This window comes from Lutra lutra, chromosome 9, assembly GCF_902655055.1.
Source record: "Lutra lutra chromosome 9, mLutLut1.2, whole genome shotgun sequence".
Taxonomy (NCBI): domain Eukaryota; kingdom Metazoa; phylum Chordata; class Mammalia; order Carnivora; family Mustelidae; genus Lutra; species Lutra lutra.
Window position 1 is genome coordinate 87,412,384 of NC_062286.1, and position 72,089 is coordinate 87,484,472.

A 72,089-nucleotide genomic window follows, 5' to 3' on the forward strand; every position below is an offset into this window, starting at 1 on the left:
GGGCCCCGCATTTCTTGTTTTCTTATTGTTGAGTTTTAAGAGGTTCTTCTTCTAGAAGAAAACATAGGTGGTAAACTTGAAATCACTCTTGGCAATGTATTTTTTGTATTTTCTCTGAAGGCAGTGGCAACAAAAGCAAAAATAAATAAATGAAACTACGTCAAACTAGAAAGCTTCTATACAGTAGAGGAAAACATCAACAGAATAAAAAGATCTTCTTTGGGGCACCTGGGTGGCTCAGTTGGTTATGTGTCTGCTTTGGACTCAGGTTGTGATCCCAGATCCTGGGACCAAGCCCCTCACTGGATTCCCTGATCAGTGAGGATCCTGTCTCTTCCTCTCCTGCTTCCCTTGCTTGTGCTTTCTCTGTTAAAAATAAATAAATAAAATCTTAAAAAAAAAAAAAGACCACCTTCTGAGTGGGAGGAGATAATTGTAAATTATATACCCAGTAAGGGGCTAATTATCCAAAATATATAAAAGAACACCTGGGTGGCTCAGTTGCTTAAGCACCTGCCTTTTCCTTAGGTCATGATCCCACGATCCTGGGATCAAACCCCATGATGGGCTCTCTGCTCAGCGGGGAATCTGCTTCTCCCTCTCCCTCTCCTTCTGTGCTCTCCCTTGCTCTCTCTCTCTCTCAAACAAATAAAGCTTCAAAATATATAAAGAAATTATACAACTCAATAACAAAGAAAACAAAATAATATGATTAAAAATGGGCAAAGGCTCTTACTAGACACTTTTTTCCAAAGAAGACATACAGAGGGCAAACAAGCACTTGAAAAGATGTTCAACATCACTAATCATCAGGGAAATGCAAAAGAAAACCACAATGAGCTGTCTCACACTTGTCAGAATAGCTGGTATCAAGAAGACAAGGAATTAGAAGCACTAAAGAAGTTGTGGAGAAAAGGTGGCACTTTTATACTACTGGGTAGGAATGTAAATTAGTGCAGCCACTATGGAAAACAGTATGTCAGTTCCCTAAAAAGTTAAAAATAGAACAATCATATTCTACTTCTGAGTATTTATCTAAATTCAATGAACACATTAATTCAGAAAGATGTATTCATCCCCATGTTCATTGCAGCATTATTTACAATAGCCAAGATACAGAAACAACCTAAGTGTACATGCATGGATGAATGGATAAAGAAGATGTAGTTATATACTACACAATGAAATATCACTCAGCCCTAAAAAGAAGGAAATTTTCCCACTTGCAACTACAAGATGGTCCGTGAGGATATTATGCTAATTGAGATAAGACACAGAGAAACAATTCCATTTGATTTCACTTATATGTAACATATAAAAAACAAAACAGATGAACAAACAGAACAAAACTCAGACTAAGAAGACAGATTGGTGGTTATCAAGGAAGGAGGAGTTAGGTTGTATGGTAACAGATGGTAACTAGTATGGCGATCACTTTGTAGTGTATGCCTATATCAACTTACTATGTTGTACACCTAAAACTAATATACTATTATATAGCAATTGCTATTAGATTCTAATTTCATACTGTTGTCATCAGGAAATATACTTGGTATGATTTCATTTCTCTTAAATTTTCTAAGACTTGTTTTGTGACCTAATATATGGTTTACCTGGAGAATGTTTTGTGCGTACTTTAGAAGAATGTATATTCTGTTGCTTTGGGATAGAATATTCTTTTTTTTTTTAATTTAATTTTTTAATTTATTTATTTATTTTTTATTTTTTAAAGATTTTATTTATTTATTTGACAGAGAGAGATCACAAGCAGGCAGAGAGGCAGGCAGAGAGACAGGAGGAAGCAGGCTCCCCACTGAGCAGAGAGCCCGATACGGGACTCGATCCCAGGACTCCAAGATCATGACCTGAGCCGAAGGCAGCGGCTTAACCCACTGAGCCACCCAGGCACCCGGGATAGAATATTCTACACATGTTTGTTAAGTTCACTTGGTCTATACTTTTATTTAGGTTATTTGTTTTCTGTCTGGATGATCTATTCATTGTTGAAAGTGGAGTATTGAAGTATCCTATTATTATTGTATTGTCTTTTTTTCTCTTTCAGATCTGTTAGTATTTGCTTAATATATTTAGGGGCTATGATTTGGGTGCATATATATTTACAATTTTTAGATCCTTTTGATGAATTGACTCCTTTATCATTATGTAATGACCTTCTTTGTCACATGTTACAGTTTCAGACTTAAAGTCTTTTTTTTTTTCTGATATAAATATAGCTACTCATGCTCTCTTGAGTTTCTATTTGGATAGAATATATTTTTCCATCTCTTCACTTTGACCCTATGTCCTTAAAGGTAAAGTGAATCTTGAGGGTTGCTGGGGAGTTGAGGGGGGAGGGATAGGGTGGCTCGTTATGGACATTGGGGAGGTTATGTGATATGGTGAGTGCTGTGAATTGGGTAGGACTGATGATTCACAGACTTGTACCCCTGAAGTAAACAATACATTATATGTTAATAAGAAAAGGTAAAGTGAATCTCTTATTATTAGTACATAATTGGGTCTTTTTTTCCTTCCATCGATTCAGCCAGTCTATGCCTATCAACTGGAGAACTTAGAGCATTTATATTTAAGATTATTATTGATAGATGAAGACTTACTAATGCTATCTTATTAATATTTTCTGGCTGTTTTGCATTTCCCTTGTTATTTTCCTGTCTTTCCTTGTGGACTTATGGTTTTCTATAGTGGTATGCTTCTTTTTATCTTATGTGTATCTACTGTAGGTTTTTTAAAAAAAAAATTATTAACATATAATGTATTATTTGTTTCAGGGGTACAAGTCTGTGGTTCATCAGTCTTACACAATTCACAACACTCACCATAGTACATAACCTCCTGAATGTCCATCACCCACCCACCCCAGCCCTCCCACCTCCCTCTACTCTAGCAACCCTCAGTTTGTTTCCTGAGACTAAGAATCTCTTATGGTTTGTCTCCCTCTGGTTTTCTCTGGTTTCAATTTTTCCCTCCCTTCCCCCATGATCCTCTGTCTTGTTTCCAAAATTCCTCATATCTTGTTTCTCAAATTCCTCATATCAGTGAGATCATATAATAATTTCTTTCTCTAATTGACTTATTTTGCTTAGCATAATATCCCCTAGTTCCATCCATGCCATCACAAATGGCAAGGTTACACTTTTTGATGGCTGTATAATATTCCAGTGTGTGTGTGTGTGTGTGTGTGTGTGTGTGTGTGTGTGTGTGTGTATCACATCTTCTTTATCCTTTTATCTGTTGGTGGACATCTAGGCTCTTTCCATTGTTTGCCTATTGTAGACACTGCTGCTATAAACATTCGAGTGCATGTGCCTCTTTGGATCTCTACATTTATTTTATATCTTTGGGGTAAATATCCAGTAGTGCGATTGCTGGGTCATAGGGTAGCTCTATTTTCAACTTTTTGAGGAACCTTCATGTAGTTTTCCAGAGTGGCTGTACCAACTTGCATTCCCACCAACAGTGTAGGAGGGTTCCCCTTTCTCTGCATCCTTGCCAACATCTGTTGTTTCCTGACTTGTTAATTTTAGCCATTCTGACTAGTGTGAGGTGGTATCTTATTGTAGTTTTGATTTGTATTTACCTGATGCTGAGTGATGTTGAGCCCTTTCTCATGTGTCTGTTGGTCATTTGGATGTGTTCTTTGCAGAAATGTCTGTTCATGTCTTCTGCCCATTTCTTGAATGGATTATTTATTCTTTGGGTGTTGAGTTTGATAAGTTCTTTCTAGATTTTGGATACTAGTCCTTTATCTGATATGTCATTTGCAAATATCTTTTCCCATTCTGTCCATTGTCTTTTGGTTTCGATACCTGTTTCCTTTGCTGTGCAAAAGCTTTTGATCTTGATGAAATCCCAATAGTTCATTTTTGCCCTTCCTTCCTTTGCCATTGGCGATGTTTCTAGGAAGAGGTTGCTGCAGCTGGGGTCGAAGAGGTTGCTGCCTGTGTTCTCCTCAAGGATTTTGATGGATTTCTTTCTCACATTGAGGTCCTTCATCCATTTTGAGTCTGTTTTGTGTGTGGTGTAAGGAAATGGCCCAGTTTCATTCTTCTGTATGTGGCTGTCCTATTTTCCCAACAACATTTGTTGAAGAGACTGTCTTTTTTCCATTGAACATTCTTTCCTGCTTTGTCGAAGATTAGTTGGCCGTACAGTTAAGCGTCCATTTCTGGGCTCTCTAATCTGTTCCATTGATCTATGTGCCTGTTTTTGTGCCATTACCATACTGTCTTGATGATGACAGCTTTGTAATAGAGTTTGAAGTCTGGAATTGTGATGCCACCAGCTTTGGCTTTCTCTTTCAACATTCTTCTGGCTATTCGGGGTCTTTTCTGTTTCCCTATAAATTTTAAGATTATTTGTTCCATTTCCTTAAAAAAAGTTGATGGTGATTTTGATAGGGATTGCATTAAATGTGTAGATTGCTTTAGGTAGCATAGACATTTTCACAGTATTTGTTCTTCCAATCCATGAGCATGGAACATTTTCCCATTTCTTTATGTCATCCTCAATTTCTCTCATGAGTACTTTACAATTTTCTGAGTACAGATTCTTTGCCTTTTTGATTAGGTTTATTCCTAGGTATCTTATGGTTTTGGGTGCAGTTGTAAATGGGATCGACTCCTTAATTTCTCTTTCTTCTGTCTTATTGGTAGTGTATAGAAAGGCAACTGATATCTGTGCATTGATTTTATATCCTGACACTACTCAATTCATGTATGAGTTTTAGCCACTTTGGGGTGGAGTATTTTGGGTTTTCCACATAAAATATCATATCATCTGCAAAGAGTGAGACTTTGACTTCTTTGCCAATTCAGATACCTTTTATTTCTTTTTGTTGTCTGATTGCCGAGGCTAGGACTTTTAGTATTATTAGAATAGCAGTGGTGATAGTGGACAGCTCTGCCATGTTGCTGACCTCAGGGGAAAAGCTCTGTTTTTCCCCATTGAGAATGATATTCCCCATGGGTTTTTCATAGATGGCTTTGATGATATTGAGTTATGCACTCTCTAGTCATACACTCTGAAGAGTTTTGATCGAGAAAGGACGTTGCCAAATGCTTTTTCTGGATCTATTATATCATATGTTTCTTGTTCTTTCTTTATTAATGTATTGTATCAAATTGATTGATTTGTGGATGTTGAACCAACCTTGCAGCCCAGGAATAAATTCCACTTGGTCATGATGAATAATCCTTATAATGTGCTATTGGATCCTATTGACTAGTATTATTGTGAGAATTTTTGCATCTGTGTTCTTCAAGGATATTGGTCTGTAATTCTTCTTTTTGACAGGGTCTTTGTCTGGTTTTGGGATCAAGGTAATGCTGGCCTCATAGAGCGAGTTCAGAAATTTTCCTTCCCTTTCCATTTTTTTAAAACAGCTTCAGAAGGATAGGTATTATTTCTTCTTTAAATATTTGGTAGAATTCCCCTGAGAAGCCATCTTGTCCTGGACTCCTGTTTCTTGGAAGATTTTTGACTTCTGCTTCAATTTCCTTGCTGGTTATGAGTCTGTTCAGATCTTCTATTTCTTCCTATTTCTGTTTTGGTAGTTTATAAGTTCCTTGGAATGCATCCATTTCTTTCAAATTGCCTAATTTGCTTGCACATAGTTGCTCATAATATGTTCTTGTAATTGTTTGTATTTCTTTGGTGTTGGTTGTGATACCTCCTCTTTCATTCATGATTTTATTAATTTGGGTCCTTTCTCTTTTCTTTTTGATAAGTCTGGCCAGGAGTTTATCAATCTTATTCTTTCAAAGAACCAGCTCCTACTTTCATTGAACAGTTCTACTGTTTTTTTTTGGGTTTCTATTTCATTGGTTTCTGCTCTGATCTTTATTATTTCTCTTATCCTACTGGATTTAGGATTTGTTTGCTGTTCTTCCTACAGCTCCTGTAGGTGTAGGGTTAGGTAGTGTATTTGAGACCTTTCTTGTTTCATGAGAAAGGCTTGTATTGTCATGTACTTTCCTCTCAGAACTGCCTTTGGTCCCTCCCAAAGATTTTGAACAGTTGTGTTTTCATTTCCATTTGTTTCTGTGAATTTTTTCAATTCTTTAATTTCCTGATTGGCCCATTCATTCTTTAGTAGTAGCCTCCATGTATTTGAGTTCTTTCCAACTTTTCCCTTGTGATTGAGTTCTAGTTTCAAAGCATTGTGGTCAGAAAATAGGCAGGGCATGATTCCAATTTTTTGGTGTCAGTTGAGACCTGATTTGTGACCCAGGATATGATCTATTCTGGAGCATGTTCCTTGTGCACTAGGGAAGAATGTGTATTCTGTTGCTTTGGAATGGGATGTTCTGAATATGTCTGTGATGTCCCTCTGGTCCAGTGTGTCATGTAAAGCTTTTATTTCCTTGTTGATCTTTGCTGTCTATTTCAATGTCCATTTCAGTGAGGGGAGTGTTAAAGTCCCCTACTATTATTGTATTATTGTGATATGTTTCTTTGATTTTTTTATTAATTAGTTTATACAGTTGACTGATCCCATGTTAAGGGCATAGATATTTGTTTGTTTGTTTTAATTTAACTTAATTTAATTTTTTTCAGTGTTCCAAGATTCATTGTTTATGCTGGGTGAAACAAGGGCGTGGATTTTTAAAATGGTTAGATATTCTTATCTTATCCTCTGTTAAACTTCCCATTTTGTTCATGTATTGTTTCTCCAATTTTATTGAATTGTCTTTTCTGCGTTTTCTTGTAGCTCACTGAAATTCCTTAAAGCAACTATTTTGATTTCTTCATCAAGCAAATTGCAGATTTTTGTGTCTTTGGGGTAGATTTCTGGAAAATCATTGTCATGTTTCCTTAATTTTTCATGTTTCTTGAAGTCTTACATTGCTGTCTTTGTATTTGAAGAAGCAGTCACCTCCTTCCTTCTTTCCTGACTACCTTCAGGAAAGAAAAACCTTCTGTCAGCTCTGCTAGGGATTCTGAGGCTTTCTCAGATATTTTCTTTATATATGCCTCCTCTACATTTCTAGTTCCCTTTTAAGATTATATGCCTTTTCTAGATCTTGCAAAGCCAGATGGGGTGCTTTCTCTACAGTGTTGCTAAATGCTCAAGTCTATGTATTTTCTCTAGTCCTGCAGAGTATGGCTAACTTTCTGTGCCTTCTTGCTAATCGTCTACAAAAACTTTCACTTGTCTCCCTTAGAAGTAAATACAGGGAGCCAGCCACAGGATGGGAGTTTGTGTGGGTGATGCATGTGAAATGTCGGTTGGGGGGGGTTGTCCTGTGGGCAAGTTAGGGGATCCAAGGCAAGGTCTCCCTGGTGGCTCAAAAGCAGGCTTCCTGATGAATCTGCAAAGTGGTTAGTACGTGTCTTATATGCCTTCCAAGAACCCTGGCTGCTGTCCTTCCAACCTATTCCTACCCTAAGGCATCAATATTCTGAATGGGGCAAAAAGAAATGGGCTTCTTCTGCAAAGCTGTGGAACCCAGGTGCTTACTCATATGCCCTCACTTCCCCCTTGGGAGAGAACTGGACAGAGAATGTCTCTCGTGGCATGGAGCTGTGCCACCTTGGGGAAAAAAGATGTGGATAAAATGGCATTGTTTCTCTAACCCTCTTTGATGTGTCCAATCTTGGATATTTTTTTGCTCCAACAGTATGCTGGAACTTCTTCACTGTGCTCCTGGACTTCCATAAATATCCTCTCATCTGTAGGTGATTGTTAAAATTGGTGTTCCTTGGGTGGTGGGGGAGACAGTAGGGAATGCCTATTTTTCCATTTTGGTGACATCACTCTCATATCTGCTTAGTCATTTCTAATATTCCCCTATTATAAAGAATCCTGTGATAAGCCCCATTACATGGAGCCTTTCTCTATGTTAAGGAGTATTTTTCAAGAATATTTCCTAAAATAAGAAATTACTAGCAGCAAAGTAAAAGCAGTTTTAAGGGTCCTGAATTATACTGCCAACTTGCTCTCATGAAAGGTTCTTCAAAATTACAGTTCTGATAGCAAGACACAAGCCTGATCATTTCATTTCACTCCCTATCATTGAATTTTACCTAAAAACATTTCTTAATTTCATAGGCAGTTTCCAACATATTGTGATTTAAAGTTTTTTTTAAAAGATTTTATTTATTTATTTGACAGACAGGGATCACAAGTAGGTAGAGAGGCAGGCAGAGGGAAAGGGGGAAACAGGTTCCCTGCTGAGCAGAGAGCCTGATGCGGGGCTCGATCCCAGGACCCTGGGATCATGACCTGAGCAGAAGACATAGGCTTTAACCCACTGAGCCACCCAGGTGCCCCTAAAGTTTTGAAACCCTATAGCATCCTATTTGTCTTCGAATATACGAGCTTGCATATCACTGCTGCAAGGGGAAAGAATATTTCTCATCTTGCTCTTGTTTAGTAGTTATTAAAATGAAAAAAAATTCAAACACACTTGTGGTTTTTTTTCCCTGTGATGTATATAATTACTTGTACACACATTTTCAAAGCAAAATCATCAGCTGATTATCTCCAGAGAAACATCCAATCAAATGTCATTAGTATTCACATTGGAAACAAGCAGCATTTTCATTGTGAACCATCAAGATCGCCCAATCTGTAGGGAAGAGATGAAACAGAGACAATTGCTGAAGGAACTAACAGCACAGCACTTTAAGGACCCATAAAGAGCATGTAGTTCTGCTTCCTGCACACCTGTTTTCATTTGTGCTTTCAAATTGAAGGAAGTTTACAATGAGTCTTGACAACAATAAACGCCATATGTTGAAGACAATCATTGCTCTAGCCTGTGGCTTGCCTAAAAGAGCTGTGGCTGAGAAATACCATTTTACACTCTAATAGGAAACAATGAGAACTACTTTTCTTTTCTTGTGTGTTTAGGAGTTCTCCCATGAACCGGGGCATTGACACTGGCATCTACTTAAACATTTGCCAAATATATAATTTGGGGAAACAAGCTCTAGTAAGAATAAACACATGCTAATGGTTTAAGACCGATGATTTTGTTTTGTTTTGTTTTTGTAAATAATCTCCTTTAAGCCTTAGCACCAGTCTCTGGGAAGAAGGGAGCCTTGGAGGAGACAGAGCTGAGCCCAGGACCGTCCTCTGGTATGTGGTTGCAAGTTAAGTTCATTGAATCCAAAGCTCTTGCTCTTTCAGCACCAGGTTGTTTGTCTCTCATTTCTCAAATAAGGTCCACAGCAAAGACCTTGCATCCCCTGCTCATTCCCTGGTAGCTGAAGTTGCTGCTGTAACTTTGATGGGGTCCATTAAATTTCATAGGTTTTATGGCCTCCCTCCAAAGCATCCTTTTGTGCTTACCCAAAGACAAAATCCAACTACAAGCAGGAGTGATGTGGGTGCAGGACTTTTCATTTCATGGGGACTGCATACATTTGACTGATAAAAATTATGTGGTTTGGGAATCACCTTTGTTTGTGAGAGCAATGCTAGTCACTGTCATTTGGAAAGCCAATCTGCATCTCCTTTGCCAAGGCTCAGAGTTAATTTCATTCAACTCTGTTCTGATTTTGTGATCTCTATGGGCATGTACGTGGCCAGAAATTCACCTTGGCCTGAAAGACTATAACTCTTGAGCTGGAGGGAGGCCAGACAGTCAGGTTGGGTCCCTCTAGAAAGAGTGTCAGTATCTTGGGCACCTTGATCTTATCATATGACAGATGGAAACAGCTTTTTAAAAGAAAGAAAACAATAGGACTTGTGTTAGGATAATTTAAGACTTTGTGCCAGAATTAATGTTAGTCCTGGTTCCATATTAACTGGCTTTTTGTTTTGAGTAGACCCCTTATACACTCTCTAGTTTTTTTCAAATTGTCTCAGTTTTCTCACTTGTGCAATAGGGATAAGAACTTGGACATATCACAAAGTTTTGCTAAATCAAATGAGACGATGAGTGCGGAAGCACTTTGTAAAATTAAAGCTCTATGTGAGCTCGTTGTCTAGATAGCTGTGTTCTCAAATCTGACATTTCTCTTCCCTCTGTCCTATGACTCCTCATTATCCCCCTGCACCGCCCTCCCCTCCCAGGTGCCTCATGGAATTCTGTCAGAAATGTCAGGCTAAGGTGATTTTCATCCAGAGAGAGGCTTGGAGAAGTCAGCTCCTTACAGTAAACACTGCAGGTATGAATGTTCTCAGTTCTGTAGAGTGAATGTCTGACTCGTGACAGCTCATACCCTTTAACTGCTTTCATCTCTGACATTCTAGCAAAAAATTACCTTTGCACTGTTTCAGCTGATAGAAAGGAAATTGCTGTTTTGTGGTTATTTGTTTGGAATTAGGCAGCAGAAAAGAAAACATCAGTACCCTGATAGGCAAGCCATAAAATGGGATTTATCCCTTCAACCTATTGTAAAATTAGAAGACCCAATAAAACAGGGAGCACAGAACACACTTTCCAGAAGTAAAAGATAACAGAGCATATGGTAAATGGAGCAAATGGTGGATGGTAGTGATGCGAGAGCCAAGGAGGAAATTGCAAGAGTGTAGATATTTCAGCAAACTCTTAATTCGGGACTGTGACTGTGCCCTGGAAACTTGTTTTCTTTAGGACTATATGGTTCAAAGACAAGTGTTCAAGCTAGATTTTAATGAACAAGGCAAGAATGACCCTTGAATGGACATAGGTTAATTCTTTCCAGCTACCCACTCAACAGTGCTTGGACTTACTTTTAAAAAAACTTGTTTTTTTCCTTTGTCCCTCCACTCCCTTGGGCATCGAACTAATGGGAGCTCATGTTCGTGTTTTCATCTCTAGACTGCCTTACTGTTGGCAGAAAGCAGAATTCGAGTGGACCAGGAGTAGAAGGAGTTGGTTGGGAGGCCTGTGAGCCATAGGGCAGTAAATAGATTGACGCAGACAGATTGATGTGCTTAGTTCAGTCTGTTCCATAACAGGAGTTCCGCAGCTATGGAGTTGGAATACAAGGCTTCTTGGAAAAGATTGACTCTGTGCTTTAACAGTTTAACAGGTCTGATCCAATCAGTCTCACAAGGCTTTTGTGTAACCTGTGGACTGTGTCCATTTTGAAGGACATTTTGAAGGATTACTGTTAAACTTTTGAAGGATTACTGTTAAACTTTGGTAAAATTTCTAAATTGTTTCCTTCCTATCTGGAGAAAGAAAATAAAATTCTTTTTTTTAAAAGATTTTATTTATTTGAGAGACAGAGATCACAAGTAGGCAGAGAGGCAGGCAGAGAGAGAGAGAGGGAAGCAGGCTCCCTGCTGAGCAGAAAGCCTGATGTGGGACTCGATCCCAGGACCCTGAGATCATGACCTGAGCTGAAGGCAGAGGCTTAACCCACTGAGCCACCCAGGAGCCCCAAGAAAATAAAATTCTTAAAAACAAAACAAAACAAAACAACCTTGTTATTCTGAACCAACTTTAAACTTACAGAAAAGTCTAAATAATATGAAGAGTTCCCATATATCCCTCACCCAGCTTCCCCTGATGTTGACATTTTATGTAACTGTAGAACAATTACTAACACCAGGAAATTAGCATTAGTAGAATACTGTTAACAAAATAAAGACTACGTGTTTCTTACTTCTCCTTATTCTCCTATAAACTGTAACTTCTAGATTGACCCTTGTTTTTCCTGACCTTGGTATGTTTGAGGAGTTTTGCTCAGTTATTTTGCTGGATATCCCTCAATTTGGGTTTGTCTGGTGATTTTTCCTGAATGGCTTGAGGTAATACACTTTTATTAAGAATACTAGAGAATGAAGCTGCGGCCTTAGTGTGTCATATCAGGGGGTTCCAGGTGTCAACATGGTGTAATTACTGGTGATGTTGACTTGATAACTTGGTGAAGGCAGTTCCTGCTGAGGTTTCTCCATTGTAAGTTTACTACCATTCCTTTCATAGTTAGTAAGTATTTTGGGGGAGACACCTAGAGACTCTGCAAATCCTGTTTCTCCTGAAACTCTTGCTTACTAATTTCAGCCCCTATCGCTGGATCTTTCCTGGAACAAATATGACTGTAGTGTTTGCATAACAGGGACAACCTATTTCCTTCTCCATTTATCAGTTGGAGTTTCCTATATGGGATTGTCTGCCCTTTTCCTCCATTTATTTATTGATGCTATACATTTAAAAAATTTTTATCAGTGAGAACTCAGTGATATTTATTCTATGTGTAATACCCTAATTCCTTCCCTTTCTATTTTGTTTGTCAAATGTGTTCCAGCCTTGTCATTAGGATCCTCTTCAGGTTGGCTCCTGTGGTCGAGCCTCCATCTTTTTTGAGCATTTCCTGACTTTCTGGTACCACAAGATGCTCCAGGCTCATCTTGTATCTTGTATTTTCCCTGATCTTGTTCTGGAATTTACTACTTCACAGATAGCCCTGTTGTTGTTGTTGTTGTTGTTGTTGTGTGTGTGTTTAATAGGTGGAAGATGGTTAGAAACAAAATCAGAGCACTAAGCGTATTTATCATTTCTGGGTGTCCCTGCTTCTAGTGCTTCCAGGAGAGAGGGGAGAAATTTGCACATGTGCCTGCCCATGCGTATACGCACATCTGCACCTATCCTTTACCTGTATATTCATATGAAAGACATGACTTTATACCAGTCCTTTGGATACCCATGCACTAGCATGGGTCCCCCTTGGGCTTTATCCCTTTCTTTGGTTGTAACTGTTTTCTCTGTCAGGAACCTCGTTCTCATTAGCTTCAAAATGTTCCTCATTAGCTTCAAAATGTTCCTCGTTTGCTCAGTTTTCATATGAGCATGGATTACTTTCAGATTCACAACCATACTCCAGTAAGAGACACATTTGCTGATGAGATTACAGCATTTATGTATGTTTTTTTTTTTTTTTGTCTTAATTCCTACAGTATCTAGACAAGATGCTGCTTTCCATGGTCACTTAAGTCAGTCTTCTCCTCCCCCTCCCTTCGGTGTGGTTATGGGTGGTATTCATTTGGAATATGGCTTTTAAAACAAAACACATGCTCAAGTTTGCATGCCAAGGTGAACATGCTTGTGACAGCTTCTGTCTCAACTGGCTTCTTCTTTCCAATCCCATCTGCTACTGCAGTCTTCCCATGCGGAGCCACCAGCTTCTTTGCCAAGCTTGGTTTTTTTTTTTTTTTTTTTAAAGATTTTTATTTATTTATTTGACAGAGAGAAATCACAAGTAGGCAGAGAGGCAGGCAGAGAGAGAGGAGGAAGCAGGCTCCCTGCTGAGCAGAAAGCCCGATGTGGGGCTCGAACCCAGGACCTGGGATCATGACCTGAGCCGAAGGCAGCGGCTTAACCCACTGAGCCACCCAGGCGCCCCACCAAGCTTGGGTTTTTGTCACACACTACAGTCCTTCTTTGGAGAGCTGCACATGGTCTCAGTTCAGAGGTCTGTCCAGGACTCCTTGGCACCCCAGCACAAAGGGCCTTTGGCATGTGCCAGAACCTGCCTGCCTCTGCTTTCTGGGGACTGCTCCTGACCAGCCAAAACCCTGACCCAGGATGGGCCTCTGAGGGTGCCTCAGAATGGGCTGGGGCAGGCCCAAGACATCTCAGGCAGTGGCAGGGGGTGGGTTTGTACCTGGGCCTCAGGCAAACTTCTGCTTCAGATTGCTCCAATGTCTACGTACTTAGTAACAGGTGAACAGTGTGGGTTTCCCCTCATCTCCCTTTGGAACCCTGAGCAATTTAAAAATAAGAACCCCAAACAGTCAACTGGGAGGCCATCTCCAGTAACCCTGTTTACAGGAAAGAGGGAGGGCAAATGCCTAGAGCTGTCGCTCTAGGCCTGCAGAATTCCTTCACAGTTGGGGCCAAGGTCACCCTCTGCCTACAGGTCAGCAGGACCAGGGAAGGAAGGCTGTGGAGAAATCCCACACAGAGGGAGTCTGGGAGAAGAAGCTGAGTTCTCGGGGAGGTAAAAGGGGAAGTATTGTGTGAGTGGGAACAACCAGTCTCCAAAATGAAAGTGTAGTTGTAGGTTCATTTACGTGTGACAGGACCCAAGTCTACTTTGGTTTTGGTAGACTTTTCTCTCTTTAGACTTCAAGTTGCTGAGGGCAAAGAGATCTTTTTTTCTTCATTATCTATGTCCTTAGAAAGCATGTCAATTGAATTCAGAGCCCATGAAGAAATGAAATAAAAAGATGAGTTTTAAGACCTAAGTGTCCTAAGGAGAGGATTACCAGCGTGGGGGTGGACATGGATGCCTGTGCTGGGCGAGAGGAGCTTTATCTTTGGTCCTAGAGGTGGAAGAAGGGAGATGAACAGGTGGGAGGGAGAACACATTCCATGCAGGCGAGGGAAGCATGGTTCTGATGGTCAGGATGTTTGGGGCACTGCAGCTAAGAAATTGAATGAAAGTGGGGAATGATGGGGGATGAGGTTGGTATAGTTGATTAGGACCAAATCCTAGAGAGAGAGCAGAAGTTGTAATAGAAATTGAAATTTGGAGCCAAATAGATGTGTTTGGTTTCATACAAGTTTATATTTGGTAGACCTTTTTATTGTTACAAGGTATGTTCCTATACTTGTGATGGTTGAAATAGTTCTGTGGTTCAGGTGTGTGTGTGTGTATGTGTGTATGCACTTGTCTCTTTATCTTCTATCTGTCTGTCTGTCTATCCTCATCATCTGTCTATCCAACTATCCTCCTCATCATCCATCATCAATTAATCTGGGGTAGCAGTCAAATCTATAATGTTGTAAAGTTTGGAATCAGTCTGCTACAGTCTCCAATACTTCCTCTCTGGGTGACCTTGGATCAGTTACTTCACCTCTCAGAGTCCAAATACCCTTGATCTGTAAAGTGGGCCTGGGAACAACAAGAGCCAGACCACAGAGTTGCTGTCAAGATGGGTTGCTGCATGAGCAGCGTGGTGGGTACCTGGCTTTGGGAAGCACTGCCGGTGCTGTCATTAGCAATGACACTAACTCTACAGGGAAACGTTGCTGCTTGCACCCATGTTCAAGCATGGACAGTTGATGTTTCTGGAAATAGGAGGAGTATAAGGAAGCCATGTTTCAGGAAAAGTTGATCCCAGAGCGTGCGGGGTGGGCTGATGTGAGGGGATTGTCTGAGTAGCCAGCTGTGGGCACAAATCATGCACACATGAAAACATAGTGACACAAAAAGACAAAAAGTCCCAGGTAAGTGAGACAGACAGGGTGAGCCCTGAGAGGATGGTGAGATACAGAAAGGGAGCGGGAGAGGAGGCATGGAAAAAGAAGTGAGATCTGAGGTTGGTTCAACTCCTGAGCTTGACCCTAGTTTTGGTCAAACAGAGTATCTTTTACTTATATAAGATGGAGTTCTGGAAAGCATCATGGAGGATACAATGGAAATATCCCATGATGACACTTCCTCCCAGCATTGTTTTCCCCTTCTTGAGAAGATAGGATTTTCCTTGCCGTTGTAGTGTCGCTCATCTAAAGATGATAGCAAAATCTCCTGATGATTCGTGAGCAGCTCGTTAAAAGCTGGGCATTCCCCTGACTCTTGAAGGTAACACTTTGAATGTGCCAAGGAGTCAGCTCCCCTATTCAGGAGGTGGAGAGAAGGTGAAGGTGCATTTTATCCCTTGCACACAAGGACAGGAGAGAATATCTCTGGGACAGTATGTTTGGGTTCTTATGAACATATGTGGTATTTGGTGAGGCACTGCAGCTTCAATATTATTTTCTTGGTGAATGAATAAAAACTAAGAAGGGTGTAGATGTGTCCAAGTGGAACAGGGCAAGTGTAAGGATGCCCACTTTGTCACGGAGAGCCCCTCACGTGGTCTACCCACGGGATGGCATCATGACTACATTAGTCATTTGGTTTCACGTGGTTTGGGTGCTTTTCCTTTAAACTGCCTGAGGGTTTCCATGGAGCTAATTACCTGCCATTTATTAAAGAACCACAAGTTATCTGTGTGCATGAATATATGCATTTTTGCTACCCAGCCAGAATCTCCCTGTAGTGCCTTTCTGATCTGAACTTCAGCTTCTTCTGTTGCTGGAGAGAAGCATATCTTTTGCTCTTCTTTCTAATCTAATTCTTCTCCTGCTTCCCCCGCCTCTTCTTCCTTATCCTCTGCTCTCTGTGGTTCTCATGTGGAATTAACACTGCACACAGGTGAGTTGGTTCTTATAGTAGAGATGATAACTGCAAAAATTCTGCAATGCCACCATCCTCTATCTCCCTCCACCGTTGGTGGCCTCTCCTTACGTTTCTGTTTCCTTACATGTAATGGGTTGAATCCTCTCCAAATTCCTATGTTGAAGTCCTAACCTCCCATCCCTCAGAATATGAACTTCTTTGGAAATAGGGTCATTGCAGTTGTAATTAGTTAAGATGAAGTCATACTAGGATAGGATGGGCCCCTAATCCAATATGACCAGAATCACTATAAAAAGGTGAAATTTCAATACACACACACACATGAGAACTTCATGTGAGCAGGAAGACAGAGACTGGAGTTTTGAATTTGTAAGTCAAGTGACCCCCATGATTTCCAGAAGAGTGCCAGAAGGTGGCAGGGGGGAACAAAGGGCACAGGCCTCTCTGGGTACTTGCATCCTGTTTACACAAAGATGGAGTGTCTACAATACTTTAGCTAGCTCACATATCTTGAATACCTTTATCTTTACCAATGAGAGCCCATTTCTATGTCTACCTTGCTTCAACAAGCCACTGTTTTCTCCAATGCAAACTTCTTCCTGACATTCAGAATGATCACTAGAGAAGATAAAAGCATTGGTTGAAATGTGAGTAACAGGGGCACTTAGAGCAGCTGCTTCTAGAATACAGGTAGGTTAGGGCTTTCACCCCAGAACTGTGGGTCACCCCAGGACTGTGGATCACCCTGGGACTGTGGGTCACCTCAGGACTGTGGGTCACCTCGGGACTGTGGGTCACCCCAGGACTGTAGTTCTGATGTTTGAACAGTTAGCTTGAGCTAACACACATAACATCATACTATGTCTTCTGAAGCATTCTTTTTAATCTTTTTTAGGAAAAGATTTTATTTATTTATTTGTTAGAGAGAGAGAGAGAGAGAGCACAAGCAGGGGAGTGGCAAGCAGAGCAGGCGAAAGAAAAATAAGGCTCCCGGCTGAGCAAGGACCCTGACATGGGACTCAATCCCAGGATCCTGGGATTATGACGTTAGCCAAAGGCAGACTCTTAACCAACTGAGCTACCCAGGAGTCCCTCTTCTAAGGTGTTCTAAGAGGAAGTGCCAAACCCCAGGACTAATGCTTTGCTAGGCCATGCCAGTTAAACACAGTCCCTGCCACTCCCTATTGTGCTCCGTCCTGTGGTTTCTGTCATTTCTGCTCCATTTGGATCCTATATCCTGTGGGTCTGTGGGTGCTTGTGTGAAGCATGAGGATGTGGGCACTGAAAGCCAGATGAGGGAACTTAGAGCTTACGCAGTACCTGACTCTGGCAAGCCGTGCTAAATTGAAACATAGGGGGGCGCCTGGGTGGCTCAGTGGGTTAAAGCCTCTGCCTTCAGCTCAGGTCATGATCCCAGGGTCCTGGGATCAAGCCCCACATCGGGCTCTCTGCTCAGCAGGGAGCATGCTTCCTCCCCTCTCTCTCTGCCTGCCTCTCTGCCTACTTGTGATCTCTGTCAAATAAATAAATAAAATCTTAAAAAAAAATAAATTGAAACATAGGGGAGCACATGAATGTTATGTGCTTAAGGTAAACAGATGCACACTCCTGAGATAGGATTAATGTCCCAAATCCACCAGTACTGGTCATATGGATTTGACTGCTACTTCATCTCCATGGAGTGGAGTGTCCTCATCTATAAAATGTGCAGTCTGGATGAAATGTTCTGTAAAGACTCTTTTAACTCCCCCAAATTACTTTTTTATATTCTACTGTGTGGACACAGGCAGCATGGATTCTTTGTGGAAGGAATGGGTAAGAATTCTAGAGTGAAGACAAATGTAATTTTTAAAAATTTGCTAACAAGTTATGTGTAAAAATGCCATTCACAGTATGGAACTGCTCATTGGTTTCTCGAGTCCTACCCATGATTTGATGGTGTAAGGGATGTTGCTGTCTGGTACATTTCATCCTACTTATTTATGTGTACATGTATTTATTACCCTACACACTTAAGATAGGATTTAAGGTGAAATTCTTCCACTCCCTTTCTTCCTAATTTTTTCATAATTTTCATGCAGAGCACTAGGTGGCAATGTAGTGTTTTTAAAATCACTTTTCTTTTTCCACACTATTTGGTGAGATGCTACTTAAAAATAACTATGTTTTCCATTTTAGTTCATCTTGAGATCATACTTCCTCACTGTTTAAAATGTGATAAGAACCCTTCATTCTTAAGCTCAGAGGCACTAAAAATTGTTGTTCTTCAAGATAACAATTCCAGTAGCTAAGTCAAGTAAAATTAAATAAAATCTATCCTATGGTATAAAAGGAATTTGAACTTTCCCTGAAAAAGGAATTTAGAATTCATCCTGAAAATAGTTAGAGAATTGACAGAGAGATTCTTATTCTCTATGGAGAAGAATGCCAAACCCAGTTTTACTCTTTTTTTCAGTGTATCTGTTTTCAGAGAGAGAGAGAGAGTGGGGGGTAGAGAGAGAGAGAGAAAACCACAAACCAATTTTAGAAAGCAAAGACCATTTTAGGCCCTCATCATAATATAATTTTTGAAAAGAAAAGACATTAATCTTCTAAAAGATAACTCTTTGAAAATAAGGAAAATCACCCAGGCATTTCTTTCCACCGTAGGAGTGAAACCAGAAGGAAAGAGTACATTAGAACCAGAATTTTCTCTGTCTTGACAGTGAAGAGTATGGACTCATCTCTTTCACAGATACTGTTTCTAGAAACTAGCAGTTTTGGGGGAAAGTTATTTGTATGTTTAATGATCTGAGACTGTTTTTCTATGAGTACTGTTATATTGACATTGGGCAAGTTGAGAGGGTGGGGAGGAAGATGGATAATGGGGTACTAGTCTTATTTGCTCAGTTACTTATGTTGCAAATCCTCACTTACTGATAAACACACACCAAGCCACAGTTGCAGAGTGTCTCTGGGGGCCATTTAGAATCATGCATGGGGAGCACCTGGGTGGCCAATCAATTAAGTGCCTGACTCTTGGTTTCTGACTAGGTTGTGATCTCAGGTCCTGGGATCGAGCCTCGTGTCAGGTTCCTTTTCATTATGGAGTCTGCTGGAGTTTCTCTCTCCCTCTTCCTCTGCTCCACCCCCCTGCACTCTCTCTCTCAAATAAATAAGTAAATCTGTAAACAAAAACAAAAACAAAAAACCATGCATGGGCAATGGGCTCTGCCCCACCATCCTAACTTCATAGGTAGGGCACCAGTCTTTCAGGATTTTTACTTTCTCCTTAGTTAAATGGGGGCTCCCATCTCTCAGAATTGTTGTTACAACTCAATAACAATGATTAAAAAAATAATAAAGTACAGGGCATAGAACATAGTAGTTAATACTGCTATTTTCCTTTTCTTTCCAAAGGTTGACCAAAAACGACCCTAATGTCACCTGACCTGAATTGCTGGCCAAAGTGTAAGTAAAGCTCAGATGTCAAAAGACAACTCAGACCTTAACAATGCTCATACTTGCTATAATAGCAAATGCACAAGTTGTTTCACATTCAAAGCCACTGTCCCTTTTAAAACCACATGCATGTTTCCTCCACAAATAAAAAGTAAAAATGAACAAAGGAAAACCCCAAGATGCCAGGCAACAAACTCTGCACATGACTTAATGTGGTACCTGCATTAGGTACTTTTAAAACTGCTCCGGCTTAAATGTCAGAACTTCCCCAGAAATCTAAAGATGAGTTTGGAAAAAAAAATAAATAAAAAAATAAAATAAAGAAAATAAAGATGAGTTTGAATATCAAAATTTGGTTTTGATTTGGTTTTCCAGACCTACTTAATTTGTAGATGTAAAGTCTAGTCAAGCAGAAATAATTTCATTTACTTTATCTAATTGGACAAATAAAGACTGAAGTGATACTAGAATCGACTGTACTAGACACTATTCGCCACAATATTTGAAACAGTGAAGGTTTGTTTCATATGTATATGAATTTAGATTTTTGTTCGATTTGCTATATGTTGTTGAGATTATTATGTCTTATATACATATGAATTTATGTAAATGCCTTTAAATCGACTGTCCCTAGAAACAGTATCTGTGAAAGAGATAAGTCCTGATACACACAACAAGGACAGCCCCCACAACAAAGGACTATCCAGCCCCAAATGTCGATGGTGCTGTGGTTGGAGAAACCCTGGCTTAGAAAGAGCTTCCCGATGGTGGGGTCCAGACCCTTCTGGTTTGGGTTAATATTGTGAGGTGATAACAGGATTATCTGTGTCTCAGTAAGCACCTAGAATACTCTGTAATGAAATGATACAAAATGTTCATACTCTTTGCTCTTTGTTTATTGTTGTGTCCACAAGAAATGAAAGCTTCTAGCTTCTTAGGGATTTTGGAAGGCTATCATAGAAGACTTCAATGATCTTTTTAAGAAAATTATGCAGACTAAACTTGTATACTGCTGGTGCTATATGACAGCTCTAACATAATGCAAACTGTCATTCTGAATGAGCCTGTTAGAAATAATTCATGTTTTTCTAGCATATGAAACAAGAGAGAAGTGTGTTTTAAACCAACGTTCAGTTGAGGAAGTGCTAGGGACCAGGTCTGGGGATAGGCTGGGAGGAATGATACACTCACTGACTTCAGACAACCAGCAGTCATAGGACAAAGACAACTGTGAGTCAAATCATGACCCGAATCAGCCTAAAATCACAGCAGGCTGGGTGCTGGGGAAAAGAGAAGCCTGGTCTCTAAGAGTGGAAGGTAGAGAGGTGTTGGGTGGAGGTCACTGAGCAGGTCAAGGAGGTCAAGAAGGCCAGCACCACTGGGGGAGGGATGGGGCAGTTGCTGGAAGGTAGAGTGGGGAAAGCAGAAGGAGGAGGCCAGGTTAGGAATTCGTGATAATACTTTATCATAAGAGCAGTAAGAAGCATTAATTAATCAGAAGCATAAGATAATTAGTTTTTCTTTTTTTAAAAAAATCACTCTGGTTGGAAATGGAAAATGGATGGTATGAAAATAATTATACTATTTTTATTCCTGTTATTTAAGTGATATCCTCTCTCTCTCCCTATCCCCAGTCCCACAAAGGAGAGGCCTTGCCTATACTATCCTGAGGTGTAGACAGGTTTCTTAACTGGGTTGATGTATGGAACCAATGTGAAAATTCTAAAAGTGATGCCCTGAAGGTGGGGTGAGGTCTGAGTTGGAGGAATTGGTTCAAAACCAAAAATCCATGGGTTTAGATAAAAAGAATGAACCAAGATAGGTACTACAGCAAGAAATTCACTGTTGGAGAAACACATAGTACTAAAAAAGGGAGAGCCTGGAAGGATCCTCTGATGATGGCAGGCACATTTCCTGTGACTTTTCCTGGACACAGCAGGGCAGGTACCCTTTCCCAGATGACCTCTCTTGTGAATAGTGGGAACCAGGGTGTCCCTGGGTTCGCTCAATGAGTCCTCTTATGGAGCTCTTGCAAATTTCTGATGCAGAATGTGAATTTCCCACATCACCATTCTGTGGGCATCTTCCCCACGCCGTACCAATATGGGACCTCCATGGCATCACCAGAAATCCAGTTCTCTTCGTTTAAGATCGTCTGGATCTCCTGCTAGGTCTGGCTGCTGGAATGCATGGTGGAATATGGGATCTTAGCAGGTTGGGAGAGGCAGGCACTTGGCAAAGACATGGCGAATGCCCATGAAAGGGACAGTGGAGTAGAGAGGCCAGAGGTTTTATTTAAAGGAATAGCACCAGAATGGATATTTCCACCACTGTAATATGGCCTCATCCTGATTCTAATATTTGTGGTTTTCTCCTCTTTTTATGCCATTCTGTGTTTTTGATAATCCTGTTACCACACTCTATTTTTTTTTTTTTTTAGGAGGGACACTTAGTGTCCTGGGCTATCAATATGGGGCTGTCCTTTTGAGCAGGGTCAGGGCCACTATGCTGCACACACACAGAAGGCATCATGTGCTCACAGTCTGTGTGAATGATGCCCCCTGGAGTTGTTCTCTACACACACCATACATTTGGAAATTTAAAAACAGAACATTAACCATGTCTTGTTCTTTGCATTCCTTTTATAATGCAATGCTTTTGACTGATGAAGCAAGTAGTCAGGAACTGTGGGAAAGAAAGAAACATGCAAAAAGTCATATGCCAGGAGGATATCTTTCTGTATTCTTTGGTTAAAAGAATTTTTGGCTTGGTTTTCTAACTCTCACTGTGAGTTCTGGAAGGTGAGGGTGGTGTCTACCCTGGTCACTGAGGTTTACCTAACTCTTGGCACAGTGTTCCACACAAAAAAGGAACTGGGTAAATACTTGTGGAGTAAATAAAAATTTTTTTTTTTTCATTTTTGTGGACATTGTGATCAATTGGGGTTATTTTCAGCTGTTGTCACAGAACTGTTCCTGCAGAGGCTTAATCAAATAGGCAGCTTCTTTTTCTCCTTTGTGGTCTGCGGCAGGTGCATGGAGCCCCACAAAGTGACCAACAAGGAAGCTGTTCTCTTTCCCTGCTCTGTTCTTTGCAGAAGGCTTTTGCCCAAGGCTTTTGCATGCAGGGTTGCAAGATGGTTGTGCCAGGCCTCCAGGCGGGTCAAAGAAGGTGGTCACGGGGCAAAACAAGATGATTCTGCAACTTTTTACTGGAAATAAAGTAGTTTGTTCAGAAGCTTCACTAAGATCTCTGTAACAAACCAGGACATGGTCATCCTTTGCCCCAAAAGGGCAGGAACCAAATTTATTTTACTCTGACTATGGAGTTACCTGTATTCTCTGGGTGTTGCACAGGGCTTCTTATAGTGCCCATGATGTATGTACATTAAATACCTTATTTTTTTTCTATGTACACGAAAAAAATGTTCCTTATGTTATTTACTAACAAAAAGAATTTTATAAACCTAATTCCCAGCATGGTATTTTTGAGAAGCTTTTGAGATAATACCTAAAGTTGCTTCATTAAAAGAGGAGGCTGACAATATTTCTGACTATATCTTAAGCCAAAAACCTTCTTGTGATGGGGCTCATGAGAGTATTCCAAACTGATTGTGTCTGATCAGTAATTCAGGATTTAGATTAAGCAAGAATGGAATTCAAAGACAAATGGTCCCTTTAAGGAAACAGTTAGTATGCTCATCTTCGTCTCACTAACGACATTTTTTTTTTTTTCCACATGTTCAAGACCTGGTTTTATTATCCATGTACTCTGTGAAGAGCTCCGAGCTCCTACCAGGTTGCAGGCGCTGGGCACATGCACAAATGCATTCATGCACCAATGAGTGGGAGTCGCACCCCCATGCTGGGGTTGTTGCAGCCTTCGATCCCCAAGGCCAGCGCCCTCAGATGCTTGCATTTCAGTGGCAAGAGGCAGAAAAGAGACAAAGGTACAGGTAGATAAAGAGCCCCTTGTAAACAGGAATCAGAGCCTGAAGAAAATAAAACAAGGCATGGAGGGAGAATAAGTGAGTAGCTGGTGGAACAGGGAGCCCCTTTCGATTGGGTGGTCAGGGGTCTTTCTTGAGATCCAAGGGAGAGATGGGAGCCAACCCGGAGTAGGTGGCCGGGAGGGAGGTGGGCAGGCACAGAGGACAGCCAGTGTAAAGCTCTGAACCTGGACAGCTTAGTGTTCCGACCAGGAGAATGCGCAGGTGTGGCTGAGAGTAATTAGGCTGAGACTAGTTGTTAGAAGGACCGCAGTGCGTGCTCACAAGGGACCAGATCACACAGGACCATTAGGCCATGTGAAGAAGCTTGGACTTTATCTTAACCAAAATTAGAGGCATCTGCAGTGTTGTGTGATCTGTGACTTGGAACTTCTCTGTGATGATCAGCTGTAGGCATTCAGGCTGGCAGCGCTCTTATGGGAAGTGGGGCTCGGTGCTTGGATTAAGCTGTGAGATAGATTTGGGAGGTGAAACCCATGAGATTGGCTGTAACCTTCAGTGGGGGGTGCAGTAGGGAAGAGAATCAGGACCACTCCCAGCTTGGGGATGAGGCACAATATTGTACCTGCGTTGATCAGCTCCCTCTGCCATAACCCTCTGGGTTAACCCCAGGCTGGGAGGCTTAACCAACAGACATTTATTTTCTCACAGTCTTGGTGGCTGGAAGTCCAAGATCAAGGTGTCAGCTGATTTGGTTTCTCCTGAACCCTCTCCCATTGGCTTGCAGATGTCTGTAAATCCCTGGGGCCTCTCGGTGTATCCAAATTCCCTCTTCTTATAAGGACCCCTGTCAGATTGAATTAGGGCCAACACTAATGTCTTATTTTAACTTGATCACCTCTATTACAGGCTCCGTCTCCAAACACAGTCACATTTTGAGGTACTGAGGATTAGATTTTTTTTTTTAAAACCAAAAAATCGCATATTTTACTTTGAAAGTAAAGGATATTTTATCTCAGCCTTCAATCCACAGTGTCCACTGTGAGACGATCCGTGTTAATTCTGCATAATTCTTCTCAAACATAATTTACTTCAAGTGAGATGAGAGCCTAACTATAAAACATGCAATTTTCAACACAATTTGCATTATCTGAAGTGTTCGAGGTTGAAAAGTAGAACTCTACAACTTATCTTAAAAGAAAGAGTGAATTCCAGGATTTTTTTATCGTTTGGCTGACAGAACACCCAAAACCAGGCAGAGAAATCCCCGAAGAAATGATGGTCACGTCTCACTGTTGTTTGTCCCGTGGTCCTTCATCTTCTAAGCATTTATTATATTTTCTTTTAAAGATATTAGACATTTATTTTGATCACAAATGCAATCCAACTGTGAATAAATAAATGGATTATCTTTTAATGTCTGCGCCCCACCCCTGCAATGTTCCCTTGAATAGAAAAAAGAGCTGAATGTCTCTTCAAAGCCTATTTGGCCGTAGCTATCCCACCTGTGGTTTTAAAAGCAGACTCTAACTTATCTTCTGAAATTCCTTCTTGAACTACAGCTCATTCTGTTACAGAAATCCTGGGAAAGAAGTCCTACTGATATTGCCGATAGTCTCCAAAAGGTGAGGATGGTAACTGGGCTGAAGGCAGCTGAGAAGGGTCTTCAGCAAACTGAGGACCATTGGGAAACTGGGCAGAGGCAAATCTTGTCAACAAGATACCAGCTCCTTCAATTAAAGCTAGGAGAATGCCACCCATCGCTGCTGACCCAACCATGGCCACTGGTCCATTTCTCGCTGCCAGTATGGCTCCTGTTAAGGCACCGCTTGTGATGGAGTTCCAGGGATCTTCTTTCCCCCTGACTTGAACCATACTGCAGTCAATCATGGAAAACAAACCTCCCCAAACTGCAAAGCTACCTCCCAACTGCGGAGCCCTGGTTTTAATATTTTGAGGAGACACAATTTAGCCCGTAATGATCCACAAGGAGCAGATATCCAGATAAACCCAGCAAAGGAGCTGTCATGAGAGATAGTGAAGCTTTTAAGATGTTAGAGATACCATCAAGATATAGATTGCATTTGCAAAGAAATCTGGATGTCTTTTTTTTTTTCTATTTTCTTTACATTTAGACTTTTTTTTGGATGTCTTAATATATTTTTTCTGGTCAGAACAGCTCTGCCAGGGCTAATAGTATCAGAGAAGAAACTAGAAGGAGAAGGCTTGGAGGGGGAGGAGAGGAACAGAGGAGGGAGCCAGAGAAAACAGACTTTTTGAAATGATTCTCAGGCTTTGCTCAGTGAGAGAAGTTGTCATGTGTAATTATATTTACCCAGATATAAAATTTTGCTTCAGAATGTAAGGAATTTCATGATCATAGATGAGCTTTGATATTGAGAAAATTGGTTACTTCTCTGGGGAGGGAGATGGGTAGAAATGATTTGCATTCTGGTGGGGATGGGGGTTAGTTATTAAAGAGAATGGCCCAAGTCAATGTCAAACTGGCTGCTACTTCCTTAGTGTTTTGAAATCATGGTGACTCCAGGGTAAGACGTCCTCACAATGAAAATATTTAACTGTTTTTTTTTCATGATAACATAATTAGTGGGTAATTATTCCTGTAGCCTTTGTGCATGATTAGATGTTCAAAGAATGCAGGAAATACGTAGGGAAGAAAATGAAATCATCTGAAATTCTACCCTCTGAGATCACCAGCATCAACAGTGACTCATCGTCATTTCTTCATGCTTTACTTTATGCACATATATGCACATCTTTAATTCATACTATGTAAGCTATATTATTTACAGTAGTGTGTGTGCATGAGCATGTGTGTTTGTGTGTGTGCCCATGGGGCTCAACTGTGCATGTATGCTGTTCCCTCTCCCTATCCATCCCCTGTGAACTGAGCTGGCAACCTGTTTCCCATCCTTTTTGTTCTCTAAGGACCCATGCTCACTTACCAATATAGACCTATATCTACACTCAAACACAGGTTCCATTTTAAAATTAATGTCTATTTTACAAAAGTGCGATCTCAAGTGAATATGTCTGTATATACAAACACTCATTTTCCCTCATCTCACTTTCTCATTCACCTCTGTTCTTTGCAAGTGTTCTGCCTCGTAAGTGCTAATGGTGTGTCTGCTTTGTTCCTTGAATTCAATTTCGGTGCCTGTTGAGATTCTGTATTTCATCAACATCCCTTCTGTGAGCATCACATCTTTGTGTCAGCACTGCCCTGGCTTTCCCAGCTTCTCCTTCTCCCACCTCTTCTTGGTGGGGGAGATGCTGGGGTGCTTGCTGGTGGATGGGTGATGTAATTAGATGTTCCATTAGCATACCCCCCACAGACTTTTCTTGGGAGCTCTCTCCCTCTCCAAGTGTTAATTCCTTTGAAATGTCAGTGGGTCAGAGGGTGTTTCTACACATTATTATTATTATTATTAGTTATTCAGCAATCTGGCTCACCGTTTGAATTGACCCTGACCTTGGTTTGGAAATCCACAAAGTGCTTCCCTGAACTTTTTGTCTTTGTCACTGCTTTCCATAAAGGTAGAGATTTGTTCTTCTCTCTTTATCAGAGGGGCTTAGATTCCCATGCAAGGCATGGATCCAATTTCTATGACTTCTTCCTACAGAGCCTACCCAGGTAATTTCCCCAAGATCTGCTCACCTCTTCCATGTTGCTTCTCTGATCCCAATGCAGAGAATGACTATTGCTGAACCTGCAGCAATCAAAATTGTTTCTATTGAGATGATGTTCCAGTCCTTCAATGAAATGTCATTCTCTTCAGGAATGCTTGGGTGGCAGAAAGGAAAATTGTTCCATGTTTCTGATTAGTGTGCTTTTCACTGTGGGAAATATTCTTAGCATGGATCTTGAGCCCAGGGAAGCAATATGGTTGCCGATTTTAATATTTTGAAATCTTAACCCTAAAGGGCAAGCCAGATATTTACTAGTTGTACATTCTTAATAACACACATTAAATAAGTTGCAATCATGAATGCAGATAAAATAATAGTTAATGGAGGGGTGCCTGGGTGGCTCAGTGGGTTAAAACCTCTGCCTTCCCTTTGGCATGGGTCATGACCTCAGGGTCCTGGGATTTAGCCCCACATTGGGCTCTCTGCTTAGCAGGGAGCCTGCTTCCTCCTCTCTCTCTGCCTGCTTCTCTGCCTACTTGTGATCTCGTCTGTCAAATGAATAAATAAAAATCTTTAAAAAAATTTTAAAAATAAGAGTTAATGGAAATATACGATGTTGTTTTTTGAGTTTAATGGAAACTTGCTTTTATTTAAAATATTTTGTGAAAAGTGAAGTTATAATAAAATTATGCAGAGGGAGAAGTTCTAGAATGATCCATAAGTGTGCACATGAATGCAGTACTTTCTCCAGCAGTCATTTATCCTAAGAGGATTTATGGCTGTTTCATGATTTCCAAGGGCCAACTGTTAGCACAGACTTGGTCTTACCAGGTCCAACACCACACCAGGAGGGAATGGGGATGGAATGCAGAAACTGGCACATTCTGTAGGGCATGCTCCTTGTCCTCTCGTGTAGGAGACTCTGAGCCCACAGGACGGGGACAGCTGCAGGACTGGGAAGGGGCCTGGTAGCTGCTGAACTTTCCTGACACACTGAGTGGTGAATGGGTCTGAGGGCCAGTTCTGCTGGAGGATCTGTGCTGAGACCTCTGTTTCCAGAATTCAGAGCTCTCTGGGGTCCGCCAAGCAGGCGGATGCTCTCTGTGCTTGGCCCTCCTGTCACTATGTCCGGGAATAGACAAAGAAAAAAAATCCTTGGTTGCTCCAAAATGAGGCTTCAGTTCATGGAACATTTCCACAATGTCAAGCCTTCAGTAGCTCAGTACTGGTATACTTGTGTGTGTGTGTGTGTGTGTGTGTGTGTGTGTGTGTGTTCACATGTACAAATGGTTCTCACCTTATTTTAGCAATTTAAATGCAGGTTAACATAACTTGGTTTTCCTGCTGTGTGGGTGCCTAGGAAATTTAATTGAATCTAACCAACACTTGTATTCTCTGGAATGGACAGATGAGTTTTCTGTGGGGAATGAAAAATACCAGGTGGTTTGGAATTGGAAGACAGCCTGTGAGAGCAAATGAACTCCATGCGGGGAACTGTGAGGTCTGCGTTCCCACCTTAACTCTTATTATCCATCCAGGGAAGCCTAAGTAGGTCATTTAAACTCTTAAGAATGTTTTAAGTCAAAATTTTATCAATGGTAAAAGAACTAAATTGGCTATCTGACTTAAAAAGCTCCTTCCAGATTGAAAATCATCAGCCAAGGGTGAAACAACAGATCAACTACTTATTGTCTTCAGATGCTTATATACAAAAGCATTAAATTATGAGATCATTAAAAAAATCATGTAAGAAGCAAAAGAATCCAGTAACTTCCTGACTTTAAGTTATAACTAGGGTAAAAGTTAGACACTCTAAAAAAAAATCCCCTTTGGTAATTATTGCATTACACAGACCATTGCCCTGATTATTCATTCATTCCTAAAATATTTCAAGTTCATGCTCTGTGGGCAGTAGTTGCAAGGTGCTAGGGATGCAAGCTAAAAAGACATACTTGCCTTCCTCGAAGTAGTCATGGAAGGTGGGTCTTGGAGAAAGAATGGGAAGTACATAGTAAAGAAGCTAATGACTACAGAGTATAATGAGGGCTACCACACAAGTGTATGCCCTAAAAGACACCTTGCTGCCTAGGAAATGCTGATCTTGTTGCACATTTCCATCCACATTGTGAAAACGTAAGATGGAAGTGATTGCAAAATGTTCCTATATGCTCCCCACTCACTGCATTTTCAGCAGCTAAGACCAATCACGATGAATGAGAAAATGTAGATGTGAGTGTAATATATGTACTGTTTCAAGGAATTGACACAGGAAAATGTAATGAGAAGGGGCATTAGCTCTGGAACGAGGTAGATGTGAATTCAGATTCTGGCTCTTTCTAAACTGGTTCCTTTAAGTAAGTAACTCAACTTCAAGCTTCAGTTCCCTTGTTTGTACAAAGGGACACACTGCCTTCCTCACTTGCTGAGATAGTGAAATAGGAACACGTGAAAGGATCTAATTCTCTGGTCTCCTCACTTGGTATTGGTCTTATTTCAACTTCTGTAGGGCACTGTTTTCCCTAAGTATCTGGAGATGTTTTTCCCATCACACAAGAGATAAGAGACCTCCTCTTATCTCTGGTACAATGGAGACACATTGGGATCTGGAATTAAATTTGCCTTGTTAACGTATTTAACAAGTTCCCATTGACATGGCAGTGAACCTTCAGCTCCTTTATGAGGCTCCTTAGAAAGCATGCATGTGGTGAGAGACTATCTCTTTGGGCTCCTAGACTGTCCAGGGTGTAGTCTCTGTCTTCACTGTCACTTAGTTCCATTCCACCTGCTCTCTATCCCCATTAGGGCCAGTTTGGCCACGTCACCCTGTCTCTGTTATAAGTTCCTTGTCCATAGCCACTCAGCCCAATACCCTCAACCTCTTCACTTGGCCAGAAACCATCTATTTAAACCTAATACATGCCAAGTGCCAGGCAATGTATCTTCTGCTTTGTGGGAGTCACTATCTGGGACACAGGAATGTGCCCATCACGATGCCCTGTTATTTCTACTGTCTGGAAAGCTGTTTCTAGAGCTTGCCTTGTTTTACTTACTGGGAAATATCATCTCCTCTTCTGAAGTTCACCCTTACAGAGGGGCTTTGCTACATGGTTGCTTGATCTGAGAGATTTTAATTTATGCATCATCTTGCTTTCCAGTACTGTACCTCCCACAAAGTTGCTGGGCCAGTTGGGGGTCCCTGAAATCCACACTACGATTTAGTTAATGATGTACCCATCACTCTTCAATCCTGATTCTTTTTAAGACTCTGAAAACTGCTTTTGAATAAGGCAGGAACTCTTTATCCAGGAGACTCCTTGACTCCTGTATACACTGGTGGAAACAGATAGAAACCCGAGTATGCTGTCGCTTAACTTCACCCACAGATATGTCTGTACTCAGTATGAAGCTGGGACAGGCAGATACACTTCAAGATTTAACACAAATGGGATATTTCCTTTAAAAGAGCTCTTGACTTCCAGTCATGTTGATGGGTTGAGCATAACAGATCTCCTTATACTATTCTGAATGTAAAGAAATTGTGGATGAAATATTTAAAAATATTTTTGAAGATTCAAGAATCAAGGTAGGGAGACAGTAGAAGGGAGGAGAAGCTGAACTGAACCAGCCTCTAGATAAGGGACCCTCATACAGAGCTTTTGACAACTGTATGGATGGGGAACATATGTGTGGGTTCACACTAAGCAGGGAAAAACCTGAGTGCCTAGGTTGAAACTAGGAGCTGGGGGAATTATTACGTCTTTGAATAGGAACTGGGCTATCTACCCATGAGGCTGGGGTCCAAGTAAAGAGCAAACTGACCACCCTTGGTCAATGACTGTATGCATAATTATCTACGACCAGGCCTGTGGAACTTTCAGTTGTTGAACTCACAGAGTTACGCTCTCCCAGAGATTTAGCACCAGAACCCACAATAGGTTTTGGGCAAATAAAGAACTATACAGAGAAATTTCTAAGACCCAGAGAAAGAATAGTCATGGAGAACTATGATGTGAAATGAGATCATACAGAGGAATGGGGCAATGTTTGATAGAATTGGTTCCATGAACATTGATCTATGGTACCACCCCCACTCTGACTCCAAATTGTAAGTGCATGTCTAAAGGAGAAGTGATAAGAGAAGACTATGAACACAGCTTAAATGAGTATGTTTAAAAGCCAAAAGGGATAAAGGAGAATATGACCTAAGGATAAGAAGTTATGAAGTAGAAGAAATGGATATAAAAAATAACTCAAAATCTGGGAATTAAAAAAATCACTAGAGGGCTTACTGATTCATTAGACAAAACTGTAGGGAGAATCAGTAAAGGGGTAGATAGATCAGGTAAATCTTTCAGAAATCAGCGTAGAGAAATAATGATGTGAAAAATAGAAAAGTTAAGAGGTAAAAAAGACAAAATGAACAGTCCCAGCATTCCTGTAATGGAGTCCCTGCAGGTGATGGAGACAGTGGTAGAGGCAACGTCCAAAAAGATAATGTTGAGAATTTTCCAGAAGTGAAAAAAAAATACCCATCAGATTGAAATATTATAATGGTACCAAGATTCATTGAGTGAATCATTCCTTCAATGAATCCAAGATTCATAAATGAATCTTGGAACACTGAAAAAAATAAAATAAAATTAAGATATTAAAAAATTTATAATGGAATAAGTAAGTTCTACACACATACACACACACACACAAAGTGTAAAGAAACTGAAAAAAATCAAGAGAAAAATTCTAAAACCCACCAGGGAGAAATCAGAGTGCTGATAAATCAATAACAGTCTAAAGACAGTAGTGTTTGCATCAGAAATAAAAGAAGAGGGGCACCTGGGTGGCTCAGTGGGTTAAAGCCTCTGCCTTCAGCTCAGGTCATGATCCCAGGGTCCTGGGATCGAGCCCCTGCATCGGGCTCTCTGCTCAGCAGGGAGCCTGCTTCCTCCTCTCTCTCTCTCTGCCTGCTTCTCTGCCTACTTGTGATCTCCATCTGTCAAATAAATAAAATCTTAAAAAAAAAAGAAAGAAATAAAAGAAGACAAGACAATGGAAGAAAATATTTAAGGTCCTGAGGAATAATGTTGTGAACTTAGAATGCTGAGTTGAATGAATATTTAAGAGTGAAGGGAGAAAAATAGATAGGTTTGTAAATATTATTACTTAAAGACTCTTATAGCAAGATATATGAAATATACAAATAATGTACTTAAATAAGAATAATGAATTTATAAAGAAAGAGTGGGATGCAGGAAGTAATAGTAAGCAGAAAAAAATGTGCAGAACATGGTGATGTATTTAAGTACATATTCACTGAAGAGTAAAATAATTGTAATGACAACAATAGTGAAAAAGCCAGAGTGTGTGTGAATTTATAAGCCATATAGAAATAAAGAATAGAATACTAATCATGTGAGGTGGGATTAGGAATGTGGGAAATTTAGAGGGAAGTTAAATTATTGCCACCCTTCTGTGTTGTTTGATAAGAAGATAGAGATTTGATTTATTTGTACTTATTTGGAAAATATAATTTTAAGTATATATGTGAAAAACAAGAGTAAATGCACAAATGGTAAAAATATCATGCATGATCACTAAATGAGTAGAGGGAAAGATGGGAAATATATAGTTTGACCATTCTTGTAGAAAGAGAAAAGAAGAGAAGTAAATAAAAATACATATTTAAAACCCACAAATAAGAATAAAATCCACAAATAAGGAAAAAGTTCAGATATATCAAAATCATACAATGAAAGGAGTAAACACAAATTAAATGACAGACATAAACAGATTGGATTAATCTCTAGCTATTTGATGTTTAAAAGAAGCACATTTACAATGTAAGGATAAAAAAATGTTGAAAAACAATGAACTATAAAATATATGCCAGGTAAATACTAAAATAAGATGATGTAGAAATATTAGTAATAACCAAAAGAGAATATAAGACAAAAACAGAAAAGCAAAGGAAAGGAAACATTTCTTATGAAAGAGAGGCAAAAATTCCCTAAGAAGTCATAGCAATAATGATTGCATGCATATGAGATATAATTGCCAAATATTTAAAGAAATAACTTACAGAAAAATAGAAGAAATTGGCAAAGCCACATTGATAGTGTGAGGTTTAACTATGCTTCCCAGAGAATGATGGCTCAAACTTACAAAAAAAAATCATAGAAATTAGAAAAACACAATTGGCAAACTTTTGATTTAATGATTTTATATAGAGTTTTGCTCTTGACAAAGAATATAATTATTTTAAGTATGTACAGAACTTTTCAAAAAAATATATTTCATTGAAAAAAATTTCATCATATCCCTAAGAATTTATCATATATAACCATATAAATTTATATAAATATATATTTTATATTTAATATATTATATATAATGTATATATAATTTATATTATATATAACCATATAAATTTATATTTATATATATAACCATCTTCCCTGACTACAATGCAATAAAACCAGGAAAATAAAGAATTGGCATGAGCTCAAAAAAATCAGATATTTATGAAAATATTTAGATAAAACACATTTCAAAGTAATCCATTAGTTACAAAAAAAGTCATGATGGAAATTAAGAAAGTGAGAAAAGTATCATATTATTTAAAAACATACACTATAGTAAAACCAGTTCTTAGAATGAGAGTTATATCTTTCAAAAATGTATTAGAAAAATAAAAAACATTGAATATCAATTAGCTAAGCAGTCAGTTCACAAAATGAGGAAAAAAACAACAGAGCAAATTGACTGATTTCTTTTTCAATTCTGAAAACATTCAGGTATCATTTTTTTAAAACATTGCCTGTATTCTATTATCTCTTTTTTTTTTTTTGATGCAGACTTAAAAAGTATTTTCTGCCCTTTTCTGCTCTCTTGATTTTCTTACCTCTTTTGTCACTGTGTATTGCATATTTGATATTTTAATAACTTATTTACCAGTTCATCAATCCTTTCTTCATCTGTATCTAATCTGCTGTCATATTCATACTTTGTGACCATGTTTATGGTTTTTGTATTTTTTAGTTACAGATTTTTTTTCAGATTTCTTATATCATTTGTTATAGTTTTTTGTCTTCTGTAGATAACTTTTAGCTTGATTTTAATTTTCTTATCTAGTAATTGTAATTTTTAAAAAAGTTATATCTAATAATTTCAATATCTGGTCTTTATAGGTTTTCTTTTTTCTCTGCTCTTCTTTATTGCGCTGTGTGCGTGTGTGTGTGTGTGTGTGTACCAGGTTATCTTTGTGTGCTGGTTACTGTATTTTTTTTTAAGACTTAGTTTTTTTGAGTTTTAGGTTGACAATAAAGTTGGGAGGAAAGTACGGAGATTTCCTACATATGCCCTTACCCTATACACGCATAGCATAGCTTTTCATTACCAGTATCGCTCACCAAAATAGTTTAAAGTTCCTCCACTTTTCATGGCCTGATAGTTGTTTTTGTTGTTGTTTGTTTGTTGTTGTTGTTGTTTTAGCACTGAATGATATTCCATTTTCTGGAATACCAGTTTATCCCTTCACCTACTGAAGGATAGCTTGGTTGCTTCCGGTTTTGATAGTTATGAATAACGCTCCTGTGAACATCGGTGTGCAGATTTTTTTGTGTGGACATACATTTTTAACTCCTTTGGGTAAATACCAACGATGGATGGTATGGTTAAGAGTATATTTAGTTTTGTAAGAAACTGTCAAACTATCTTCCAATGTGGCTGTGCCATTTTGTATTTCCACGAGCAATTACAAGAGTTTCTGTTGTCCAACATTCTTGTCAGCATTTGGTGTTGTCAGTGTTTCAGACTCTAGGTGTGCAGTGGTTGATTATTGCATTTTAAATATTATTTGTAGGAATAACGTGAGGCCCAAGATGAAAATACATTCTTCTGAGGAGGATTCGTATTTTTCTCTATCAGGTACTTGGGGATGCTATTGGTTTGTGGATGACCTTATTCCAAGTTTAAAGTTTGGTGTTATCTGGATCAACCAGGTGGTAAGAGCTGTGACTTCAAGAGCTGCCTCATTTATTTTCATATTTTAAGAGTTAGCATTAGTTGTCCCTGGGTAATATGAGGCTGACTGTTAATTCAAATTACAACTGGGCATGTTTGTGCTTTGACCTCATTCCCATTGGCTCAGTCTTGTAGCTCTTTACTAGTTGAGCTGAGGGTTAGTAAACACTCTTAGAGGAAAAAAAATGACTTTGAGGGCTGAGTTTACTTTTCTGGATTCTCTCATTTTCAAGAAATCCATACCAGTGCTTTTCAGGAAATCCTATATTTCTTCTTAATCTATATCCCTAATTCTGCATTTGTTCCATGTATTAGAGTTTTCTTGGGTATTCCTGTCCTAAATTGCCCTACTCATTTATTTCCCCCTTAAATAAACAAGTGCCTATTTGACTTATCTTAGATGTGTTGTCCATATTTCAAATCTAACATGTCCAAAATAAGGTCCTTTATTCACTATTCCCCTCACCTACTCACACAGACACACATACACACACACTCTCTGCCCTCTAGCATTTTCTATTCTCCAACCCTTGTCCCCATTAATCTTCCAAATGTTCAATAGAAAACCAAGAGTCCTCATAAATCCTTTTGCATCCCTGTCTGCCTCCCATCCATTCCTGGCAGGTCCCCTCAACATAAACTCAGAGGCCTCAAAATCCAGCCATTTTTCTCTACTCTCAAAATCCATGGTGGATGCTCTAGTTCTGAGCCACCTTCATCTCTCTTTGACTAATGGAGGCATGGACTAATTAGATGAAAACTTTGTTTCCTTTTCTGCTGAGCACCATACTTCCATCATTAAACTCCAGACAGAATAATTGTTTAAAATGAGAACTATATCATGACCCTCCCCCATTGAGATGGCATTCCATAGCACTGGCAATGGAGTCTATGGGTACCAAGGCTCTTCTCTAAGAGCCCACTGCATGCAGCATGCACAAGCATTTATTTCTGTTCACCCGATGGGTGAAACTTGTATGTGCCTTGTGGACCTCTTACTCTGCCTGGGGACACACACTCTCCTAGGCTTGCTTCTTAACAGCCAGCTGTCACCTCCAGCAGCACATCTTCAGTGGCATCCTGACCTATTGAAATTGCCAGCCACTATAGATGACCAGCCCTGCCCTTGTGTCTTGTACTGTTTCCTGTTCTTCAGAGCACTTATTCCTATCAGAAACACTCCTGCTTAGCTGCTTATTTTCTTGTTTATTGTCTGTCTTCTATACTGGAATGTACCTCTCTTGTCAGGATCCTAGAACACTGCGTGATACAGAGAAATGTCCAATAGGTATTTTTTGGTGGTTTGAAAATGGGAGAATTTCCTGTGTTTTCTCTGAGTTGCTTTATTTTCAGAAACTGATTGCATTTTAATTTAGAAAGTCTGGCTTTTCTCCCATCCAAGTACTAACCAGGCCCGACCCTGCTTAGCTTCCGAGATCAGACGAGATCGGGCGCGTTCAGGGTGGTATGGCGGTAGACAAGCCTGGCTTTTCTTTTCTTTTCTTTTCTTTTCTTTTCTTTTCTTTTCTTTTCTTTTCTTTTCTTTTCTTTTCTTTTCTTTTCTTTTTTTTCTTTTCTTTCTTTTCTTTTTTCTTTTCTTTTCTTTTCTTTCTTCTTTCTTTCTTTCTTTCTTTCTTTCTTTCTTTCTTTCTTTCTTTCTTTCTTTCTTTCTTTTCTAGAAGCGGGTAAAGAGATTTGTGCTTGAGATGTCCAGGAAAATCTTCCTTCTCTCTGCTAGAAGGTGGATGACAGCATCCTACCACCAGACTCTCCTCACAACCCAACCCATGTGAAGTATGATTGACTGCATGATGTGAGCCTGGCCTGTCCTCTTCAGCAAGCACAGATCCCCTTGTCATGGCTCCTCTCTCTATGATGTAGCCGCATCCCCATCTGGTCCTTCTCATGCGGCAGGCTCTCCCTTCCACCCAGACATACTAACTCACTAACACGCACCTCCTCCACAGTTGGCTCTGTCTATAGCTCCTTCTACTCCCTCAGTGGTTGTATGGCTTAAAATATATACTGTTTTGACTTTGTTAGGATTTGATTCTTTTAGATGGATTGCATGCTTTGTTTTTTCTTTTCAATTTTGATGATCTTAGGGATAAATGTAGTGAACAAATATTAAGTACTTGAATGTGCTTATTACATGAATGAATGAATGAATGAATGAATATGTTTAAGTGTGTAGACTTTAGATCTTCAGTTGGTGGTTAGTTAGTGTTTACGTGATGATTACAACTTTCAGTGTTTCTCATTCATTTTATGCTAGGTTTTTTTTATTTTCCCCATACTCTCACCAGTACAAAACAAACCAAACCAAAAATACTTCCTGGTTTTTGAGCTCAACTAAAGAAACTCTTAAGCTCTCTTATTGGAGAGGGTCTCAAAGCAAATGTAGGGACAGGAGAGAAGCAGAGACAAAGTGGAACTCCAACCTGACTTCTCTCAGACCAAATTCCTAATGATCCCTAGATCATAGAACTCAGATTTTGAGGAAAAGAGAGATGACATTGCAAGTAGAATTTAAAAGAAATATATGAGTTGGGTATTTCTGAAGCTGTTTTAGCCAGAAAGTGAACTGTGACATTGGGTTGTGTGCTATTGCTGCTCTCACTTTATGTGTTCTAATAGGTTAATATTTGGTTTTACCCATGTCACTCTTCAAAGGAAATTGATATGTCTTATCACTCTCTAATTCAGCTCTTAATCTAATATTTTACCTTCATTCCTCGTATGACTTCTTGCTAATACATTCTTATTGGTATTGTTAGTAATGTATTATTATTAATAATTTATTATAATCAATAACATATTATTAATAACCATGTAACTTTCTAGTATATAACTGTGTGCCTTTCTAGCATATCTGGTTTTCTGAGCACCTATCCTATGAGTTGGGAGGAATATAACTTTATGGAGCAATAAAGAATTTAGAACTACAGTAATATGAAATAATAATGAAATAAACTATCCCAAATGCATACACAACTACAAGCTGGTACATTCCAAATATGGTTTGTAAGTCTCTTGTCCAGAAATCAGAATGTATTTTTCTGTAACAATGTTATAAAAGGTGCTAAGTTCCTGAATTAGGCCAAAGAAGCTAATTATGTAGTTGAATTTGGGGGTTTAAAGACTCACTAAAGAACAGACTACAGTGGACTATGGGTTGAGAGTGCCAATGAATCTAACTGCCCTTCACGACAATGTTTTAAATTCCTGGGCACACCAGAAATTTGTCTCTCTGACAAACCTTCTCTCTCCCCATTTGTTTCCTGGTGAAACTCTAGCAGTCCTTTTGGTGGGGATTTTCTTGCTTTGAAAGGAAGTAACAGGACATTTTCAGTGTGGGAGAGGACCAAAACTCTGGTTGCTGGAGCGAGAAAGCAGCTTATCTCTAGGTCAATGTGGTCATTTCTTGTTGGCTGAGTGACCATGTGGAAGAAAGCTGTTTTGAGAATTGTGAAATAAGAAGTACCAAAAGAGCTGAAAAGGCACAGAGTGGCTTGAAATATGAAATATGAGGAGTATAAGATATTGAGGAGATTTCTGGAAGCAATGTTCATTTACGTATGAGGTGGTAGAAATTGCTGGAAGCAAGGCTGCAGTAATTCCTACAGAATGAAGTCTGGGAACCCAGAGCCTACTAGTCTATTCAGTAGACCATGGGAGCCACATTACCATTTCTATTTTGGAATGCACAAATTGTGGAGTCGTTAAATCTTATTAAATCGGTCTAAGACCATTGGGACTTGTAATTGTCATTTTTTATGCGCTGTGTAAAGTCTTATGAAACCATAGGCTTTTATAATTGTATTTGAGACACTTCCTTCCAGAGCCCACACAAATAATTACCAATATCAAGGTGCTTGGAGATTCTACCTCTTTTATGTTTGGTCCTATAGGAACCAAACATATGGTTGATTTGACCCTCCAGCAAAGTAATGAAATGAATTAATTTCTGGATGATTAGCAGCCTTTGATGGTGACTGTATTGGCTTAATAATGAAGACAAGCCATATGTGTATGAGATTCTGCATGGAAATGCATTTAAAAGATGGAAGAAAGCAAATGCTTTGCTATGAGACTAGAATGTTGAATTTATATTATCTTCATTCTACTGCATTTAGGAGACTGTGGTTTGAATAAGACTGCTAATCAGCTTAGGTAATAAGTGTTGGGACTACTTATCTTACATCTCATTCTTCCAAAACAGAAATAAACAGCAAGGCTGCATAGTGTTGTAATTATCCACAAGAGCCCAAGGATTTGATAAAAGTGAAAATAAACAACAGAATCAAATAACATAATTTTCTATTTTTAGCTGACATTTAGGGAAGACTGTGAGGTAAATTTCCTCTCAACTTTGTTAGAATTGTAAACAATTTATTGATGTTTGACAAGCCCTACTGTTATATGCCTTCCATCCTTCTGATGTGTTAACTACGTGATTGTTCATTGCCAAGTTATGCAGTGTATATGTATTTTTTTAATCTCATGGGTAGATGAAGAGTTAGTTAGAATTACTAGCTTTCAAGATTTTGAAATAAAATGGAGTCTCTTGTGTCACAGCTTATTCCTTTTCAATTTAACTTTTATTTGAATTTTGAATTAGAATTTTGACCTATAACTTGTGTAGGCTTAAGTTGCACAATGTGTTTATGTGATGCCTTTATATATTAAATATACATATTTAATATGATTAGCATTGTAGCATTAGCTAGCGCCTTTACAATCTCACATAATTATTATTTCTTTGTTGTGGTAAAAACAATTAAGACCCAGTCCCTTAGCAACTTTGAGGTCTATAATACAGTACATTTGCCTATAACTCCTATGCTGTGCATTAGCTCTCTAAGACTTATTTATCCACTCGTTGCAAGTTTATTTAAGGCCCCAAACTAGTGCCCTTGTGGATAGTGGATAAAGAAATTCTGTTACATCTCGCTCTTAAAAAGGTTTTGTTTATCAAATACTACTGCTAGCTTCTTTTTATACTCCTTTCCCTAAGTATTCTTATTTTGACATTTGTGAGACAGACACTTGAAAGAAAACGATAATTTAGTTAGCTCTAAACAGAATCTTTTTTCAGTTAACATAGGAATTCTCCTAATTTCCTTCTTGTTTAAAGTGGCTCTAGTTGTTCTGCAGATTTCGGGAAGAACATTCTTCCAACACAAGATGAAGGAGCACAATGGGGGTTGTGCATGTGACTGGGGAGCAGGTGAACAGCTGTTGAATTATACCCTCAAGTTATGTCAATGGTGAAGGATTTATTTTTTATCTGTTAAATTATCACCACATTTCTTTACAACATATTAAATGTTTAATACTTTTTTTTTGGTTCAAAACTGTGAAATTGTGGTGTGAGTTAGAAGCCTAGAGGTTTACTGCCTCTTTTGTGTGCAGGGGATGGAGGAAAAGTGCCTACATTCAGATCATGAAATAGAGTATCTTCAGTCTCACCCTCCAAATCTACCCATCTTCTGCAGGCTGTTTTCTGGAGTCAACGCACCCACCTTCTCTTCTTAGAGGGAACCACTATCTCGAATTCTGTGGCAATTTTTCCTTGCTTTTCCTTATAACTGGATCAGCTACATATAAATCTTAATGAAGTAATTTATTTTGCCTTTTTAGGGAACTTCATGTAAGCAGATTCATGATTGTATCTTTTGTATCTTGTTCCTTTTAAACAATTTCATTTGCAAGGTTTATCCATGTATTGGATGCTCATTAAATTTTATTACTCTATAGTGTTCCATTGTATGCCTTTACTGTAACTTACTGGTTCTTTTGTGGATAGACACTGGGTTGATTTCCAGCTTTGGCCATTATTAAGTCCTACTACTCTGAACATTCTTGTACATCTCTCCAAACAACATTATAAAAATTTCACAGTCCAGGAGTAAGACTGATGGATCATGAGGCATTTATATCCAAAGCTGACATTTGGGGAGGATTGTAGGGTTAATTTTCTTTCAGCTTCTCTAGAATTGCACAAATTTCATTGATGCTAATCTCTCCAAGTCTTGTTCGTGTGGCTGCAGGTCAGCTGGTGGCTGCGCTCTGAGGTGTGAACTGGTGGCTGTGATAGTATAATTAGACTCTTTGTATGTCTTTTGCTTTTCTTGGACTTAGTGGACTAGTCAAGGCATGTGCTTCTCATGGCAATGGCTCCAGGCCCCAAAGGCAAGTGGAAACTGAAAAATGCCTTTATAACCCTCTGCTTGTATTGTATCTGTCTGCACTTTATTGGCCAAAGAAAACCCATGGCCACATAATTCACTTCCTGCCTATGGCTAAAAACCTGATAACTATTAGTTATTATTATTGTTATGAATCCAATTACCATACGTGTAGTGAGGTGGTAATAAACTTTTCCCATTGGCGCAACTGGGATCAAGGCCCCAGAGGCTGAGATCAAAGGGTGTTAACTGCTTACACATTCTAAAGAGAGATACCAGATCATGTAAATATATAGATAGAGATGATGCTAAGGTATAATCTCCAACATGCTCCAAGTGTTCCTCACCTATGGGGTACATGGGGAGAGCTCATTAACTTTGATTATAAAGGGAAGATTTCTGTGAGAGAATCATCAATATGAGGTGCTTTCTTCTGCTCTTAAACCTAATGAAGGCTCCTTTAAAAAATCATTACGAAGGGGCACCTGGGTGGCTCAGGGGGTTAAGCCTCTGCCTTCGGCTCAGGTCATGGTCTCAGGGTCCTGAGATCGGACCCCGCATTGGGCTCTCTGCTCAGGAGGGAGCCTGCTTTCCCCTCTCTCTCTGCCTGCCTCTATGCCTACCTGTGATCTCTTTCTCTGTGTCAAGTAAATAAATAAAATCTTAAAAAAATCATTAAGAACATTTAATATATGTCTGTTAGAAGTTGGGGGAGGATGTGACTTATTCTTGACTCACATCCCCCATCCTCCCCAAACATAGGAGCCTACTGAGGCAAAGGCTCCCAGAGCAGCTGCCACGGCAGAAAGACAAGCACCAAGGGAGAAATCTTCTCCTCCGGTGATGGCAGGGCAAACGGACACGTTTCTGTGGTTGTCAGACTTGGGTTGTCTAAATGCTACAGTCCAGGAGGGGTGTGGACTGGTGGACCAATGGATGAGGAATGAACCAGAGAGATATTGCCTCCAAAGAGGGAAACCAGGAATGAGTCACAGGAATGATGCCAGGAAGCAGGCTGGAGGTGGGGTTTTCTGAAGAACCCACCAAAGTACCCCACAAAAGAAAAAAGATCAGTGTTTGGACATTGGCCACATCCAGAAGACACCAGTGCCATGTAACAAGTGTTCACTCCGTTGGGACCATCCCCTCCCTCCTCTCCAATTCCTCAACTGTAGAAGAACCAGAGAGGCAGCCCGGTGGGAGGAGTGTGACAGGATAGTGACAAAATCCCCCACCTTAGTAAGGGCCTCCCTGCCTGAGGCAGGGCTGTGCTAGGCAAGGGATAAGCTTTGAACTGGACAAGAGATAAAGTTTTAATATTGAATTGGTTCAGATTTTTTTAACACCTGAGAAACCAGACTACCTGTCATAATTGGGAAAGACCAGAAAAGCTGTGGGATCTACAGAGATCACATCACGTCCAGGGACGTGAGATTTGACATAGGACCAAAGAAATACAGTACTGCTTGAAAAAGAAATTTACTTTCTGCCTGCCCCTTCTGAAGTTCAATTCATTTGATAAATCAGTTATGGATACTAATGTAAGTATTCAGAAAGAGTATCTGGTTAAGTAGATTTCCTTGTTCATGTAAAACAACCAATATTCTGGGGGCACATGGGTGGTTCCGTCTGTTAAGCATCTGACTCTTGATTTTAGCTTGGTCATGATCCCAGGGTGGTGAGATCTAGCCCCACATCAGGCTCTGTGCTCATGTGGAGTCCGCTTGTCCCTCTCCTCCGCTCCTCCTCCTGCTCACACATGCTCTCCCTCTCCCTCAAAACAAACAAATAAACAAATAAATAAAATCTTTTAAAAAAAAAAGCACAACCAATGTTATGTTTTTAATACAAAAGCTTTCACATATGTCACCTTTGCTTCCAAAGTCTGTACCTGACAAAGTATAGCATTTTCTGCCTATTTCCTGTCTGTGGACAGTGTGCTCTGTCCAGTGTTTCCACATCTACAATGTTCCATTCAAATCTACCAAACCTGTGTCCAAGAGACATGTAGTTCATCTTGAAATTGAAAAGAGTAAGAATGCTTCTTTGGGTGTGGGTCACTAAACCACCATTCCCCTAAAAAATCCAATAACGGTAAGAAACGTGGAGTCGGAGAATATACCTGTCCCTAGTAAAACAAGCTTTTTAGTGTGTAACCAGTCTGTCAGTGACTGTCCCTACGACTGAAAGATTTGTCTTTAAGGAAACCCTCACGTTATCTACCACTGGCACATCCATAAGATTTGGTGGTCACCACACTTTTGTCAATGTCAACACCGTTTAGTCCCTCAGGACAAAAACCTGGGAGTCTTTTATTTTTAATTTTGTTTTTGCCATGAAATATTTCTTGCATATCCATAAGCAGTCATATAGAGTTTAAAAATTGAAAACTCCCACCCATATACATGCCTACTACCCAGTGTGAGAAATAGATTATGTTTCTAAAGCCTTGGAGCCCCTCTGATGCCCCCCTTCAACCACAGCACTCCTTCTCCACCATGGCAACCACCATTTTGAATGTGGTGTTTACCATATCTTTGATTTTCCTTAGTTTTACCTGAGATCTATGCATCGCTAACCAATATATCATTAAACTGGGAGAGGACATTGACTCTATAGGAGTGATAGGATTTTGTGTATTTACCTTTGTATCTGGCATTTTGTACTCAACTTTATGTTTGGAGGTGTCTCCAGCAATGTGTCTGGCTGTGCTTGATTTATTGTCGCTGAAATAAATTCTTCTGAACAGAATTCCATTTTATGACTATACCACAATTTTATTCTCCTGTCCAGGGACATTTACACTATTTTCAGTTTTTTGCTATGAGCATTCCTGTGTATGAAGCCATTGGCAGCCATGCAGGGGTCCCTCGGGATAGAACTAGGAGAAAAACAGCTTTACAGTATAATGCTTTACTTTTGGCATCAGCACGGTGTGAGTTTCAATGATCGAAGTCCTTGCCAATCCTGCTAGAAGTAAAATTACATGTCATTTGGCTTTAATTTCTATTTCTGGACTATTAGTAAGGTTAAGCAGCTTTTCATGTTTTTCACCACTGATGGATCCTTTTGGGTAAAGTGCCTGTTGATATATTTTGTCCATTTTTCTATAGGATTTCTTCTTCTTTCCTTATTGATTTTTATACTAATCATTCTCCAGTTATGTGTGTCAGAAAGAGCTTACTTTCTACATTTTTATAATGTCCTCTCAACAAGAACACTTTTTAATTTGAAAAGAGATGTATCAATCCTTTTGAGCTTTGTTTCAATAATTCTTAAATTATTCTAAAAACATTATGCTATCTCCTATTCTAGAAGTTTCACACTTCTGCTTTACGCATTTAATCTTTGGTCCCCATGGAACTGGGTCTTGTAATTGCTGAGAGATTTGGATCCGACCACCTTCTTTGCACACATGTCCTACCAGTTGCACCAGAGCCCTTTATTGAAGGGTGCTTTCTTTCTCCGGTGATCTATAACACCACCCGTGGTCTATCACGCATCCAGATGTGGTGAGCTCATTTCTGGTGCCTGTTGGGTGCTGCGGATCTAGTTTTCTGCCTCTAAGCGGACACCAAACCATATTAATCATCACCTTAATATATCTGGATACTTGGCCAGTTCTGAACCTTGCTGTTCAGAGTCTCCTGGTTTGAGGGAGGATACGGCATATTTTGCTGCTTGATAGTAACTGCTCGAGTTAACTTGGCAACTTCTGTGTATGTTGTATATTTTGACACTGACCTGCCTGACCAAAGTACTCTAATTTGAAGTGACCCATGTTGGCATTGTGAGCACTAAGTCATATTGACCTCCCGGCCTCCTGATAGGATGAGGCCTCTGATCTGTCAGCTTCTAGATTACCCCATGCCAAACCACTCTCCACCTGAAGACTGAATGTCCTCTCAAATGTGGCAATACCACCTTGCCTTTCATTTGAACTTACAGTGGCATCCTGTGGCCTTTAGAAACAAGCCTAAAATCCTTAGTGTGTCCCTCCAGATCCCCTGTGACCTGACCTTGGCTTATACCCCCAGTCCTTCATCCCTTTCATCTTCTTTCCACTGGTCCTGCTTTGAGATCCTCATTGGCATCCTGCTCTCCCTTCCCAGCACAGAGCGGTGCTAGGCCCCATCCCAAAGCTCCCCTCTGGAATAGCTGGAAGGCTCTTGGTCTCTCTTGAAAGTGTCTCCCATATTACCTCTGTCCTTCCTTACCCTCTCTGCTTCCTGCTCACCCATTTCTCATAGCTCTGTGAAATTATACAGCTTTGATGACCTTGCAGCAGGAGCTTCAGGGATCTCACTCAGTTTGGAAATTTGTTTTTCTTACAAAGTTAGGAATCCATAGGTTGGTACACTCAAGATTGAATCCAGCTGCTCAGTGTTGCCAGGGTAAGCTTCTTTCTTCACTATCAGCTCATGGTCACAAGATAGCTGCCAGCAACATAAAGGCTACATGGCTCCCAATATCAGAGAGAGGAAAAACCTTTTCTCACTATTGGTTTGGTTTTCTTTTCCTCTTCTCTCCATCCCTCCCTCTCTCTTTTCCCTCCCTCTCTCCCTCTCTCTCTCCCTCCCTCTTCCTTCCTTCCTTCCTTCCATTCTTTCTCTTTCTTCCTTCTCTCTCTCCCTCCTTCCTTCCTCCTTCCTTCCTTCCTTTCCTCTCTTCCTTCCTTCTTTCTCTCCTTCTTTCTTACCAGGGAGGAAGATCATTTCTCAGAAATTAACTGTGAGACTCTCTTTCACACGCCATTGACCAGAGCTGTCCCCACTGCAAGGAAGGCTGGGCCAGTTTGGATCTGACATATCCAACCACTGCTGAAGGAAGCTGCCTCTGCCAGCAGGGAGGGAGGTCAGGGGCATGGAAGCTGGAAGGTGTCTAATTTAGATTCTTTCTCTTTATACTTATGAACACTAATGGTCCTGTCAATTTCTTCTGTATGGACTCGTGGAGGAAAGATAACCCAAAATTCATGAGTGACGATCCCAAATCTCTGGTAATATGTTGAGCTACACTGTCCAGTATGGTAGCTATTAGCTACAAATAACTTTTTAAGTTTTAAATATAGGTTATTAAAATTAAATAAAATTCAAAATCCAGTATCTTAGTTAAATCATGTTAGTTTCAAGCATTGACTAGCCACAGGTAGCTCCTGTATGAATAATATGGATTAAAAACCATTTCTATCATTACAGAAAGTTCTATTAATTATCACTGACTTAAATCCAACTTAGAAAAGCTTTTCTCTTTTCCTTCCTACTTAAGAAAAGCTTTCTGAGAACTAATACAGAAAGGACCTATATGAGTGTCTTATATATCGGTAATCCTCAACAACTGTTTACTACCTTGAAAGGAATTTAAAAAATTGCATAAAGTAAATTTAACCCATTGCTGTCCACCACTCTTTGCTCTACTTGATTAGAGAGAACTTTGTTCTAGTAAATTCCCTTTAAAAAATCATCATAAAACCACTTATATGACACATTTTAGATCTGTTTTTCTACTTTGTAATTTAATAAACAAAATTTGGGGCACCTGGTTGGCTCAGTGGGTTAAAGCCTCTACCTTCGGCTCAGGTCATGATCTCAGGGTTCTGGGATCAAGCCCGGCATGAGGCTTTCTGCTCAGCAGGGAGCCTGCTTCCACCTCTTTCTCTATCTGCCTGCCTCTCTGCCTACTTGTGATCTCTGTCTGTCAAATAAATAAATAAAATCTTAAAAAAAAATAAACAAAATTTCTAAGTGGCCATGCTCTTGAAAGGTTGAAGTACACAATTAAAATTCAGTTGTCAGACAAATAGTGGTGGCTTGCATTGCAAGCAAAATTAGTGTGTGTGTGTGTGTGTGCATGTGTGTGTATTTGACAGTTGATTGCTGAGAGCATTTAATGGGTTCCATTAATGTGAGTAAATTCAACCCATTAATTATTTTGCCAGCGGTTATTCTTATTAATGTATAAGTATGAAGAAAAGAAAGTAAAACTCAATTATTGTGCAATAATAAGCTCAGCAGTTCCACACATGTTTCTAGACTCCAGTGAAGCTGACATGCAGGCAGTTCAGTGCCTGAAGGCACCATGCTATTCTTCCCCACACTCCATATCAGGAAGTATTTAATATGCATACTTTGCATTCTCATTATTTATTTGAATGTTTTACTTTAGGAAAACTTTAGTTTTAAATAATCATAGAGTCACAGGAAGTTTCTTTTTTTTTTTTTAAGATTTTATTTATTTATTTGACAGACAGAGATCACAAGTAGGCAGAGAGGCAGGCAGAGAGAGAGGAGGAAGCAGGTTCTCTGCCGAGCAGAGAGCCCAATGCGGGGCTCGATCCCAGAACCCTGAGATCATGACCTGAGCCAAAAGCAGAGGCTTTAACCCACTGACCCACCCAGGCGCCCCTGGAAGTTTCAAAGATAGTACAGAGATGTCCGACGTGCCCTTCACCCAAGCCCCCAGTGGTAACATACAACAAACTGTCAAATACTGAGAGTATGGTATTAAAAGCTAAAAACCGACATTGGTACAATGTGTACAGATAGTTCTACCTCATTTTATGGCATATATAGTTTTGTATAATTATCATAATTAGGACACAAAACTATTCCATCACCACAAAACTCTATCGTGCTACCCATTTAGGGACCCTACATGGCCCCCAGCCTCGTCATTCCTAATCCTGTCAACCACTAATCTGTTCTCCATCTCATTAATTTTGATTTCAGGAGTGTAACGAAAATGGAACCAGAGTATGCAACTGTTGTTATTGGCTTTTTCACTCAGCATATTATCCTTGAGATCCATTTAAGTTGTACATATCAAGAATTTCTTTTTATTGTTGAGGTGCATGCTATGAATGTATTACAGTGCCTAAACATTCACTTATCACAGAACATTCTAGTTGTTTCCAGTTTTTGACTACGAACAATAAAGCTGCTGTGAACATTCTTGCATGGTTTTGTGGGGACATGTTTTCAGATCTCTAGCATGAGTGTCAAGGGTGTGATTGCTGAGTTGAATGGTAAATGTATGTTTGGTTTTTAAAGAAGCTGTCAAATTATTTCCCACTGTCGATAAACCATTTCAGATTCTTACCAACAAGGTATGAGACACCCAGTTTTTCCACGTCATCGCCAACATTTGGTATTTTCACTATTTTTAATTTTAGCAGTCCTAATGGATGTGCAGGATAGTTCATCATGACCTTCATTTGGCCAGCTTAGAACTGGGCACACAGTAGACTTTCTACAAATTGGATAAGCACTTCCCTTGGAATGTTGGCCCACTGTCCTCAGGTGGTATAGCAAGAAAATAGCTAGAGAACATGGAGTTGTAATGAAGCAGGATGGGGGACACAGAAGCAGAAGATGAGGTGTCTAATAAACCTGAGAGGGTGGGTGGGCAGGCCTCAAGGGAGGAGATACTCCAGGAAAGCCGAGAGGAGGCCGGGTAGACTGTCATGGAGATGTTTGGGTTTAGGGGTTACAATTAGAAAAGAAGCTGTGTTTTTTCCACTGTATATTTTTTCCTGTTTTGTCGAAGATTAACTGACCATAAAGTTGAGGGTCCATATCTGGGCTCTCTACTCTGTTCCACTGGTCTATGTGTCTGTTTTTATGCCAGTACCATGCTGTCTTGGTGATCACAGCTTTGTAGTAAAGCTTGAAATCAGGTAATGTGATGCCCCCAGTTTTATTTTTGTTTTTCAACATTTCCTTTGTGATTCGGGGTCTCTTCTGGTTCCATACAAATTTTTGGATTATTTGCTCCAGCTCTTTGAAGAATACCGGTGGAATTTTGATTGGAATGGCATTAAAAGTATAGATTGCTCTAGGCAGTCTAGACATTTTAACAATGTTTATTCTTCCGATCCAAGAGCATGGAATGGTCTTCCATCTTTTTGTGTCTTCTTCAATTTCTTTCATGAGTGTTCTGTAGTTCCTCGAGTACAGATCCTTTACCTCTTTGGTTAGGTTTATTCCCAGGTATTTATGGTTCTTGGTGCTATAGTAAATGGAATCAATTCTCTAATTTCCCTTTCTGTATTTTCACTGTTAGTGTATAAGAAAGCCACTAATTTCTGTACATTGACTTTGTATCCTGCCACATTACTGAATTGCTGTATGAGTTCTGGCAGTTTGGGGGTAGAGTATTTTGGGTTTCCCATATAAAGAATCATGTCATCTGCGAAGAGAGAGAGAGTTTGACTTCTTCATTGCCAGTTTGGATACCATTTATTTCTCTTTGTTGTCTGATTGCTGTTGCTAGGACTTCTAATACTATGTTGAACAAGAGTAGTGAGAGTGGGCATCCTTGTTGTGTTCCTGATCTCAACGGGAAGGCTCTGAGCTTTCTCCCATTGAGGATGATATTTACTGTGGGTCTTTCATAGATAGATTTTATGAAGTTCAGGAATGTTCCCTCTATCCCCATACTTTGAAGCGTTTTAATCAGGAACAGATGCTGGATTTTGTCAAATGCTTTTTCTGCATCAATTGAGAGGACCATGTGGTTCTTCTCTCTTCTCTTATTGATTTGTTCTATCACATTGATTGATTTGCGAATGTTGAACCATCCTTGTAGCCCAGGAATGAATCCCACCTGGTCATGGTGGATAATCTTTTTAATGTGCTGTTGGATCCTGTTTGCTAGGATCTTGTTGAGAATCTTAGCATCCATATTCATCAGTGATATTGGTCTGAAATTCTCCTTTTTGGTAGGGTCTTTGTCTGGTTTGGGGATCAGGGTAATGCTGGCTTCATAGAAAGAGTCTGGAAGTTTTCCTTCTGCTTCAATTTTTTGAAACAGCTTCAGGAGAATAGGTGTTATTTCTTCTTTGAAAGTTTGGTAGAATTCCCCAGGGAATCCGTCAGGTCCTGGGCTCTTGTTTTTTGGGAGGTTTTTGATCACTGCTTCAATCTCGTTACTAGATATCGGAAGATATTTGCAAATGACAGTACAGACAAAAGATTGATATCCAGGATCTATAAAGAACTCCTCAAACTCAACACGCACAAAACAGATAATCATATCAAAAAATGGGCAGAAGATATGAACAGACACTTCTCCAACGAAGACGTACAAATGGCTATCACACACATGAAAAAATGTTCATCATCACTAGCCATCAGGGAGATTCAAATTAAAACCACATTGAGATATCACCTTACACCAGTTAGAATGGCCAAAATTAGCAAGACAGGAAACAACATGTGTTGGAGGGGATGTGGAGAAAGGGGAACCCTCTTACACCGTTGGTGGGAATGCAAGTTGGTGCAGCCTCTTTGGAGAACAGTGTGGAGATTCCTCAAGAAATTAAAAATAGAACTTCCCTATGACCCTGCAATTGCATTACTGGGTATTTACCCCAAAGATACAGATGTAGTGAAAAGAAGGGCCATCTGTACCCCAATGTTTATAGCAGCAATGACCATGCTCGCCAAACTGTGGAAAGAACCAAGATTCCCTTCAACAGACGAATGGATAAGGAAGATGTGGCCCATATACACTATGGAGTATTATGCCTCCATCAGAAAGGATGAATACCCAACTTTTGTATCAACATGGACGGGACTGGAAGAGATTATGCTGAGTGAAATAAGTCAAGCAGAGAGAGTCAATTATCATATGGTTTCACTTATTTGTGGAGCATAACAAATAGCATGGAGGACATGGGGAGTTAGGAGAAGGGAGTTGGGGGAAATTGGAAGGGGAGGTGAACCATGAGAGACTATGGACTCTGAAAAACGATCTGGGAATTTTGAAGGGGTGGGGGGTGGGAGGTTGGGGCACCAGGTGGTGGGTATTGTGGAGGGCACAGATTGCATGGAGCACTGGGTGCTGTTATGCTGAAAAAAATAAAAAAATTTAAAAAAAAAAAAAAAAAAAGTGACAATGGCAGGAGCAATGGAAGCTCCATGTCAGAAATCAAGGCAAGAGACAAAACCTTATAAATGTTTTGTATATTTCTCAAGACTTTTCACTTGATGAAGATTCATGGGTTGACATTTCAGTACTGTGTTTGTCATCAGTTGGTGTGTATCTGTTCTAACTAGCTAAGCCTTACACCAACATCCCATATACGGCATCTTTGCCATTTTGCTCTGGTTGCTGGTAGCCTGATGGCCACAGAATGATTCACACTAACTCTGGGCATGCCTAGACTAGACATCAAATACTCCGAGTGACTGGATCTTCCACAGGATGAATTACATATTAGACAATAGCTTGTGTTTGCCATCCATTTAAAAGTGAAATTTATATTGTCAAATTTGTATTTGATATTGCAAGGTGAGATCTTAGTATTTGGCAAATATTTATAATCTGTATTTTATGTAAACAAACACATACATTTTCTCTGTAGGACAGAGACACCGAAGAAGCAAAACACAATGAAACCCCAGGTTGACTCAACATGAAGATCATTGCCTCTGGTTTCATGTTACTGCTGATTGTAAGTCATTGTTTCTGTATCCTTATTTTTCACATAACTGATGGAGTAAGATCAAGTAGACTTTAGAGTTGAAATTGAAAATATGATAATTCACATAAGGAGGTTCAATTTGATACATACAGTTCTTGGATTGATTATATTACCAAATTCCATTATGTAATTTCCACAAAGTATTTTCTCTTATCTAATACAAAATTGTAAATTTCAATAGACAAACATCCCAGTTAAATGTCATCTGTATTGACTTCTTCTCAAAAATATGTTAAAAACCTAAGTACCAGAAATAGACAATCAACATTAATGTAAGAATTAGAAGCAATGAGTTCTGAAGAAGCCCAGTGAATTCAAACTCAGTTCACTGCAGAGAACATTTGTGGTTCCCTGTATGTTATGCACATGTAATGCACAAATGTGCATTTGTAGATTTTTAACGCATGTTAAAATCCACTCAATCTTTAAGCCTACCTATGTAGAGCTACATTAAATTGGAGAAGCTGTACATCATTGGTAAGGGGGCACAAAACAGCTTCTGAAATATCTATAAGGTATGTGGATCCTTACAAGTCTAGGCAAGATGTGGGATGCTAAGGAGGCTCTGGCAGCTGAGAATCCAGCTCTTGATTTCGGCTCAGGTTATGATCTCAGGGTCGCGGGATTCAGCCTGATGTTGGGCTCCGAGCTCAGCACAGTGTATGCTGGAGATTCTCTTCCTCCCACCCTCTCCCTTTGCCTCTCCTCTGCTTTCTCTCTCTCTAATAAATAAATAAAATCTTAAAAAAAAGAAAAAGTCTAAGGAAGACTTAAGATGCCAAAGAAGGGGTGAAGTGTTCCCTAATGCAAATTGCTTCGAGTGTACAAATTATTAATGATGGGCCAATGTATCTCCTGTTGATTTTCACTCAAACTATCCATCAGTTATAATGAGAAGCTGCCTGAGAAGGAGCAGATTCCCGTCCGGACATGAGGAAGTTCTTCCCTGTCCCCTTCCCAGCAGCTTTCTATAAGTGTATGCCAGCAGAAGCTGCCTCAGCCTGGCTTCATCCCCTTCCTAACCCTAGGTGGAATGGATAATTTGCTTTTAGTTACTGTTGTTGTGCATTCCAGGATTGATTTTTTTTTTTTTTTTACTGTAGGATACAATTAACTTGTCAATAAGCCTTCACATGTTTTTATGAAATTGCTTTGAGATTATAGTACTTGGTGCACATAAAATGATAGGCTTGAGTCTAAGCACTTCTCTGGAAGTGTTCTGATTTGATCGGTGGAGCTGGAGCTCTGGAAGGTGAGGAAATTGTTCTGCCCTTTCGTTCAGCTGCATCCATCAGCTCCTGTTACTGTTATACTTGGCTTCTGCTTCTTGAACGGGGCAGTCTTCAATCATACTTTCCTGTGGAAATTCCCCTGAGAGACCAGGATTCTGAAGTGTTGACCTTTGCATCATTCAGTAAATTGAACCTGACCTTGAGCCATCAACCCCACCGAGTTTGCCCCTTGAATCTGACATTCTTGTTTATGGAATCTATTCACTGTTTGTCAGTGTTTTTAAAACCAGTGCTGTAAGTAGCTGCCTGACATAATTGTGGGGTGGGGACAAAGGTCATGGGAAGGAGGAGGAAGAGTAGGGCTAATACAAATCTCTTTTCAGACATGAATGTTCAGGATTTCTGTTGAAAAAGAAAACCCCATGTAAGAACTGCATTCTAAAATATATGTGTGTGGAACCAATGCAAATGCATCCTGCAAGATAGGGCTACATTTAAATTTATCTGTGCAAAACCTCCTAATAGCCTGGAGTATCTACACTGTTCTTCCTTTTAGAAACCTTCATTTTTTTTTTCCTTTTAGAAACCTTTAATTGCAAATACATTTTTCTAAGATTTCTTTCTTTTGGAAGAAAGACCTAAAAGTGTTTTCTGAGTACCTATGAGGATCTGGAATTAGCAGTCATTGTGGCTCTACATTCCAGAGAAAAGATGCAATGCAGCTAGATTATTCTCTTGAATGACTAGGAGAAATGTTGATTGTATTGCTCTTTGAAAACAAACTGTTAGGGAAGTGCTAAAAAACAAAGACAATAATGCTACTGATTGTGACCAGGACTTTATTAGAATAAAGAATAAATAATAACTTTATTATTTATATTATCAAAACTTGGCTGACCAGTGATGGGGGTTAGGGAGGGTTTCCTTTTTGATAAGGAGCTGTGCTTTGGATGTGTATTTATAGGGCTAACTCTGTATTTGATATACTCAATTCTGATGAATTTTCGAAGAATGAGGGGCCAATACAGGCCCTCAAAAATATGCCATTTAAAAAAATGCATGAACTAAGTTTTGTAAGCACCATTGTGTCAAATGTGTATCATCTGATTAAAATTTCCATGTCACGAATAATGGTCATACTCCATTTCCTTGAAGGAACTTGAGCAACTGCATCATTTAAAAGGCTACCTAGTCATTGACCTTTTACTTTTTCAGCAGGAAAATGTGAAAAAGTAAAAAAAAAAAAAAACCCCAAATGCTCTTTTTAAAAAAGTATTTGAATGTAGAATCTAGGCAGTAGGTATTTAAGTGCTCACTGTAAAACTTACACAACTTCTCTGTAAGTTTGAAAATATTTATCATAGAGTCAAGTATCATATGGTCTCACTTACTTGTGGAGCATAAGGAGTATCACAGAGGACATGGGGAGATGGAGAGGAGAAGGGCATTGGGGGAAATCAGAAGGGGAGATGAACCATGAGAGACTGTGGACTCTGAGAAACAAACTGAGGGTTTTGGAGGGGAAGGGGGGTGGGTGAGCCTGATGATGAGTATTAAGAAGGGCACATATTGTATGGAGCACTGGGTGTGGTGCATAAACAATGAATTCTGGAACACTGAAATTTAAAAAATAAATAAAAATTTAAAAAAATAAGTAAAAATCTTAAAAAAATAAGATGTTGGAAAAATTTGTATATTCTTATGGCTTTGTAAATAATTAGTGATCTTTGACCTAAGGGCTCTTCATAGTGACTGGCCGATCTGCTTTTAGATTAGATTTTAGAACCCTGAAGCCCAGTCCCCATATCATTTCCCAGCCTCCCACCTTCCTGGACAACAGGCCCTTGCTTCTTCTGCATTGCTTCCCAGTGTGGCTTTATGATGGAGTCTGCCCCCTTGCTGAGCATCTATAAAAGTAGAAAGTTGGTTCCCACCATCAGCTTGGCAGCTTCTGTCTTCTTAGTTCTGAATTTATTTCATATTTTAGGGAAAGGCTTCTCAACCCTGGCACTATCCACTCTTGAGGCCACATAATTCTTAGCTGTGGGGGACTGATCTGTGCAATTCAGACTGTTTAACTACATCCTCAGTCTCTACCCACTACATGCCAGTAGTGCCTACTGGTGACAAGCAAAAATGGCTCCGGACATTGCCAGATGTCTCCTTGGAGGCAGAATCGCTCCAGTTGAGACCCACTGTTCTACACCAATTCCGAAAGGTTTTCTTCTTCTTTTGAGTGAAATGCTATTGAGTTGTTGGTGTGTAATTAATTTTATAAAATAAAGCAAGAGCTTTCCTTTTATTTGTATCACTTTTCAAATCTTGTTGATTTGGATATGTCATTCATTGGAAGTGTTTCTGAATTGAGATTTCCTTGTACTGTTTAAATCCTCTCTTCCTGTTTCTATTCCTTAGCAGGACCATTAGGCTGACTTGATTTGTATGGCTTCTGCGTCAGTCAGGGTCTCAGCAGAAAATGGATGGTTCACTTGCTGAGTTACTGAGGAGAGTTTCATCCAGGAATTACTCTCAAAGAGAGAGGCAGGATTTTAGAAATCCACAAGATTCTATTTTTTTACAAGAGTTAAGAGGCAGAAGCAACTCAGGTGCCATCGGTAAATGAATGGGTAGACAAAATGTGGCCTGTACACATCATGGAATATTATTCAGCTTTAAAAAGGAAGGAAATTCTATACTATTTGATAGTGGTATTTCATAATGCATAATACTACATCATTTAAATGATATCGTATGTGTTCACAAAATACTATTGCATACCTAAAGTTACCATAGACAGGAGGAGTCAAGATGGCGGAGAAGTAGCAGGCTGAGACTACTTCGGGTAGCGGGAGATCAGCTAAATAGCTTATCTAAAGATTGCAAACACCTACAAATCCAACGGGAGATTGAAGAGAAGAAGAACAGCAATTCCAGAAACAGAAAATCAACCACTTTCTGCAAGGTAGGACTGGCGGAGAAGTGAATCCAAAGCGACGGGAAGATAGACCGCGGGGGGAGGGGCCGGCTCCCGGCTCCCGGCGGAGCAACGGAGCAAAATCAGGACTTTTAAAAGTCTGTTCCGCTGAGGGACATCGCTCCAGAGGCTTAACTGGGGTGAAGCCCAGGCGGGGTAAGCGCGGCCTCAGGTCCCGCAGGGTCGCAGAAGGATCGGGGGTGTCTCAGTGTCGCAGAGCTTACCGGTATTAGAACGGGGAAGCCGGCTGCAGAGACAGAGCCGAGGAGTGACTCTCAGCTCAGGGTTGCCTTGAACCGGTCACAGGCTCGGTCAGCTCGGAGCGCGGCCGGAGGCCAGGGTGACGGGAGTCATTTGGTGCTGTTCTCTGAGGGCGCACTGAGGAGTGGGGCCCCGGGCTCTCGGCTCCTCCGGGCCGGAGACCGGGAGGCCGCCATCTTCATTCCCTTCCTCCGGACTCTACGGAAAGCGCTCAGGGAACAAAAGCTCCCGAAAGCGAACACGAGCGGATGACTCAGCGCGGCCCCGGGTAAGGGCGGTGCAACTCCGCCTGGGGCAAAGACGCTTGAGAATCACTACAACGGGCCCCTCCCCCAGAAGATCTACGGGAAACCCAGCCAGGACCAAGTTCACCTACCAAGGAGAACGGCAGAATTCCAGAGGAGAAGAAAGCAAAGCACGGAACTCATGGCTTTCTCCCCATGATTTTTTAGCCTTGCAGTTAATTTAAATTTTTTTTTCTTTTTTCAATTTTTTTTTCTTTTTCTCTTCTTCTGCTAAATTTTTTTTAACTTTTACCGTTTTCTTTTTTTAACGTTTTTAAAATAGTTTATCTAATATATATATATTTTTTCCTCTTTTTATATTTTTTCTTTATCGGCTTTCTTTTTTTTAATAGTTTTTTTTTTCTTTCTTTCTGAACCCCTTTTTATCCCCTTTCTCCCCCCTCACAATTCAGGATCTCTTCTGATTTGGCTAAAGCATATTTTCCTGGGGTTGTTGCCACCCTTTTAGTATTTTACTTGCTCCTTCATAAACTCTTATCTGGACAAAATGACAAGGCAGAAAAATTCACAACAAAAAAAAGAACAAGAGGCAATACCAAAGGCTAGGGACCTAATCAATACAGACATTGGTAATATGTCAGATATAGAGTTCAGAATGATGATTCTCAAGGTTCTAGCCGGGCTTGAAAAAGGCATGGAAGATATTAAAGCAACCCTCTCGGGAGATAAAAAAGCCCTTTCTGGAGAAATAAAAGAACTAAAATCTAACCAAGTTGAAATCAAAAAAGCTATTAATGAGGTGCAATCAAAAATGGAGGCTCTCACTGCTAGGATAAATGAGGCAGAAGAAAGAATTAGCGATACAGAAGACCAAATGACAGAGAATAAAGAAGCTGAGCAAAAGAGGGACAAACAGCTACTGGACCACGAGGGGAGAATTCGAGAGATAAGTGACACCATAAGACGAAACAACATTAGAATAATTGGGATTCCAGAAGAAGAGGAAACAGAGAGGGGAGCAGAAGGTATATTGGAGAGAATTATTGGAGAGAATTTCCCCAATATGGCAAAGGGAACAAGCATCAAAATCCAGGAGGTTCAGAGAACCCCCCTCAAAATCAATAAGAATAGGTCTACACCCCGTCACCTAATAGTAAAATTGACAAGTCTTAGTGACAAAGAAAAGATCCTGAAAGCAGCCTGGGAAAAGAAGTCTGTAACGTACAATGGTAAAAATATTAGATTGGCAGCAGACTTATCCACAGAGACCTGGCAGGCCAGAAAGAGCTGGCATGATATATTCAGAGTACTAAATGAGAAAAACATGCAGCCAAGAATACTATATCCAGCTAGGCTATCATTGAAAATAGACGGAGAGATTAAAAGCTTCCAGGACAAACAAAAACTGAAAGAATTTGCAAATACCAAACCAGCTCTACAGGAAATATAGAAAGGGGTCCTCTAAGCAAAGAGAGACCCTAAAAGTAGTAGATCAGAAAGAAACAGAGACAATATACAATAACAGTCACCTTACAGGCAATACAATGGCACTAAATTCATATCTCTCAATACTTACCCTGAATGTTAATGGGCTAAATGCCCCAATCAAAAGACACAGGGTATCAGAATGGATAAAAAAACAAAAACCATCTATATGTTGCCTACAAGAAACTCATCTTACACCCGAAGACACCTCCAGGTTTAAAGTGAGGGGGTGGAAAAGAATTTACAATGCTAATGGACATCAGAAGAAAGCAGGAGTGGCAATCCTTATATCAGATCAATTAGATTTTAAGCCAAAGATTATAATAAGAGATGAGGAAGGACACTATATCATACTCAAAGGAACTGTCCAACAAGAAGATCTAACAATTTTAAATATCTATGCCCCTAACGTGGGAGCAGCCAACTATATAAACCAATTAATAACAAAATCAAAGAAACACATCGACAAGAATACAATAATAGTAGGGGATTTTAACACTCCCCTCACTGAAATGGACAGATCATCCAAGCAAAAGATCAACAAGGAAGTCAAGGCCTTAAATGACACACTGGACCAGATGGACATCACAGATATATTCAGAACATTTCATCCCAAAGCAACAGAATACACATTCTTCTCTAGTGCACATGGAACATTCTCCAGAATAGATCACATTCTTGGTCCTAAATCAAGTCTCAACCGGTATCAAAAGATTGGGATCATTCCCTGCATATTTTCAGACCACAATGCTCTAAAGCTAGAACTCAATAACAAGAGGAAATTTGGAAAGAACCCAAATACATGGAGACTAAACAGCATCCTTCTAAAGAATGAATGGGTCAACCAGGAAATCAAAGAAGAATTGAATAAATTTATGGAAACAAATGATAATGAAAACACAACAGTTCAGAATCTGTGGGACACAACAAAGGCAGTCCTGAGAGGAAAATATATAGCTGTACAAGCCTTTCTCAAGAAACAAGAAAGGTCTCAGGTACACAACCTAACCCTACACCTAAAGGAGCTGGAGAAAGAACAAGAAAGAAACCCTAAACCCAGCAGGAGAAGAGAAATCATAAAGATCAGAGCAGAAATCAATGAAATAGAAACCAAAAAAACATTAGAACAAATCAACGAAACTAGGAGCTGGTTCTTTGAAAGAATTAATAAGATTGATAAACCCCTGGCCAGACTTATCAAAAAGTAAAGAGAGAGGACCCAAATAAATAAAATCATGAATGAAAGAGGAGAGATCACAACGAACACCAAAGAAATACAGACAATTATAAGAACATACTATGAGCAACTCTACGCCAACAAATTTGACAATCTGGAAGAAATGGATGCATTCCTAGAGACATATAAACTACCACAACTGAACCAGGAAGAAATAGAAAACCTGAACAGACCCATAACCAGTAAGGAGATTGAAACAGTCATCAAAAATCTCCAAACAAACAAAAGCCCATGACCAGACGGCTTCCCGGGGGAATTCTACCAAACATTTAAAGAAGAACTAATTCCTATTCTCCTGAAACTGTTCCAAAAAATAGCAATAGAAGGAAAACTTCCAAACTCATTTTATGAGGCCAGCATCACCTTGATCCCAAAACCAGACAAGGATCCCAACAAAAAAGAGAACTACAGACCAATATCCTTGATGAACACAGATGCAAAAATTCTCGCCAAAATACTAGCCAATAGGATTCAACAGTACATTAAAAGGATTATTCACCACGACCAAGTGGGATTTATTCCAGGGCTGCAAGGCTGGTTCAACATCCGCAAATCAATCAATGTGATACAACACATTAATAAAAGAAAGAACAAGAACCATATGATACTCTCAATAGATGCTGAAAAAGCATTTGACAAAGTACAGCATCCCTTCCTGATCAAAACTCTTCAAAGTGTAGGGAGAGAGGGCACATACCTCAATATTATCAAAGCCATCTATGAAAAAACCACCACAAATATCATTCTCAATGGAGAAAAACTGAAAGCTTTTCCGCTAATGTCAGGAACACGGCAGGGATGTCCGTTATCACCACTGCTATTCAAAATAGTACTAGAAGCCCTAGCCTCAGCAATCAGACAACAAAAGGAAATTAAAGGCATCCAAATCGGCAAAGAAGAAGTCAAACTATCACTCTTCGCAGATGATATGATACTATATGTGGAAAACCCAAAAGACTCCACTCCAAAACTGCTAGAACTTGTACAGGAATTCAGTAAAGTGTCAGGATATAAAATCAATGCACAGATATCAGTTGCATTTCTCTACACCAACAACAAGACAGAAGAAAGAGAAATTAAGGAGTCCATCCCATTTACAAATGAACCCAAAACTATAAGATACCTAGGAATAAACCTAACCAAAGAGACTAAGAATCTATACTCAGAAAACTATAAAGTACTCATGAAAGAAATTGAGGAAGACACAAAAAAATGGAAAAATGTTCCATGCTCCTGGATTGGAAGAATAAATATTGTGAAAATGTCTATGCTACCTAAAGCAATCTACACATTTAATGCAATTCCTATCAAAGTACCATCCATTTTTTTCAAAGAAATGGAACAAATAATCCTAAAATTTATATGGAACCAGAAAAGACCTCGAATAGCCAAAGGAATATTGAAAAAGAAAGCCAAAGTTGGTGGCATCACAATTCCGGACTTCAAGCTCTATTACAAAGCTGTCATCATCAAGACAGCATGGTACTGGCACAAAAACAGACACATAGATCAATGGAACAGAATAGAGAGCCCAGAAATGGACCCTCAACTCTATGGTCAACTCATCTTCGACAAAGCAGGAAAGAATGTCCAATGGAAAAAAGACAGCCTCTTCAATAAATGGTGTTGGGAAAATTGGACAGCCACATGCAGAAAAATGAAATTGGATCATTTCCTTACACCACCCACGAAAATAGACTCAAAATGGATGAAGGATATCAAGGTGAGAAAGGAATCCATCAAAATCCTCGAGGAGAACACAGGCAGCAACCTCTTCGACGTCAGCCGCAGCAACATCTTCCTAGGAACATCACCAAAGGCAAGGGAAGCAAGGGCAAAAATGAACTATTGGGATTTCATCAAGATCAAAAGCTTTTGCACAGCAAAGGAAACAGTGAACAAAACCAAAAGACAACTGACAGAATGGGAGAAGATATTTGCAAATGACATATCAGATAAAGGGCTAGTGTCCAAAATCTATAAAGAACTTAGCAAACTCAACACCCAAAGAACAAATAATCCAATCAAGAAATGGGCAGAGGACATGAACAGACATTTCTGCAAAGAAGACATCCAGATGGCCAACAGACACATGAAAAAGTGCTCCATATCACTCGGCATCAGGGAAATACAAATCAAAACCACCATGAGATATCACCTCACACCAGTCAGAATGGCTCAAATGAACAAGTCAGGAAATGACAGATGCTGGCGAGGATGCGGAGAAAGGGGAACCCTCCTACACTGTTGGTGGGAATGCAAGCTGGTGCAACCACTCTGGAAAACAGCATGGAGGTTCCTCAAAATGTTGAAAATAGAACTACCCTATGACCCTGCAATTGCACTGCTGGGTATTTACCCTAAAGATACAAACATAGTGATCCGAAGGGGCACATGCACCCGAATGTTTATAGCAGCAATGTCTACAATAGCCAAACTATGGAAAGAACCTAGATGTCCATCTACAGACGAATGGATAAAGAAGATGTGGTATATATACACAATGGAATACTATGCAGCCATCAAAAGAAATGAAATCTTGCCATTTGCGACGACGTGGATGGAACTAGAGGGTATCATGCTTAGCGAAATAAGTCAAACGGAGAAAGACAACTATCATATGATCTCCCTGATATGAGGGAGAGGAGATGCAACATGGGGGGTTGAGGGGGTAGGAGAAGAGTAAATGAAACAAGATGGGATTGGGAGGGAGACAAACCATAAGTGACTCTTAATCTCACAAAACAAACTGAGGGTTGATGGGGGGAGGGGGTTGGGAGAGGGGGTGGGGTTATGGATATCGGGGAGGGTATGTGCTATGGTGAGTGTTGTGAAGTGTGTAAACCTGGCGATTCGCAGACTTGTACCCCTGGGGATAAAAATATATGTTTATAAAGCTGTAAAAAAAAAAAAAAAGAAAGAAAGAAAGAAAGGATGAATCCCCAAGTTTTGTAGCAACATGGACGGGACTGGAAGAGATTATGCTGAGTGAAATAAGTCAAGCAGAGAGAGTCAATTATCATATGGTTTCACTTATTTGTGGAGCATAACAAATAGCATGGAGGACAAGGGGAGATGGAGAGGAGAAGGGAGTTGAGGGAAATTGGAAGGGGAGGTGAACCATGAGAGACTATGGACTCTGAAAAACGATCTGAGAATTTTGAAGGGGTGGGGGGTGGGAGGTTGGGGGCACCAGGTGGTGGGTATTGTAGAGGGCACGGATTGCATGGAGCACTGGGTGTGGTGCAAAAATAATGAATACTGTTATGCTGAAAAAAAATTAAAAAAAAATTAAAAAGAAAAAATAAATAAAGTTACCATAGACAGTAATCAATGATGCATTAACATTTTATCACTTTTTAAAAAGATTTTATTTATTTATTTGACAGAGAGAGAGCGGAAAAGCACAAGCCAGGGGAATGGCAGAGGGAGAGACAGAAGCAGGCTCCCCACTGAGTAGGGAGCTCAATGCGGGACTCAGGACTTGATCCCAGGATCCTGGGATCATGACCTGAGCTGAAGGTAGGCACTTAACCAACTCAGCCACCCAGGCGCCCCAGTGATGTGTTAAAATTTTAAAGGAACTGGATGTGAATGTAATTTCCGGCGCAATGACAAACTTGAATTGATAAAAATTTCCAAAGATGGCATCGCTTAATTGATGAAGTCTGTATTTCTTAAAATAAGTCCCACAGTATTTGAGACCCAGATGTAGAAGCTAGAAAAGCATGATAAGATTTACATTTTAATATTTCTTAAAGACTCAAGTACATACAGCTAGGGGTTGCAGGCAAGCACTTTGATTTGAGCTATGATTTATCAAGTGATCTAGAGGCTTCTAGTGTTAATAATCATTTTGGGTATTGCTGTTGTCTCTCTGAAGTTGTCTTCTTAATCATCATGTGTGCAGCTGTGTCATCATAGCAATCTGTTTATTGTTCTTTCAAGCTGGAAAATTACAGGCCCTCTCTCCTTTTATTTTATTTTTTAGAATCAGCTTTGTGTTTGTAGTGTCAAGATTTACATTTTAAAGAGTCAGGCAGGAAAAGGAGAGAAAATGAAAACCTGCTTCTCGGAGACCTCTCATTTTCTACCCTGTGAATTTCACGGTGAAAAGAATGTCAGCTGCTGCTCCTTTTCACTTCCAGAAACTTCCAAGGGCATGATTTTAACAATGCCCTGTTTTTCTTATATTCTTCTTCTTCTTTTTTTTAACATGAAAATATCTGATGGTGGGGTTAATTATTTCATTCTGCCAAGAAAACGTTCAGAACCTATGCCTGGATACAATGTTGCAGTATTTCCCAACAGAGAAATCATCTGTATTTCAGTCCATCAGGGAGGGTGACCAGGGATGTTTCAGAGGTTGTGTGCTGTGAATGAATGATGGTGTTGCTTCAAAGGGGTGCCATTTATACCACCAAGAGCATGGATTCTTCTTTTTCTAACAACAGTTTTCCAGCTGGTAGACAGAGTGTCTCATCCTAACAAAATTATGAAAATTCGCCAGTAGATGGAAATAAAGTATCTTACAGGAGAGATGCCCTTTTCCTAATCTGGACAGTGAAAGGGATGATTCTGTTCACCAAGGTGAAGCTTGCTGGAGGCAGGACATATTTGCAGAATAAAGCTCTTGGGTTCAATTTTTGATCAGTTCAAGTGGCACAGTGGCGAAGCCAAGAAGGCACGAATATGTTCAACTCAAAATAGGCATTTAGTTTAAAGTTGAGGATGTAGGAGGAAACACCATCCAGACAATGGTGATGATATATATAATCGATAAAACACCCAGGGATAGATTGTAGAGCCACGAGAGAAGTCCTAGCATTAGAGAAAATCCAAAATCTAATATGGAGGAGAGGAGGGATTAGTAAAAGGACAAGGAGAGACACAAGAGGAGGGGGCAGCCACGTGATTTCAGGAAAGCCAGGGCAAGAGAGACCTTTGAGAGGAAAGGAGATGTCACGAGTGTGAATACTGCCGAGAGCTGAGACAGGTTGAGAGAGAATGGCAGAGGGTCCTTTGGATCAGGAGTCACAATGAAAGTCAAAATAACATGTGACTGAATCATGAACAAGTGGAAATGCTTTGAGATACTTCACTTTGGAGGAAAAAATAGCGATGCTTTAGCAGCTGCAGGAGAAAAGGGACTGATGAAGTGCTTTCTGTTGTAGTCGTGAGAAAGATTTAAGGAAGCATTGGGTGACAACGCTCCCTGGGTCTCTCACATTTCTGCATCTTGTAAAGGTGCTAATGGCGCTCAGAACTGTCTTTTCAAGAATGTTCGTGTGGTGAATATCCTTGCAAGATGGAGACAGAGTTTTCCTCTGAGCAAAGAACAGGTTTGTTCATTGTCAAGTAAGCAAGGTAATGTCTTCCCCTGGGATGAAGCTCAGACAGGCTTTGTGCCTATTATAAAAAATCTGGATACCCTCAGCTCAGGTTTCCTGTGATGCATCGCATTACAAATGCAGATACAACTTGACTCTCCTCAAGTTGTTCTGTGAGAATCAGGGCTCAGGGGACAGAGGTCAATAGACTGATGTTGATGCCACTGCTGTGCTGTGAATAATAAATCGCTTGTCTCTGATTCAGTAGTTTTATGTCTTCTTCCGTCAGCCGTAAGATTGTGTCGAGTTATTTGTTTGCTTGTAAGGTGGGTCGAACTTCAAGGTTTCACAGTTCCTAACAGTGAATATTGATGGGAAGGAATCTGTAGAAAGGTAGGCAATGGATCCTTTTAGCCAGGTTTTCTGAGATTTGAAGAACCAGCTCCAAAACTTGGAAGACTTCCCACAATTCAGCAAATAGACTGTAGTTCTTTGCTGTATTGTCCTGACTGTATAACATTTTTCTGTTCTCAGCTAATGTGATACTGATCATTTTAACAAGTTTCAAATCCAGGGCAAAAGAAAGTTAAAATCTCATATTTGTACAGTAATCATGTGATTCTTATATTTGTGATTTTTTAAAATATAATCCTATAGAAAGGGTTTGCCACTTAGTGATATTTCCTAAAAGTAATTTTTCCTCAAAGTCTTAAATCAGTATGTGTATACTTTTCATTTTTCCATCACTCAGGTTACTAAGAACGAGGCCTTCTCTCATACACTGTGCATTTTGTTCTTAAATCTTCCTTGTGTGGAAAATGAATGGAATAAAGCATAGAGCCCATTCAAGTGGACAATGATGTTTCCCACTCTCATCTCTCAGGGACTGGTGTCTGTACATGCCATTTTTTTCTTCCTATAAAACTCCCAAATCAGAATACTCTCATAAGCCTGATCCTGCAAATTCATTTTCTCTTTACAAAATTTATCATTTTGCTTGAACCAAGAAGTCCTATCATTGTTTTCAGAAATATAAACTTTTTTCCTTTTTCATTCAGAAGAATAAACAATTTTGCTTTTTCTAAATGTTTGCCTTCAATTTACAATTTAAATAAAATATCAAGAGTATTTTAAGCAAGAAGAAATAATTTCTAAAGGTAAATATACTTTAAGGTAATGGTTTATCTATATCTATATTTATAGATAGATGAAATAATTCCAAGATTATCTGTTTTTAAAAGATTTTATTTATTTTTTTATTTGACACAGGGAGAGAGAGCAAAATGTTACACTGAAAATAAATTAAAAAAAAAAAAGAGCACAGCAGAGGAAGAGGGAGAAACAGGCTCCCCACTGAGCAGTGAGAGTCTGATGTGGGGACCCCATCCCAGGACCCTTCAATTATGATCTGAGCCAAAGGCAGACGCTTAACTGACTGAGCCACTCAGGCATCCTTCTGTGATTATCTTTAAACAAAAGCCATCATTCCTCCTGCCAGTGTCTTGGTGGATGTTTCTGTTGTACCTCCTTGAACTCTATTTTTACAGCCACATAGCTTCTTCTAATCGAGCATGCTGTAAGTGGTTTGTGCATGCCTGGTACAAAAAGCCAAGCAGCATTTGCCTTTTCCATTATAATTTCAGTGGCACATTAGATTTTAAATTAACCTTGAGACATTCCACCTTTAAAAGGCATTTCTTAAATGAAGAAGAGCCATCATTATGACATCTTTTTCTCTTTTATGAGAAACAATATAATATTCACCAGTTGAATTCCTATCATTGCTTAACACGGATGTGGGACATACAAACACAATGTAATCATGTTGAAATAAATACATGAGCTGGCTTATGTGGGGAGGGATGCTAATGGTTGGAGGGTTCGGTGGGCATTATTTTTCAATGCTTGAGTATATTCTCTATGTCTACAGTTTGGGGCTGAAAACTCCCAGTTGTTTCAGAAACCACTTAGGACAGTATATGATAGAACAGATCTTAACTTTTGTTGTACCATGTTTTTTTTGGTTTGTTTTTGGTGCCTGACTTTTTCAGCAGTCTGGTGAGAATGACAGACCCCTTGTCAGAATTTTTTTTAAATGCATAAAATAGGGCGCCTGGGTGGCTCAGTGGGTTAATAAGCCTCTGCCTTCGGCTCAGGTCATGATCTCAGGGTCGTGGGATCGAGTCCCGCATCGGGCTCTCTGCTTGGCAGGGAGCCTGCTTTCTCCTCTCTCTCTCTCTGTCTGCCTCTCTGCCTACTTGTGATCTCTCTCTGTCAAATAAATAAATAAAATATTAAAAAATGCATAAAATAGAACATGCGGAGTCACCAAAGATAATAAACACAATTGGTGCTTTGCCAAGTTCCACTTAGGATCCTACAACATTGCTGTGAGCCTATCTCCCAGACTTTGTATGTTCTGCTTCTTGACACAAACTTTGAGATTCTTCAGAGGACTGCCCTTGGCCAGTGGGGATTCCTCGCCCACAGACAGAAAGCTGAGAGTGTCTGACAGTTTCTGTTCTAGGAGTTCCCTTAGCTAATGACTGTGTGGTCTCAGCTTGAAACCTAGTTCCCTTCACCTGTAGTTAGGACATATTCAGACTCTGATGTTCTCTTCAGAGCCCCTACCAGGAGCAGCCAAGGCCTAGATCTCACCCGAAGTCAGACCTTTGCTTGCCTTTTGCCCCTTCCCTGCACAGCTTCCACACTGCTTTGCCAGGCTCTCCTGGGAGCGCATCTTTTATAAACCACTGACACACACATCTCATCTCAGGGGCTTTTCTCTTGAAACCTAACCTAAAACACAAAAGAAGCTGGGAATCCAGTTGTCACACTTAAAAAAAAAATAATGTCACAGTATGTGGTTTTTTATTATCACAACAAGATTCAGTGGCAAGTCTAATAATAATTACCGCAATTTTGATGCATAAATGAATGAATAGTGACAATGGTATTGCTAGTGTTACGGTGGCTTGTTGCCTGCATTCACAATCAGAGGAAATAACAGAATTCCGTTATGATTCATGGAAATAAAAATGTAGTTCTCCCTTGCCTGTGTCAGCAGATGCTCATGTCCTAATCTCTGCAACCCACTACCTTACACGGTAAAAGGAAGTCAGCTGATGTGATGTTCAAGACCTTGAGGTGAGGAGGTTATCCTGAAGCCAGTGGAACACAAGGGTCCTCACAGGAGCAACAGAAGGCAGAGTCAGAGCAGGTGATATGAAGCAGAGGGGGGAGACAGAGCCAGGAGCGGAGGGGGCCAGCAGTTTCTAGTCACTGGGAAAAGGCAATGAAATGACTCCTGCAGAACCTCCAGAAGGAACATAGCTTTGCCTGCACCTCGATTTCAGACTTGTGCTCACTAGAGCTCTAGGAGCACAAGCTGATATTGTTCGATGTCACAAAGTCGGTGGGAACTTGAAATGACAGCAATGAGAAAATTGCTATGTCCGTCCAAGTTCATAGACTTCTGCTCTGTACCCAGGGCCTTGAAGGTTCATAGACTCAAATTAAGAGTCCTTTCATAGGGGCTCATTTTAAAAATTTAATTAATTAATTAATTAATTAGAGCACACAGTGTGAACAGGGGGAGGGACAGCAGATGAGAGAGAGAGAGAGAGAGAATCTCAATCAGACTTCCTGCTGAGCATGAAGCCCAATCCAGGGCTTGATCTCATGACACTGCGATCACAACCTGAGCTGAAACCAAGAGTGGGAAGCCAAACCAACTGAGCCCCCAGGTGCCCAAGTGATGATTGATCTTAAGGGTATGACCTTTCTTGCTCTTTGATTTATGAATTTCACTGTCTTGGTCAACCTAGCCTGGGGACATCTGGCACGTAAAACTAGAACTAGGAATATTGAGAAAAATTCCTCCCACTCACCCCTGCTTCCCTGCTCTTCAAACTAGGGAACACAAACATTATATATATATTTTTAATCTGAAACCTTTCTATTTTATTTTATTTTAAGATTTTATTTATTTATTTGAGAGAAAGACAGTGAGAGAGAGCATGAGCAAGGAGAAGGTCAGAGGGAGAAGCAGACTCCACATGGAGCTGGGAGAATGATGCAGGACTCGATCCCGGGACTCTGGGATCATGACCTGAGCCGAAGGCAGTCGTCCAACCAACTGAGCCACCCAGGCGTTCCGGGAACACAAACGTTATTACCCAGAAAGGCAGGAAAGGCTAGAAGGGGGCTGGTGACTAAGTCTTGGTGCACCGTAGCTAAATGCATGGGCCCCCACGTAGGGTGGCCAGGGAGAGTGGGTTGTGTGCCAGGGCTCGGGCAGTGGCTGGTCCTAGGGAAACAGGAATAATCAAAGGGTAGAAAAAGACCACTTGCCCGTGAAAATCATACTCAGTCACTCAGTAATATTGATTTCTAGTCAAGGACTGTATAATACAACTGGAGGGAAAAGACAAGGATACAAGAAGCTCACAAGTAGGCAAAGTAGAGAATTTTTCTGAGTCAAACTATGGTTTGCATAAAGAGATACATAGGATTTGAGAGGGGAAAAAGAATCAATAAAGGACAGTTCTAGAGGGCTTCATGGAGGAGGAGGGAATTGAGCTTGTTCTTAGTGACTGATTACAATTTGAACAGCTAGAGAGGAGAAAACAGAAGGGTGTTGTAGATAGCAAAAAAATAAACCAAGATGTGGAGATGGGGAAGGGGGCTCTACACTTGTTTCAGCTCATCATAATGAACTAAAATATTTAACTCAGAATTGCTCCCTGTGCTCTGCACTGGAGTTACAATGTTATTGACATTCTCAAGGGGTGCTCCAGGGTGGAGGGGGGCAGAGAGAGGTGAGAAAGATTTGCCCCCAGTGCACCGAGAGCCCTGAGGATGAAAGGCTAGGACTGGGATGGAGGGGGCTTTGAGGGGGAAGGGACACGTAGGCTGGGTCAGTGCTGTAGAGATGAATATAGTGAAGGTGGCATCAGAGTGGAGTGACCATGGGAATATAAGGCACCAGGACTGAGCCCAGCATGCATGCTCACTGAGCTGCCCAGCCAGAGAGATGGGCAGGAGGGCTGCAGGGGGAGGGTCTGCCAGCAGGCAGGTGGAAAGAGGGCAAGCCAGAGAAGTACACTAAATTCGAGGACTTGCCACTATATTTTATTAATCTTTTAGTGCTTCGCTTAAATAGGTCAGATCCCTCTACCACAGTCCATGGGGTTTATCGATTTTTGTGGTACAAAATTTTTGCTGCATTACTAAAAATCCATTTCCAATTTATAAGAGCTAAAGACGAAGCAGCTGTGTAGTCAGCCTTTCCTTATTGAACGAGGAAGTGAAAAAAGGCTTCAGAAAACCGGAGAAAAGGAGGAAATTACATGAATTCTTCAAACCATGGTTCCTACAAACAAATCCTTCTTTCCTCTCCACTTTCCAAGTATTTGGTGGGTGGTTTGGGATCTGAGGTTTTTGTCTGTTTCTATTTCCTTTTCCTCAAGTACATTTGACTCAGATGTGAGAGATGGGTTGAGTGGATAATTTATGCTTGGAAGAACATCAAAAAGACCACGAGGAGCTCATTTCTCTGAAAGAACCAGTCAGTTAATTAGAATAGTCCCACTACTTTGATGTGAGGCAGGGAGATCTTAAGTAGTTCAGGACCCTTCAACGTGCAGAATTTTTCAGAATGAGATCTAGTTAACAGTGGTGTTAAGGGTGATTCCAAACAGCAAAAATGACTAAACCACTGGGGAGTACTGGGTCAGAAGCACTATGCTAGATGCAGTGCCCATTCCATCTTGAAATCCCCTCAACAGTGCCTTTAGGGTAAGATCATAGCCCAGGACTGGCCAGCAGAGGAGGCATGATGGGGTCTTGGGAGCCAGGACCTCATCTGGGACCCTGTTTTGGTAATGACTGAAGCCCTTTAGTAGACCTGGGCTCCCTCTGGAAAGACCTTCCATATGTGGACTCAAGTCCAACCAGGCTGGTCGGCTGCAGTCCCAGCTTCTGGGGGGGGGTGTAGCCCGAGATCCTGGAGCCACTGACCCCCAGTCACATCTTCACCCCTCCAGCCCTCCATCTTACCTCCCCCTCTTTATGTTCTCAGCTCTTTGACCATTTGTGAAGCTTGAGTCACAGAATGAAATTCCTCTGTTTAAAATATCTAGAGTGACTTCTACTTTTCTGAATGACCCCTCGAAGATTCCCCTGTGTCATTTAAACCCAGTGCCCCCTCACTAGTGGGTCACATTCTATTAGCCCCCAGTACTGAGTTTATACAGGGTAAGGAGTTCCGGGTGGAGTGAAAGAGGGATGGGTTACAGACAAGGCTAGGACGCAGGTGGAGCTTCAGGAAAGGAGACTTTTCCAACCCTGTTTGACCTTCCAGTTGGTGGTTGCAGACTGACTGTCCCCCAGTGCAAGTTTCCTTCTGAAGACACAGTATTGCCACTCTCCTGCCACTTGCCCAGGCAGTCTGGAATTTCAGTGAATGCTCTACATTAATAGAGAGCCAATGAAATCTAGAACGTTCTGAGGAAAGGACTCATTGTTATAACTGACCCATATTTCACCACTTTTTGGAGAAATAACAGAGTGGTAGAAACCATGGTGACTACTCAGAACTGAAAACAGCCTTGCTTATCTCTGCCTCCATCTGCTGCTTATTATTATGGAATCAATCACCACTCAGGTGGTTCAGAGAAACAGTCAGTGAAGAGGGATGATCTAGATGTTCCTCGAATCCACCTGAAAAACTTTCATTCTAGGTAAGTAAGCCCACACAAAGTATGAGAATCTTCTTCTAATATTGTTTTTCCTTCTGTGTCTCCAGAGGGTTCTAATTGTGTGACCATACCTTCTTAGTGGGTCCAGAGGCACCTCAAATTTTACTCAGTAATATATAGAAATGTAGTTTCTAAAAATACTCTCTTTTACGGAAAGGGTAAAGATGATGATGTCAGCGGACTTTCATTTTAGGCAACCAGAAGTAGTTCTGCTTACCTCAGCTTTTAAGAACACATTACTCTTGGGGCGCCTGGGTGGCTCAGTGGGTTAAGCCCCTGCCTTCGGCTCAGGTCATGATCTCAGGGTCCTGGGATTGAGTCCCGCATCGGGCTCTTTGCTCAGTAGGGAGCCTGCTTCCCTCTCTCCCTCTCCGCCTGCCTCTTTGTCTACTTGTGATCTCTCTCTGTCAAATAAATAAATAAAATCTTAAAAAAAAAAGAACACATTACTCTTACCAGTAAATTCCCTTTGAAAGCTATTATTCTCCACACACAAACACAGGCCCCTTTTTTCACATTAGAAATTGCACTTCTTTCTTATCTGAACCTTCCTTGTTACACTCATTTTGTTGAATTCTGAGGGGTTTGGAGCCTGGTGTCCATAGGAATTTGGATCCTTGGGGAGCAGCTTTGTAACTTGATTAGTACAGCTCTTTCTCTCTTCTACTCTTCTTCCTGCTGACTGGGTGTTAAAAGCTTGACCTGCCATCATCTCTTGTTTTAAAATTATACCTGAGT

General features: G+C 40.1%; 1 long non-coding RNA gene across 1 annotated transcript; it reads left to right on the forward strand.

Moving 5' to 3' along the window:
- Positions 1 to 9,031: 9,031 nt before the first annotated feature.
- Positions 9,032 to 40,373, forward strand: LOC125109990 (uncharacterized). The gene is made up of 3 exons (XR_007130404.1): positions 9,032 to 9,106; positions 19,489 to 19,539; positions 40,307 to 40,373. It is a non-coding gene; the product is annotated as an uncharacterized LOC125109990 (long non-coding RNA).
- Positions 40,374 to 72,089: the final 31,716 nt, after the last annotated feature.